The sequence below is a fragment of the Pocillopora damicornis genome, chromosome 3 (genome assembly GCF_964200805.1).
Source record: "Pocillopora damicornis chromosome 3, jaPocDami1.2, whole genome shotgun sequence".
NCBI lineage: Eukaryota > Metazoa > Cnidaria > Anthozoa > Scleractinia > Pocilloporidae > Pocillopora > Pocillopora damicornis.
The window spans coordinates 19,708,544-19,780,632 of NC_142672.1; the positions used below are offsets into that span (position 1 = coordinate 19,708,544).

General features: G+C 39.1%; 3 protein-coding genes, 1 long non-coding RNA gene and 5 pseudogenes across 5 annotated transcripts in view; 2 read left to right on the forward strand and 7 right to left on the reverse strand.

Annotated features, from left to right (window-relative positions):
- LOC113665331 (voltage-gated purine nucleotide uniporter SLC17A9) overlaps positions 1 to 826 on the reverse strand; it is an 11,268-nt gene extending 10,442 nt beyond the window's left edge. Inside the window, exon 1 of the mRNA XM_027181010.2 lies at positions 206 to 826. Coding sequence (XP_027036811.2) covers positions 206 to 412 — 207 coding nt within the window. The 5' untranslated portion in view covers positions 413 to 826. The remainder of the gene's footprint in view (positions 1 to 205) is intronic.
- Positions 827 to 4,800: 3,974 nt separating this feature from the next.
- Positions 4,801 to 16,720, forward strand: LOC113665315 (uncharacterized). The gene is made up of 9 exons (XM_027180989.2): positions 4,801 to 5,020; positions 5,299 to 5,402; positions 5,544 to 5,586; positions 7,341 to 9,494; positions 10,156 to 10,256; positions 11,633 to 11,781; positions 12,552 to 12,646; positions 14,137 to 14,230; positions 14,501 to 16,720. Exons 2-9 carry the CDS (start codon positions 5,362 to 5,364, stop codon positions 15,055 to 15,057), a joined length of 3,234 nt encoding a protein of 1,077 aa, XP_027036790.2. The 5' UTR covers positions 4,801 to 5,020; positions 5,299 to 5,361; the 3' UTR covers positions 15,058 to 16,720.
- A 966-nt stretch (positions 16,721 to 17,686) lies between these two features.
- Positions 17,687 to 29,878, forward strand: LOC149048716 (uncharacterized). The gene is made up of 2 exons (XR_016185339.1): positions 17,687 to 17,802; positions 29,428 to 29,878. It is a non-coding gene; the product is annotated as an uncharacterized LOC149048716 (long non-coding RNA).
- A 2,284-nt stretch (positions 29,879 to 32,162) lies between these two features.
- LOC149048717 (uncharacterized) lies at positions 32,163 to 33,789 on the reverse strand (annotated as a pseudogene).
- An 883-nt stretch (positions 33,790 to 34,672) lies between these two features.
- Positions 34,673 to 37,117, reverse strand: LOC113665313 (uncharacterized; annotated as a pseudogene).
- Positions 37,118 to 37,444: 327 nt separating this feature from the next.
- Positions 37,445 to 42,057, reverse strand: LOC149048718 (uncharacterized; annotated as a pseudogene). The gene is made up of 5 exons (XR_016184740.1): positions 41,935 to 42,057; positions 41,005 to 41,075; positions 40,776 to 40,844; positions 40,522 to 40,652; positions 37,445 to 40,086 (listed from the first exon to the last, which is right to left on the reverse strand). The product of XR_016184740.1 is annotated as an uncharacterized LOC149048718 (transcript).
- A 1,255-nt stretch (positions 42,058 to 43,312) lies between these two features.
- LOC149048719 (uncharacterized) lies at positions 43,313 to 47,289 on the reverse strand (annotated as a pseudogene).
- A 3,237-nt stretch (positions 47,290 to 50,526) lies between these two features.
- On the reverse strand, positions 50,527 to 52,713 carry LOC149048720 (uncharacterized). Its single transcript, XM_089199535.1, has one exon. The coding sequence runs from the start codon at positions 52,711 to 52,713 to the stop codon at positions 50,527 to 50,529; it is 2,187 nt and encodes a 728-aa protein (XP_089055661.1).
- Positions 52,714 to 68,330: 15,617 nt separating this feature from the next.
- LOC149048721 (uncharacterized) lies at positions 68,331 to 69,451 on the reverse strand (annotated as a pseudogene).
- Between the last annotated feature and the right edge of the window lie 2,638 nt (positions 69,452 to 72,089).

A 72,089-nucleotide genomic window follows, 5' to 3' on the forward strand; every position in this document is an offset into this window, starting at 1 on the left:
GAGGTTGACTTTCAGTCGGATGCGACTTTTTCCATCTTCTTTTCTGTAAGATTCAAGCCGTTTCGGGCCATCGACTGTTGAGATTTCTCCCTACTGTTTTTAGGTAAACAAATTAAACGAGAAACTAATAATTTGTTTAAATTAAATAACCTAATACAGCCACTTAAATACACACAGTTCTACTCATGGACACGGCAGGACTTACATCGATCTCTTTGTCCCAGTTTAATTCAGAGCTCATGGCTGCCATACACAAAGGTACAGCTGATCTGGCAGCGTACAGTAATAGTGTACCACAAAACATGGCCACAATCCAGTACTTTCGCTGTTCCTCCGGCCACTGGAAACCCGCATCTCCTTTAGATTTTTCGTTCATGTCGATTTTCAACCGTATTGGCTCCGAGGTAGTCATTCGTTAAATTAAATTTCCTTGGGATAACTAGTAAATATCACCTCCTTTCGATATCTGTGGATGAACTACAAGTCTGGGTGTGTTAATGTGACAGTCTTAGGCGATCAATGAAATTTTGCTGAAGGAGCGAGGCTGTATATCCACCTTCGAGCCACACACGAATTTTTTCCAACCGTTACGACATTGCTTGTTTCATGGTTGCTCTCGCTGAGTAGACTCGTCTTGTTGTAGTTAATGAGCCCAACTACCAAGTAAGTGAAAAGCTTGATAATCGACCCGAGTATCTTAAGGCTACCAAAAATACCAAATTGTCACAAATTCATTCGGTAAACTATGCTAGACGCCACGTTTTATGCCGATACGGGAGTCTAAAAGACGCATGTAACCAGGCCTGGTATATGGTTACAGCAGTTCGTGACTTAGTTCGTTCTCAACTTAAGAAATATACTGCAACACCTGCTGATGATTAGAATTTCTGTCGTTTTTCATCTCTGAGGGCCCTCTAAATAATATATGACACATTAACTTCATTTCACAACGTTTACTACTTTTCATCAGAAAGAGAGAGAGGTGGTGAGGGGGGCATTCCGTCTCAACTCCTACAACGAAAAAGTCAAGAAAGACAGAGGTAATATAACCTGGTCATAAAGTCACACCAGAGGAGGCTTCGAACTACCTAGATACATCAATATATCATACAAAAAAATATTTTGTTCTTTAAGGCCGTTCTATTGGATCTCACAAGACGACTTGCCACTTCCAAAACCTGGAGTTGCGCGACATCGTATAGAGCGGGAGCTAACAGGTTGCGAATTTTCGTATTCTTTTTTTTAAGTTTTCCATATATATTATTGGCTTCTTGCGAGGCTTTCGATTTTTTTTTACTAAGTTTTGCTTATCCCTAGTTTCATTTTTCTGTGAAAAACCGCCGTATCAATATAGGCTCAGTCGCAGTCTTTGACGGGTCTCCGGCCCTCGTTGTTTCGTTGCGCCCGCAGACTTGTCCAAAAACGTGCTGCGGCTAGTTCTCGGCTGGAGACTGAACCAAATGGCGACTTTTTCTGTTTCTTCAAGACTCACAGCAGTCCCCTTTTGTTCCGCAATTAGCTTCAAGCCGCTTAAGGCGGACAGGTGTCACATAATTATCGTTAACCTCTCATACATGCCATTGTAACCCCTTCGATTAAAAGGCTTTTACGCCATCACATCCCCAACTTACAGCATAGTTATTGTGGAAAATGTCATTTCTTTCTGCAGCTTTGCTCGTTTTGATTGTTGTGACCACCGCTATCAATCACCTCTTAGATCGAGGGTAAGTTACAAGACCACTCTTCTTCACATGCTTAATTCAAACATTTTTTGCTAGAAAAAGTTATTTGAGATGAGTAACTAACGCAAGTATACTGAATTTAAAAAAATGTAGACTGAGAAGTTTCCAAAGTTATAATCAGATGACGCTGCTGAAAACAAGAATGTCAATTTCCGACTGGGTCGTCAATTTCATTTCGTCACTTCCCATTATCGGTCTCTTAAAAAATTTTACACTTGCGACGGGAAGAAGATAGTCCATAGAGACTGTGTCGTCGAAATATTCGGTTGGTCGCGGGAAAAAAACAATTTTGAAGATACATCGCATCGCACCAGTAGCTTTCCTTCCTAGAAGAAAAAAAACGTACATAAATGGTAGAAAAAAGACCTACAAAAATGTTCCTTCTGCGCTTTAATATTCGTCATTAACACGGCCGGGTTATAGCTGTAAACCGATGTAGTCAAATATGACGGAATTAAAGATATTCGGTATAAAAAGAAAACTTTGTTAAAGGTACTGTAAGGGTAATGAAAGGTCCACTCAAACAGTATTGGGCAAAGTGCTGAGAAGTGGATCGGCGGATATCACTGCGTAGATCGGTAAAAGTCCGACTACAACTGGAGCAGTGATTAAAACTTAACGTAAAGCTCCAGTGGTATCGCCTGGTATTTGTCGAAAAGGCTTCCCGAAAAGGGTCGGCCATAAACGCAAAGTGCTAATAGAAAGAAAACTATTCCATTATTTTTGTGATGATTTTTGAGGAAACGTTTGCCTCTGAACCATTTTCAACCAATCTTGTTTCATCTTTTACAGCCAATTATTGGTTAATTTCATTTTTGGTTCCCTTTATATGACGGCATATAATTACGATTAATCGTTTTTACCGAAATGTTTGGCATTTGAAATAATTAATTAGGACCGTCTTAACGATTAGATGTCTGTCTCTACTACTTGTTGCTATTTTTTTACATGTCTCGTCTAACTATAGGCTCTGTTATGATAACTCAAAAATAGACTTTAGTGTACGTACAAGACCTTGCAGTGACAGTGTTCTTTCTTTTTTTTCTGACTTTTTTCCTTTTTCAGGCTGGGAAATTACGCCGATTCAGACTACAAGGATGAAGAAAATTTAAATAACAAGATAAACAAGAAAGATTCAAATCTCAGTTCTACGCCAGACATACAGAAAACTGCGTTTGCTGCGATACCAACCGCGCAAACAAACATATCGATGCCCGAACTTCCTGCTAACAGCAATAACAGTACTGTTTCACCATCTAGGCACTATGGAACCACAAAGACAATCAAAGCGACGTAAAGATGATCCTCGACCTCGTTTCCGGGATGATTTGTGACAGACACCATGGAAACAAGGTTGGAAGACAACGACGTTTGCTTGTAAATGGCAGTGATTTAACCAGCTTACAAATTTCATAGCTGAAATATTTAAAGCTCGCTGAAGCATTAGAAATTTTGTTTAACACGCTTGTTCGGCACTGGACAGCACCATGACCAAATTTAGTTCAGACCTTAGAAAAACTGTATGGTTTACAACTTAAACTCTGGTGGCTAGCATGGTCGTGATGGTTTAAAATAATTTGTACACTCTGTTCTCATCTCGCAACGTCATCTTTCGTTGACCGGGAATAGAGGAAGGAGAGCTTTAGCACTATCAGGAGGTAAAGTTGAGTACTCCCACAATCCCACTTACAGCGTGTTAATCTCGTACCCAGATCCTACTGAAATGTTACGATCGCTTGGCCGTGGGCGGTCTTGGTACGAAACTAGTTGCGTGCATCAAACACGAACAGGATATGGGACTGGGATACGAGGCTAGGAAGAATACTAAATAGTTGTCACTGAATCTGTCCACGCCTTTTTGTGCTGATTTGAGACGATTAAATATCATCGCATGTGTAAATGTATGACTCATGCATGGCCTTTGATGTTAAAGACAGAAAAAAAACAATTTTCACTATTTCGATAGGTTTCTAAGCTTAGTTATTTTTGGCTAAGCAATAAAGGAAAGCTAGAAAAACATATATACACTGATTCATCACATGAAGTTCGGGACTCAAAAGCGACGCGTGACAACAAACTAAATCCACCTCTTAGTTAAGACTCCAATCCCATGAGCCTTCACGAATCGCCCTTGTGCGTTTGCGAGATTGTTATTCACTCTTTTCTCCAGCGCCCTGTTGATCCTTGCCAAACGGTATTAAAAAGGGTAGAGGCTTTTCCTGGTTTCTTCTGCCACCAAAGAATGGAACATAGCCTGTTACCAACGAGGGGACTTCAGAGATGCCTGCCGAACCGTTGTAAAGGGTCCAAATTGATTGAATCATCCAAGTTGTCCAATTTCAGTGACCTTTATCATACAGAGACAAGATAATTTTTGAGACAGTTCAGACTGGAAACTTTTCTGTCCCTATTCAGGCTTACTTTTGTGCATTGCGGAGGTGAAGAGCCCCAGAGATGACTCCGAGGAAGGAGACAAATTTTCTTTGACACGATTTTCAAAGGGTGTTTTCTTTTTCTTCTTGGGCACTTGATGAAAACGTCTTAGCCAGCTCAGACGCCTCTTGTTTTATTCCAGATTATTTTGTTTTCCCATAATTTTTTATCTGATTATTTACATTCTATAAAGCTTAATCAAGAGTATCGAGGAACGTATCAGGTCCATCAGGCCTTCCAACGGAAGGAGGAATGGGCTGAGCGAGCGCGGGAGGAAGGCATTTCCCCCATCCTCCTTGGAAAGACTGGTAATCAGCCTAAGTCAGGCTATCTAAGGATATTAATACAGCTATCTTACAAAGTTCATTTTAAGTGAGAAACTTAGAGCTTTTGCGCTGAATACTGCAGACTTTAATACTCTACGTGTACACCGATTAGCAGGAAATATACTTGATTAGAAGTAATTTTCAAGTTTATGTTTGTTTTATTTGAAAAGTTTTGATTTATTTTGGCAAAGCTATAAAATTATCCTTTCATTTCACAGTTCGACAGGCACTTCCCGCCAAAATTACCGGAAGTAGAACCCAGGCCTTTGATAATATTGATCACGTGCGTGCCCCTGGAACCCCCCACACATTGTTGCTTGGAACAAATGCGAGTCGCGGTCGCATGTCCGTCGTGAAATTTTAGCTAAAATCACTCCAAAACAGGAAATTTGCCCGGCCCGAGGCCGAAACGACCATTTCCAGACATAGTACATTATCCTACCAATCGACATCAGGCAGCAATTCAGCTCCATGTACCGATAAAAGCCCGTGGAATTAGTCATATGCAAACAACCACAGGTAGGCCGTTCGATCGAACACAGAGATAGAGTTCGCACTTTTACGCCGAATTCGCCGGCTGTACCTCATATACAGGGGGTAAGTTACCCCCCTTTCGCCGAAGAAATATTTTGCGACCTCTTGGAGTTGCAGGAATTGGAGAGAAACCTTACGAATATCATCCCGGAAGCTCCAATTATATGCCTGTAATTCTATATTTGCCTGTTTTCAAGGAAAATTGTCTAATTTCGATAATATTTCCCCTGTTCTATGACTAATTTGTCCAATTTTAACCACAGGCTCATTGGAGTTCATGCCAAAACGGCAGCAAAAGTTCGTTAGGCTGCCATCCGTTTGAAATAATGGAGGCTGGCACTGCTAAATGTCTTCTGGATGTGATAAAGTGAGTGAAGTATTTTTCATGTCACCAAAATTAGATTTGACATCTTATACTGTACGTTAGTGGGCCGGTGAAAGAGATCTGAAAGAGGAAGTGTTAGTTCATGCAGGAATCAACTTTGATGTTGAATTTCTCTCTCTATAGCGACCCTAACGCTTTGCAAGAATTCTTGAGAACCAATAGCCAGGTGAGCGGAATACTTTTCTCAAATTTACTGTGACAGTATTCATAAAACACTATGTGCTGAAGTCAGCTTTGTAACTTTTTGTGATGCATGTGGATCCAATTTGTCTTGACTCTTCAATTCATCTGATAGGGGGTAGACCAAACCTCAATTTCTGTGCATGGCAATTTTCTTATAGATCCAAAAATTTCACAGGTGTTTGTATTTACCAACAGTTCATAATTGACACAAGGTGATTTCTTATCCAAACTACTTGAAGGTAGTATTAATATGTCCTGTCCTTACTGAAAGGGGTTGCAATGGTAAAATCTTAGACTTGCAAGATTTTTAGACCGTATTTTGACAATCCCAAGACTGAGATTTCATAATTATATCTTTACAAGCCCTGATCTTTACTCTCACTTAACTATGATAGTTCCAAGGTTGTATCTCTGACTTACAATACAGTTGCAAGATACTGTTCTGTGCCTGTTTTTGTAACAAAGCAGCTTTCCGGTTGCATTATAATCAAACCAGCTGGAATAATATGTGTAGCTCTAATGTACTTTTGGTACCATTTGGTCAAGATACTTGGCTGTGAGAACAAATCCTAGAACTTGGAGTGCAATGCAAGTTTTGGAGACCAAAATGAAATGCCCTACTGAAGAATGTGATTTTGAAACTCAGTATGAAAGTTGATGAAATTTTTACATACACTAGAACCCCTTTTCTCTCTTCCCCCCCCCCCTTCCCCCCCCTCTCCCAACTTGAACTCATAAGGGTAATAAATAATGGTTTGAATAGAAGGGGGTTGGAGTTAACAGGATTGGTTTTTAAATTATCAATTAGGAAGGAATGATTGTTTTACCATTCTTGCACAATCAACTGTTATTTTCATTTATTTAGTCAGTTTAAGGGAGCTTTTTGATAAGACCGTTTAGTCTGTGAAGTTCAGGTTGGCAGGTGTTAATAGCTCTCTTTAATGTTTATAACCCAATGTCTTTAATTGATGTTCAAGTCTGGAGTGAAGATTTGAGCAAAGGGAAATTAAAATTAATTTTGAGTTAAAAGGAAGTTCAAGTGAACCAAGTTTGAGCCAGCTAATAATAAATAACTGAGGAGATGGGGTCAAAGCAAAGGGAAACCGGATCTTATTTAAGTTAGCGGAGGGTTTGAGTGAATCATGTTGTAGTAAGCGGGGTTCTACTGTAATTCAATTGTTTAGAGAGCTGTGATTTTTCAAGGTTCCATTACACCCTTGATAATTTAGGTAAACCTTGTAAATTTTCCTTCGAGTTTACTGTCCACACTGATCTTATCTGAATAGGAGCAAAACAATCATAAGCAGCTATGTCCCTTGACAACAACAGTGTATATGGTAGGAAAATCTTGGAGACTAGGCAAATAACCATAAATTACATGGTGCAAGCTGTGGTAGCTCCCAAAACTTTGTCAAACCTCAAAAGAGCTTGTGAAAAATTAAAATTTAGATGCTCTTTCATAGATCTTACCTTTAACCCTTTTGCTTCCAAGTTCTCATTAGTAATTCTCCTTACTTTCTGCCACAGGATTCCTTTGATGTTAGTTTGGAGAATTTGGTATTGGATCAACTAGTAACCCCCTACTTGATGTTTTCCTTTATTCTCATCACTTATATGCTTGACTTTTAATTGATGTTGTAAGGAGGAATTTTGTCTTGCTCACTCATGGGAGTGTAAGGATTTAGACCAGTTTCAAAAGGTTTTTCCAAATTTAAACATGTTTTCCTTTATTTACAGGATCATGGCCTTTCTTCTAAAAATTCAGGAGACTCTATTTCAGTGTCAACTCCACTGAATGTGAATCATTTACTGACTTCAAAATTAAATGCCAGTTCAACAAGAGAAGGTGGGATTAACAACAGGTTACCTGTAAATGCAAGAATTGCTTCACAAGTGTCTGGAACATCTTTGCCTAGTTCTTCTTCATTGCCACAGAGTACATTAGTAAATTCAGTGGTCAACAATAGTAGCATGTCAAGAAATAGTTCAAGTCCTAATACTCCTTTTACTGTTGGGGTGGTTCCGTCTTCTGTTCCGGTGTCAAGTGGTGTCAATTTTCTAAAGGCTGGTATGGAAAGTCCTTGTAGTTTAGGGAACAAAACTGGCAGTGCACTTGGAATTTCGTCTTCACCAAAACCTGTGGCTACTACTGCTTCAGTATTTCAAGGGAAAAAACCCATCCCAATCCAACCTAAAACCCCTAATATTTCCTCTGCTGTAACAAGCTCAACTGTAGGAACTACAGGAACACGTGGAATACAGATTATGAACTCTGGATTACCTATTGTAATGCAAAAACAACCTGTTGTTGCACAGCAGAGTATATCTTCCTCTGGGCATCGTGTTGTGTTAAATGGAACAGATTCGAAAACAAACATGAAGACAAGTGTTGCTCCTGTAAATGCACATTCTAATAAATCTCCTCAAGGTGTGTTACAGCCAATTCTTTCTACAACTCCTGTCAAGCGAATTGCACCTAAACAGCCAAGTATATTACCTCAAACTGGTATGTCATCGCCACCTCAAATTGTGGGTACACAACATAAGATACTTCTACAACAAGTTTCAAATCAAATTACTCCTCAAGTGCAAACTGTTATAAATCAAGTGTCACCAGGAAATGCTCAACAACAAAATCATACACAGCTTATCCAAGCACAGCAGTTACTTAATTTGATAAGAGGCCAAAATCCAAGCACCCAGACAACACAACAGACATCAACTCAGCTCACACAATCACAAGCATTACCTGCAAATCAGATTAAACAAATTCAACAGTTAGTTCAACAGAAACTTTCTAACCAGCAGCAACAACCGCCAGTTGTACAAACGTTGCAACAGAATGTACTTAGTCCTGCACAGCTCCAAGCTGCTTTGAAACCAAACCAACAGTTTACCACACAAACTGTCCAAGCAGCTCAACCACAAAACATTGTTGTCCAAGAAGAGGTCATCAAACAACTTCTTCAACAAGTATCGCAACAAAAACCTACCCAGAAACTTGTGCAACCTCAGCAAATATATCAGCAAATACCACAGCAGTCTCAATCTGTTCAAAAGCAGATCTTAGTACAGAATATTCAACCACAGGGACAGCAAACCCTGCAAACATTGCAAGTTAATGTCAATGCTTCTGCTAAGCCTTCTAACCTGAATCAAAGAACTGACGTCTCTTTGTCTCCTGCAAATATTCAGCTACAGCAAGTATTGAATAACCAGCAGAAGCAGCAAGTGCTTTCTCTTGGACAACAGCAAGTTAACTTAACACAACAGCTGCAAGTGTCAAAGGAACAAGGCACTAGAGTTCTTCAAGGTGTAACATTTGTACCGAGTCAACTCAACAAAACCCCTGTAGCACAAGTGTCAAATCAAGGAGGTATTGTCCGGCAGGTTAATTCTGTTGTTCAGCAAGGAAAAACTGGAATGGCACCTGTTGTCCATGTTGTAACAACGGCTCAACAGAATACAGTTTCTCAAGTGCAGCAACAACAAGCACAAGCTGGAGTTCAGAAAGTGTTTATCATAAAACAACCTGAGTTGTTACAAAAGCTGGGATTACAAGGAGGAAAAACTCAACAGACTATTCAAATTACACCACAACAGCTACAGGCACTGAAACAGTTGCAATTACAGCAGCAAGTGGTGAAGCAGAAACTTACTTCAAGTGGTCTTCAAACAGGAAGTAATGTGCAAACTAAAAACTTAACAGCAGATCAGCTTAAGCAGATACAACTGCAACAGCAACAGCTGCAAGGTTCGGGAGTGAAGCAGGTTGTTCCTCAGGGTCGGGCTCAGTCTGTAGTTCAACAACAAGTTAATGTTAAAACACAGGGGAAAATGCAGCACATTCCTAGAATTCTTCAAACATCAGGCAGACAACCTGTGTCTCAGGTGAGAGATTAAAATGATACATTCTGTGGCTGAAATGTTTTCTTTGTTTACAATTTTCTACTATCAGTCAAATTCACTTTTTACTCTGCTTTTTTAATAGCCATCATAATGAGATGCAAAGTAAAATAAAAATCAAACTGGTTTGTGAAATGTTGAGTTGAAATTGAGAAAATATTTTACACCACTACTTATGAAAATCAAAAATTGACTTACCAAGGCTCACTTTCATCGAATGTTAATTAATTTGACAACTTATTTTAAATCCTGGCATATCAGTTGTTTTCACATACTGTATTTCCTTGAATAAGCACCTTTTGGTTTAAGGTAGGGGGGGGATGGCATGTTTTCAAGGTGGGTGCTTATTATTCTTCCTCACTAATTCTGCTTTAGTTGAAGTGTAAAAAGTGGTGATAGATACAGGTTTTCCTTATACCCCTACTCCATAAGAAATTGAGGGAGGGGGCGGGAACTTCACTAAAATTACAGTCCAGGGGTGGGCATTTATTAGAATATGGGTGCTTATTTGAGGAAGTGCGGTATTTATCTATTTGATTGCTTTGTGCTTAAATTTTTTCTCATAAATTTTTTCTCATACACTTTTATTTAATATGGCTTGTTCAATTCCTAAATTGTAACTTTCCTAATTCCACTTAACTGTTAGAGTGTCAAGGTGTCTGTACCAATAAAACAGGAAACAAACAAAGGAGTGAAGCGCCCACATTCATCATCAGAGACAACAGATGTACCAAAAGTTGCTACAAGGTTGGTCATTCAAAAAATAGTTTTACTGTAATTTCTGGCCAATTACCCACTGATATTCTGTCAATTTTTCCACTAACAGTAGTTGGTGCGGGTTATAGGAAGGTGCGGATAATACGATAATTTTTAACGCTTCTGGTATAGTTTTAAAACAATAAGCAGGAAAAACAGGGATGATAAGATCCACTTACGATACTCTTCAAAAAACCTGTGCAATAACTCATTTATTTTGTGCAGATTGCTCATTATAATGAGAGACTTTAATGCTCTCGATGAAAGCTGATGCAAATTGAAAACACATCTACAAAGCTCAATAATGAAGCTTTCATCTTGTTTGTTCTCTTACTTTCTTACCTTGTCAATTTCATAGCTTGTTTCTTTGTTTAGTTCAAAAACAATCTCACTTACATGGGTAGTGAACTTGAAAATAAAAGAATTTAATTGTGAAAAAGCTGTCTTCATAGCAAATCACATGGAAAATGATGCTGACATGTTCATTTCATGGTGCTGCATAATTAATGGTGTGACAGAATTTTTGATGCATCAGTGAAATTTTCTCAGCTGGCACTGCCTTGAGTTAAAGAGTATTTTCTCATTTCAAGCGATTTCTTCGACTTGTAGATCTCAAGATATTGGTTTTTTTTTTAGAACAGATTTTTACAAGTGGTATCATTTTCAATTAAACAGGGAAGACAAAAAGTGTAAATAATTGTTAACTGCATGCTAAAGAATATCATGTCAAAAATAATAATGAAGGAACTTTGTGTGAGGCCACGATTTTCTTTATTTTTGGGTGCAGGTTATCTGCTAGTGCAGGTAATCTGTTGAAACTTTCTTCTCATTATTGCAAAAACTGACCCACGCAGGTAATCTGCTGCATGGGTAAATGGACAGAAATTACAGTAACCTTTTACACCCAAAGCTTCTTTAGATGGTGATCTTTTCTATTATTCTTGTGACCCTAATTTATATAATATAGCGGTGATATTATAAGGAGGAATTAGACACTAGTCACTCTTGAGGGTCAGATGGTTAAATGTGAATACAGAGTGATCTATTTGTTATCTAAAGTATCTTTAGTTTTTTTCTTGTTGAAAAGATGGAAAGGAAATTTGGGTTGCAAAGGTTGATAAGCATTTCATTTCAGAGAAACTTGTGGAAAGATAAGCCATGATACACAAGTTCTATGTTTAACTTTTGTATTTTATATAGAGAGGATCAAAAAGCATAAAAAATGTGTTCAGTGACTAGTTGAATGAGAAAGTTATTTTCCCGAACTGGCAATTGTGCTATGGAGATCTTCAAGTACTTTCCATTATTGTTGCAATAAATATTAATAAAATTCCTAGTGATTTTCATTCTTAAACTTGTTCATTTAGATTAAAACAAGGCCTAACTCAAGATCAACAGGCAGTTATTCGACCTGATGTCAAAACACCTTTTAGTACCCATGAAGACCTTATTAAAAGAGTAACACCTTACCATGTGTGTTATGATCCAAGTCCTACTCCTGCTGATGTTCAGAAAGGTCAGTCTTGACAACACACAATTGTCTCCTGTTAACTCAAACCCTTGGTTTGAACCAAAATCCTTTCTCCTTGTCAAGTCTGTTGTACATTTTTTACAATTTTACCCTTGAACTTCCATGAACTTAAGCAAGTCTTCATATCCTGTCTGGGCATTCCTATTATAAGTATCATTTCCAAGCATGTTTGTCAATGTGACAGGTGACAAGAAGCAGTGAGGTAGTCCAAAACAATGCACTTCTTTGAAATAGCTAAGAATTTTTTGTCTTTTTTTGTCAATGGTACATTGTCTATGCAACCTGAGTCTTGTGTGATGTGTAACTTTGCTTGGACAAAGGGTTAATGCTTGAAACATCAGCTTTGGAAACTCCTTATGGTGGCCAATTTGCATGATTAACTCAGTTGATAAGACTAAAAATGATATAAACTATAGGACCATGTGGCAAAGTGGCTTAAGCACTTGAGTCAGGCAGGGCCTACATCTTTTATTCTATGGCCAGACTCAATTTACTTTCACAAAGCCTTTCTCCATCTAGGAATAGTGATGGGTAGCAAGGGATTGTGATTTAATGCTGGCTGGTAACCCTGCAACAGATTGGGATTCCATAAACATGTAGGGGGAAGTTGTGATACTTCCAGTCACTCTATGCTACTAAGAATGGGATATGATCTGGTGGGATAGGCCTTCTGGTTTGTAAGCCAGGTTTTCATGTACATAGCATTATGTTGATTGCTTCCTTGTGTTCATTCTTATCCTACTTTTTGTACCCAGCTGATGCTCTTTTTGGGGCTGTCTCAACCCAACTGGTGAAACGAAGTCAAAAAATGATGGAGAAGTATCGTCAACTCTTATATGATGAGAGTATGGTAAGGTGTCTTTTTATTCACTCTCTATCTTTATTCATACATTCCTTGTTACTTCAGCACTAAACATCAATTTTACTCAGTATGTTCAAAACATTTCCTATAATTTTAGCAAGAGGAACTTGATGTAGGAGTAAACATCCCCTAGCTGATATATTTTTCTTCAAATTACTTTTCTTCTTGAAAATTTGATGATATTATTTGACAAATTGCTCTTTGGTCACCTTGGAAAGTGAGAAAAAATGTTTGGGTGCAGAAACAACCTTTCAACCAATCTTAAAAATTTAATCATTACACTGAAATCTCAAGTACTACCTCAAGTTGGTTCTTAGGAACTGACCAGCACAGTTAACCCTTCTACACCCTAGCATCAGTCTACTTTTCTCCATACTCTTTTCTATACATTTCCCATGATATTGACAAAGAGAATTTGTAGAGCAATCAAGAGCATCTTTAGTTGGTGATCATTTCCTTTATTCACATGACCTCGCTGTTTGTTTTAGGGGTGATACTGATGGGGAAAATAGTTACTAATCACTCTAGGGGCTTAAAGAGTTAAAAAAAACTTGTACACGGTATCAATGAATGAGTACCTGGATTTAGTAATTTAATTGCTATGGTTAACAAGAGTTAAAGCCAAAATCTTGTGATGTTGTCACACTGTGTTAAAGACATTTTTTAATTTAAGAACACAAAACTTATTGTCATGTACACAGCATCACAACCTGTTGAAAATGGATATCATTAACACTTCAAATTTGCAAGACCTGTTATTATGCTGTGCAGCTAGTAGGTGGCTCATGCACCAGCGTGCATGTATTGAGATACGAAAGATACAGGAAATTTAGAGAGCATGATGTCCGTACAGTAGTTGCTTGAGGCACCGTGTAGAGGAACTCTACAATAAGAAACAAAATTGTTTACACAATGGTATTTTCAACCCCTATTACTTCAATTTGATATCTTTTGCTCTTGTTAAGTTAACCTTTTTGCCCCTTCTCCCCCAACCCCCAAACCCCCCCCCTCCCCTTATCAATAAAAAAGTGTTGTATCGTGATTCCACAAGCCTTTAGCTACATACAGGCAACTCTAAATGGGAGAGGGGAGGGGGGTCTTGTCAATGATTTAAAGTGTGGTAGAAACAGAAATGTTATTCTACACATAAACAGAACATCTTCAAACAGATGCTGATTGTAGCTTCTTGAGTTCTCTCTAAACTTCCCAAGGGTTTCATACATTGATGAATGTACCACAGATGGGAACTGGTGGCAATATAACTGATGCTTAATTGTTTGCTAACATATTAATGTTCCATAAAGAGGAATTTTGTCTGTGAGGTTTCAATACACTTCACTGGCACACACATTTGGAATTCTGAGCATTCTGGCACCATTGAACTAGATTACATGTTGCTTGAATGTTCTTTGATATAATTTAAATTGGTTAAGAAAAGTAAATTATGTGAATATTTGTGTTAAAATTTTCTCATGCAGCGGGAGCATCCCTCAGCTGAAATGGTCATGCTCTACAGAGTTTTCTTGACTAATGAACGTTCATTGCTGGCTGATGAAAGAAAAATAGCCAAAGGTATTTATCATGTTTTTTTTGCAGGCTGTTGATGGAAGCAAGCAAAGTAGTTTACTGTCCTATAATGTTTGTAACTTTCTTTCTCACGAATGATGTTCAGATTTTTAGTACAGTCCCATATAAATATTATTTCATAGCTTACTTACTTGGCTTCAAGTTGAACAAAGACTCAAATAAAACAGATACTACAGACAATCTCCATTTAATTTTGATTGTACTTGTGTAACTCCTAAGTTTCATGTTATTTATCATATTGATATTTCATTTCAGAAAACCCTGAAGAAATCCTTAATATTATCAAAAAGGAGAAGCAGACTATTGAGTCATCAAATGACACAGCAACAGATGACACTGTAACAAAAGATATCACTTCTGATGAAACTATGGATTTTGTGGAATCAACTACTGAAAGTGTTGTGGTCAATAGTATGAAAAATGCTGTGTCTGAGGCTTCTTCTAAAATTTCTTCTCTTTTAAGTGTAAATTATTCTCCATCTTCGTTAAACTACTCTTCAAATTCTTTGTCACCAAAGACCGAAACTTCATCCTCATCATCATCACTTCTTTCTACAAGAACGCCCACATTAGTTTCTACCAGCTCTGTCAACAACCATGTGTCTAGTTTATCTTCGCAAGATCATTTAGATAAACAGGATTCACTAAGCAAAGAAAGCTCTGGTGGAAATCACAAGTTGTCAGCAGACTTAAGCATTGATTCCCAGATGGACACAGAATGTGAAAAAGAAGATGTGACTGCTACTTTGGCTTTGCTCAATTCCATGGCATCTGAACTGGATGAAGTTTTAGATGTTGAAGGAACACTTTAGGAATAGTTGGTTTGACTCCACACTTATCTCTTGTCAATAATCTTGGTGTTTACTTGCAGTGCAAGAAAAATTACAGATATTTAACACTAAAAATTCCAAAGTCTAATTAATTGTTTCTTCTAGTTGTGGCACACTTTTCCTTAAGATAATCAAGTTGTTTTTCCTTTATCAAGAAATTCTGTGGCTGTTGTCTTTCTCTGTCTTTTGAATTGCCATATTTTCAGGATAAATGGCTTCAAATGACATTCCTCTTTGGGTGTTTAAGGGTTCAGATGAATTTCAATGTCAAGGATAGCAGCAACAATAAGAATTACAGTAAGGCACTGTGAAATGAATATGAATTCTTATTTTGGTTAGACACATTACTGACACAACAAATTCCTTCCTCACCAGTTTTTGTATTACATACAGTAGGTTTTTCGAACCCAGGGTAGTCTCATTGTCTGGATGATCAGACTGCATGAGCAAATGTTTCTATTACATTAGCAAGTTGGTTCTAACATACCTATCTTGCATCTGAAAGCCTTTAAGTGTTCAACATGACTCTTGAATTTTCAGAAATTTCCACAATTTTTTGGGTGCTATTTACTCACATTCTCCCCCATATTTATACTCTTGGATTTCTTGTGCACCCTCACTGATGCTTATGTCAGTTGTTTCCTTAACATAAGCTCATGCCTGCCACAAAAGCCAGGAATGAAAGCTCACAGCTTTTAAATAAATCTATAGCTTATATATATATATATATATATATGTGAAAAAACAAACTTGAAAAAAATTTTTTTGTGATTTTCTCCTCTTTTTATGCTGATGTGTTACAGTTTGATATAACTACTTGCACCTTTGTACATAAATTTTATAACTCTTGTCCAGTTTGAAATCATCTAAAGACCTCACAAATGTCCCAATATTTTAAATTTAAAGGTCAGCATAACGCAAGAAATGTCATCATGAGGCCCAGGGGAACAAATCCCACAAACAGGATAGTTTGTTTTACAAAGTCTTCAGTGCAACTAGGATGCTGTAACATCATCATAATATCAAATTGCTTTGTATACAAATAAATTGTGGTCACTTATTTTATTCCTGCAAGAATTGCATAAGTTGAAACCAATTTGAATTTTTGTGAACTTGTTGTTGCAATGAAATTGTGACATAGAGATGAAGATTTCTCATTAGTTTTCTGTCACTCAAAGGAATTGTTGCTGTGACTTTTCTCTGGGTCGTTTCTTAACTACTTGTTCCCTAGTCTTTATTGTCTCTCAGTTAAATGCTGGATTTAGGGATATACTGGTCAAATATAGACCATCTGTAGAATAATTTTAGTGGAAGCTGGATATCAAATCTTTCTGGAAGGGTCAGTTGAAAAGCTTACTGTAAAACTGCTGATGAAAATGCAATTTAAGTTGAAATTAATAAATTCTTAGTCTATTGTTTCATAATAAGTAATTGGAAAAAAGGCAAAGTTTTCTGATGCCATCAAGTTGCAGATCCTTTCTTAATGTTAGTATTTAACTCTACTCGCCACTAGAATTTTCTGTGAAGGTGTCCTGTTCCTTGGAGCAGCTATGCTAATGAATAATAAAGTTTTGTGCTTTTGTACAACTATTTATAACGGAAATGATATTTCATATGAAAATATATTAATATATTATTCTCTGAATGCAGATCTCTTGTCTTTGTGTTAAGTTGGGAAAAGCAGATACATTTTCTTCATAAAACCGGAAAACACAAGACTTGTAGGTTGTCAAAAAAAGACTCTATCAAGTTTGTCCTACCTTTTCTATTTCTCTTCAGAAAACAACTCTCTAGGGCCAGTTTGGTTAAACTTGGGTTATGATAATCTGGGGTTGGAGTCATCTGATTTCAGCTCTGTAAGCTATAAAAGAACATTAAGTATAGACTGATTATTTCATGGAACGTGTGCGCGAATAATTTTATTCTCAAGTTGCGATGCATCAAAAAGACGAACGAATGAGTTCAGCCAACGCGTGGGTTTTTAGATGCAACGCAACGAGGGAATAAAAGTCGTTCGACTACTTTCCATAGTATGATGTTTTTATTTGATACATACTGAGATTTTTTCACATTTGTATTAACAGATTGGAAGCGAATTACTGCGAAAATATGTAGTTCATCCAATCAGAGAAACGAACGGTAGCACTTCACAGTGTCTATCCAAGTACACATAAAATAAAGTACTCTTCGTTTACAATATGATGATTGGATGCTCTAACAAGATTAGAGAAAATTATCCAAATAAAGGCTTTTGAACAAAGAACTTTACGAACCCGGATTAACTATTTTAACCTGATTGTGCTAATCGGCCTTCGACTGAATTGGTTGAGCTGGTGTCCAATTATACCAGATCAGACACTCAATAAAGATTGGAAAATATCAATTTTTTAAAATTAAATTCTAGTCCATTTGGAATTTTTGTGCTGTTGTGGGCGGCTACGATCTTGGATTTTGTTGATAATCATCCGACCCTCTCTCGGATGACCTGAGTAGCCATAACTGCCCCCCCCCCCCCCCCATTTTCTCCAGTCTTCTCTCGCCTGTCATTGAAGTTGTCACCATCGCACGTCACAACTTTACCGTGATCCCTAGCGAGTGCAGGTCAAATGTACGAGAATATTCGGCCGGACCACATACCAAGACGCATTTAAAGCTCCGCTTTGACCCTCTCGGTTGTCAACAAGTTCGCAGAGATAGAGCGGATTCGACTAAAGGAGCTTGAATGAGGTGAGTAGATTAACGGCCGTTTCGTTTTTGATTGGTTTCGTTAACGACACGTTTGAGAGTCTTAAGAGGTTTGTTAGTTTGCCGCCGTCGGTCAGTTGGTTAACATCTTATAGCTCGGTTCGCTATCAGTTTTAGGTTTAGTATGCTAACATTCCTTTCAATTCTTAAACATTTGATAGAAGTCTAAACCATGTTATATATTCGGAGTGCAGGCAATCGATTTCACCTCCTTTATTAAGCCAAGTTTTTAAATCGAAAGACGTGGTCACATGGCATTTGTTCATTTCAAACGTTGAGAGGAACATGCTGAGCTGAATGAAACGCTAGCTCGAATTCGGAATATCGCCTCAGAAACCTGAAGTTCGGACCAGATGGCCATAGTTTCGAGGTTCTGCCTCAATTTTTTTTCGGATAAGGCCGCATTGTCTTGTACCGTTAGGTGGACTAACGCATGGAGTGTGGTGCGGTCACAGTGCATTTAGGTGCATTTTCGGAGGCTGTTCCAGTTTTTTTCGTTTATTTGTTCGAGATTCTGACACTGAATTTTCGCCAATTCAGGGTGATAATGAAGTGCTTTTTATTACAAAGTTAAAGTATTTGTAAGTGCTGTAGCTGATACTAAACATTGTTTTTCCTGATTACCCATGATGCACTTTGCGTCGTGAGGTTTGTTTATCCACGATTCCTGCGCGATCCCTCACGTTCTATCACTTCGAATCTACCGCAATTTATTCGTTTATTTTATGGTAGAGAGGGAGTTGTCTTGTTCCTTAAAGATCTGCTACCTTTTGATCCTCCAGCTCCACCAATCCTTTGAAATTGAGAGTTCTTATCTTCAACTCAATTGAAAATTGAAGATTGTTGAAAACAGTAATAATAATGATATTATTAAGACCTAATAGTAGCAATGAAACTCTTTACCCTAGGGAAACTCAACTAGCTATAAAACAGATACTTTCAAAATGAATAGTTAACTGAATAAAATGATCAAATATGACATACCTTTTCTTTAGAAGTATGGTCTTCAAGAATTACTCACTGAATGTCTTTGCACATTTTTTTGCTATGATAGACTATATGTACAAATGCACACTAACAAGGAAGTTTTGTGAAAACAAAACCGTATAAAGTAATTGTATTAAAACTGTAATCAGAACATTCATTTGATTCTGAGCTCATCAATGTGAACAAGAAAACTTAAGGTTAATCAAGTGGCTATCACACAAATGACATTTTTCTACATTCTATGGCATAATACTACATATGTTTAACTACATTTATGGATGTACATGTGGGTAAGTTTAAACAAATAGGTGATGTCTCAACTGAAACTGTCCAATAATCGAAATGTTCTCTAATAAATGTAAAACAGTTATTATGATGATGATACTGAAAAAGCTTTAAGGATATTTTCTTAAGCCCAATGTCTTGCGTCAGGGTGGGTCTCAACCTTTTATTTTCCTTGAGGTCAAATGCATGAGGTTCGGAACCAGTGGACAGTCTTCTGAAGGAGGCCTGAGTTGAGAAATTCTTGAGGTCTTTGTGCTTTTGGGATGGATGATGTTTGATTGCAATCCTCAGGACGCTGTCCAAGTCACTTTGACTCATGTTTGACTGCGATTATGTCTCAACTTTATTCATGCTGTTAAATCCTCTTTCAACTTCAGTTGTTGACAATAGCCAAGTTATCCTTACAATAGTCTGTCAGCACTAGTACTTCTACATTCCCATACGTAGAAAGCTCAACTTGATCTGTTGGCCAGACATCTGGATCCAACACGGCAGCAGCTTCCAATACAGGGCCGTTCTCTAAGAAACTGTACCTGTCTCCAAATTTTTCATTACATTGTTTAACACTTTCTGCTTTGTTGCCTTAAACTCTTTGAGATCACTATCTGCTCTAATAATGGGATCTCTTTGAAAGACTCAGTTCCTTCTATTTCCTTCAAGAAATGTTTGAGTCTTAGCCCATTCATGTCCTCCATGCTTAGCAATCACATTTTGAAATTGGTTACTGATGCTTTGCCAGGGTAATTAAGTAGTGAAGTCAGCTTGGAACACTTTATCAAGGTGTGCTGCGGCCTCCATGATGTCCCAAGTCAGGTGCATAAGCAACAGGTCCTTCAAAGATGTAAGAAACTTCACAGAAAAAGTCGCTCTGCCCTGTCTTCTAGCTGATCCTACCCTGCCCTCTTTTGCATTTTGAAAATGTATCAAAAAACTTTAAGTCCTATGAACAGGGTTGTCAAAGTAGTTTGCAGGTGTGGAAGCCACCAAGCACCCTAAAAATTAAGTGGCCTTGAGACTTTCTTTGCAAGAGCTTGTGACAGGTCCCTCAATTCTCTGAGAGCTTTCGTGCTATAATGGTATTCTTTGTGCAAACTTTAAAGTGTTTTTTGGAGCTTATGAAATTTGTCATTGTGTTCTAATGACTTCACAAAGCAAGCTCTACCATGTGAGTACCTCACCAATATTTCTGAAAGTTCTGTGTTGATGGGTCTTGTTGAAGAAGTCCCCAAATGCCATTTTGAGTAACAGTCATGACTGTACAACCATCACTTCTGAATGCAGCCAGCTTTTCCTTCCATTCACATTTCTCCAGTCCTGTTACTTTTGTCATACAAGTGCTTCTAGTATCAGGGATATCAGAACCAGACCCTGACTTAGGTTCTTGAATCACTAGTTACAAATTCACTGGTCTGCCAAGTTCCCAGTTAAGATACATGTACCTCACAAACACAAGGATGACTTCTAAAATGCCAAAATCACTTCCACCATCAGCCAAAACTGTAATTAAATTCCTTTTCTCAGCTTGGCTGCAACCTCCCTCTTTCATCACATCACTGATGTGGCTCAAAAATTCACTGCAGGCACTTCTTGTTGTGTATGTTTTCCTAAGGTCAGCTCCATTAATGTTTTAAAGTGTGCAGATAGTTTCAAAATCATAAAAAGGGCCTTTCAAGTGCTACAACAGTGAAGGCTGTCGAAGTCCTTTTAATATAGCATCATTAGCACTCATTGACTTGTGAAGAGGCTTGACAAGTGAAGTTTCTTCAGGCTTTTTGCATGCTTTCTTGGCTTTGAGGATACTAACATGAACTTGGATTTTTTCGTGTTTCAAATTTTCCATCTTGAAAACTTTGGTTCCACTGTACTGTACTTGGGGGTATGGGTAAACTACATCATTGTTCATCTGTGGATATACAACGGGTGTTGATTCTTAACCAAGGAAACCAGTTATGCCAATTCCACTGAAACTTGCTTACTCTGGTGTCTTCATAGTAAGTGATCTTTGCGAAGCCTTGTGCTGGAGGAACTTTAGACTGAGCATAACTCTATGCAAACAAATTATCAAATTATGCCAACCAGAAAATGAAATAAATTTGCATAAACAAAGACTTTTTAAAAATAGCAATTCACACTGCGCAGATTGGAAAATGTTTAAAATAATAATGTAAATGATCCAAATGGAAAACTGAGATGATATTTCAGGAAATGGTACTAATATTTAGGACATTCATGTCTCTTGTCAGATATTATAGTGTTAGATATTTGTTTTAAAAATCACATGGGATGGAACTTCAGATTGGAGCGTGTGAGAGTAAACAAGCGCATGTATCTGGTGTCAAAGGAAATTTTAGCAATGCATCGTTAACACAATAAATAGACAACAGCATGTTGCACTTTTTTGCCCTCTTTTTTTTGCTGGGCGATCAGCAATTTTTTTTCAGTTGCCTGAATTGAAAAGTTAGTCACCTCTGGCAACCAGGTGCCTTTAGACCACAGGCCTGCTGTAGAAAAATCTATGTTCTTTACATTAAGGATCACTGTAACCCCAATTTCTCTGACAAACAGAGAAAATAGATACTTTCTCACTCCACATGGCAACAAAGTAATTTCAGATGTGTGTGCCTTTACAAAATCAGCCTCCTGATGCTGATTCAAGCAATCAAGTTTAATTAATTTTCCCTTAAAGTAATTTTTTACCGGCAAAGTTTCTGGATTTTGGATTTAAGCAACATTTTCAGCACTCTCTCATTGCTGCAACAGCTAGTACTTGTTGGGAATGCTTCCCTTTGAAACAGGTGGCGAACAGCTTGGAAAATTTAACAATTAGCCACTTTGCTGGCCAAGGGGGATAGCTAGCGACTAGTTTAAGTTTTGAAAATCATTAGCTGAGCCTGCTTCAGCTTCTGAACCAAAAATCCTGATCTTGCTGTGGAGAGAATTGTGTGTAATGGTGTCCTTAAGGTGAGGGTGGCTGGACAGTATGGTCCACTTAGATGACTAATTGTAATGCCCTTCAAACTGCTGCTGTTGTGCTGTTGTTGGTTGATACCTACATTTTGGTAAAATCAAGAGGATGGTATTTTAGGGTTGAAAATGTTTGGTTGGTGAGGTGAAAGCGGAATATATTGCTACCTTTAGTCTTGGACAAAATATTATTAATATTGAATATTATCTTAACCCTCTCACCACCAGGCATTTGGTATGAAGAGCCTGGGACAGCAGGACATTTTGGGAATTGAACCCAAAATTGACTGGGTTGTTCTCAAATCAATTTTAGACCCAGAAGGAGACATTTGTTAAAAAATGAAATCCCACATATTCTTAATCTCTGATTGATTCTCTATCATTTTAAAATTTCATGGGTCATAGGATAGTTTGAAGTTGCAAAATTGCAAAACATCTGATTATCACAGCATTTATTTGTGTAGGTTGGTGTGATGCTCTTGTATGTATCATACCAATGCAAGATGTCAATAAAGAAAAACTTATCTGCCTTCAGTTATAATAAAATTTCAATAACATGACTTGTTGACTTCATTGTTCTCACTAAATACATAGTGAAAAGCATTTAACAATGTTAAAAGTTTAGTGCAGATAAAACAAAATGGCAGTTTGTACACAATCACCATGCATCTTCAAATATGTTATAAAAAGTTGCAAATAACTGCAAAATCCTTTAGAAAATATAACACTTTAGCTCAAAAACACTGTTTCTTGCTGAGTTTATTTAAACAAACTAGCCACAATCCTTGTTCTAGGAAAGGAAAAAAAATTGAATGAGTAACCTCCAAGTTCATTTCCAGTAATCAGTTTTGGTGTGATGGTTCACAAAGCAACTTTCATTAGGAAGGCCAATGCACAGGTAAACATTATACTGCCTATATTTATTTAGTTGGTCTTCTGCCTCTTGAAAGTTTCCCCATTTTTCTTGGCCTTTGTGTATTTCTTTTCTCACAACACATCAATGGCTATCCTCTTCACCCTTGATGGGTAAGTGTGGGCCCACATTTGCCAGACAATCTTCCGGGGGCATATTTTGTCTTTGCCTTTTGGCTGCCTTGTTTCTGGTAGGAGTGGTTCTCTTGCTTAAACAGTAGCATGTCTCTCTTTCTTTTGCCTTTACCATTGTGGGGAATTTTGTATCCCTCCAAGATGTAAACACTATGGATTGAGAGTAGCAGGAATTTGGTCCACATCACCCATGTACCTGTTGTAATCTGCTACAATTGGAGGTCTGTAGATTTTCTGGCTTTTCCATTGCCCTATGACTCTCACTCTTCTTCTTACTATACCAGGGTCGTCTGCTGCATTTCATTTCATTTTATTTTTATTTGAACACGGTCAATTCATCAGCCTAAAAAATACATATCACATACGCTAGAATATTTAAAACTCAAACTATATACTATAACACTAAAAGCTGTTTTCCGTGAGTGCCGTGCGTTAGACTTAAAGAATGTCATTGATCTTAAGTTTAAATACCCCAGAGACTCTGTGTTCCTTATATCGCATGGTAGACTGTTCCATAATATGGCGCCATTGTAGCTGAAGCTATAAGGGTTTTGCCTCCAAAGCATCAGGGTCAGAGTCTGAAGCTGTTCCTGTGTCAACCCAGTTAGGTACTTCAGGAGGAGCATGGATAGTGCTAAGGAAGAAAACATATTTTCTATCCTTTCATCTCAAAGCTAACATCTCATTACAACTCAGCCAGGCAGCTTGGCCCCTTGATCTCAACTGAACAGCTTTGAGTTCGTTGGTAGGGTACCATATTGTCTTGATCTAGTTGTGCCTGCAGTTAGGATTCCTCAGGCCTTCAGAAGTCTGAAAAGTGTTGGACTTGTGTTAAAGTTGTCCATGTACAGGAGATGATTAGTTAGATACAAATCCTGCATCAGTTCCATGACAATCTTTCCAGTTTTGCCAAGAGTTCCAGCTTTCGGAGATATCAATCAGACTGAACTGTGTGAGATCTTGTGTTTATTCCAGGTAGTCAAGACTTCTTTATCTCATTAGTGACGTACATAATGAACACTAATTATACGTACATAATTAGCCGTTAATGTACTGATTTCATTACACCCTCCTGGGCCAGCCATAAAATGCCGATCATAGATATTTACACTGTCAAAAAGTAATAGTATTTAAAGTTCATTAAGTTTAGAGAGTTCATTTATTTTTATTGCAGCTCGTTGAGCAGCAGCTCGTTGTGTTCGTTTTTGGCCTGTCGATCTAATTTCTTTATGGTTCTTGAATTTCTCTTCAGAGCCTTGTAGGTTATCTTCCTCGGCTAACACTTCAAGAGGGTAAAGTTTTTCGATAGGTCTTGAGATCAGGTTTCCTCTTGCTGTTCTTAGGGTGACAGAGCGCACCAACCCATCCTTCCCCTGATGTAGTTGAATGATGACTCCGAGTTTCCATTGATTTCGCGGTGTTTCGTCATGTATCAGGACAACCTTTCCTCGAGTCACTGGTTCCCCCGATATGTTTATGTTTTTCTGCGATGAATGTTGTTCCCTGAGACCGGTTAAGTATTCCCTTTGCCATTGTTTCCAGAAAGCTTGCATTATTTTCTGGTGGTACTTCGCTCGTCTAGTTAGATCTTTAGCCGAATCTTGAGGGATGTAGTCGGAGTCTTCTTCTGTATCTGGCAGTGTCAGAAGCCTGTGTCCACAGAGGAAATGGGATGGGGTAAGGGGTTGACCGTCGTTGATGTCTGTATATGCATAAGTAATTGGCCGACTGTTAAGTGTAGCTTCGATCTCTGTAAGTATGGTCTGTAATTCGATAGAATTCAGCGACGTGTTTCCAATCATTTTCTTCAGCCTTCTTTTGACTAGTCCGATTAGTCGCTCATGAAAGCCACCCCACCAGGGGGCTCTTTCCGTGATAAATTTCCATTTGGTGCCATGGTTAGCGAGAAACCTTTTAGACTCGGCTGCTTCTATCACTTGTGTTTTGAGGGCTTTTAGATCTTGTGAACCTGCTTTAAACGTTTTCGCGTTATCCGAAATTATGCATTCTGGAATTCCTCTTCTACTTGCAAATCTCTTGAAGGCTCTCAAAAATGCGCTGGCTGTTTGATCCTCTACTAATTCAAGATGTACTGCTCGTATTGCTGTACAGGTGAATAGGCAGATGTAGACTTTTCCGACTTCTTTGTGGGCATTACGCACGTATAATGGTGCGGCATAGTCAATTCCCGTCACCTGAAAGGGTTGGGACCCTGTGACTCTTATATATGGTAATGGAGGAGCGTTAACTGAGCGAAATGGTGGTCCTTCTACTTTTCTACAAGTTACGCACTTCCTTATTTCCTTTTTTACTAGCTGTCTGCCTTTAGGTATCCAATAGGACTGCCTGAGTTCCGTTAAGGTTTCACGTACGCCGCCGTGCAAAACCATGCAGTGAGTTGCTCTAACAATAAGAGTTGACAAGTGACTCTCCTTCGGCATCAATATTGGAAACTTGGTGTTGTGTGGAAGTTGTGCGTATTGAAGCCTTCCGCGACATCGTATCAAGTCATCATCATCTAAATAGAGGCTAAGTTGTTGTATTATTGCTGGCCGTTTGCTTTTACCTTTGTCTTTGATTTTAGATAGGATGTCTCTATAGTAGAATTGTTGTACAGATTTGAGTAGAACGATGCGAGCGTGTTTCATGTCTATGGTAGTAATTGTGTCAGATTTTGTTTTCCCTCTCAGTTTCCCGGTGAAAAGTATAACGAGCGCGGTAACTCGTAGTGTCTTGTTCAAGGTACTGTATTTGGTGATGTCGATGACGTTCAGTAAATTTGCGCTCTTTTGTGCGCTTGCGAGATTAACGCTTATTGATTGGGTCTCCGTGTAATTTCCTCTGTTGTTTTTTAACTGGTTGTCGTTGACAGATGGCCATTCCTGTGTTTGCTTTATAAGCCATAAGGGGCCTTGATTCCAACTCTGCTGTTTAGATATAAAGTCTTTAACTTCTATTCCCCTGGTAATGAGGTCTGCAGGATTGGACGTGGTCGGGCAGTATCTCCACGTACTCTGCGAGGTAATGTCTCTAGTCATTTGCACTCGATGTCGGATAAACTGTTGTCGTAGAGGCTTGGATGAAGATGTCCATGATAAAACAATTTGTGAGTCACTCCACAGTATAATTTGCGATGTATAGAACTTTGAAAGTATGGTATTTGATAGGTATTTAGGTAATTCTGCCCCGAGTACTGCTGCAAGTAGTTCTAATCGCGTCATTGTTTGTGGTTTTACGGGTGCTACTTTACTTTTGGACATTATGAATGTACATTTTGTCCCACTTTTTAGGGTGGTTGCCCTTAGGTAGGCTACCGCTCTGTATGGTAGCTGGCTGCTGTCACAAAACACGTGTAGTTAAAATTCACTGCCAACATCATTGAAGTATTGTCTGGGTATTTCCAGTGGGGTCAGATTTTGTAGTTCGTGCAGCCATTTGACCCAGTCCTCCTTAAAGCTGTCAGGAAGTTCTTTGTCCCACGGTAGGCTGTGTTTCCATAGTTCTTGCATCATTATTTTTGCTTTTACTGTCACTGGTTCTACAAATCCCAAGGGGTCGTAGAATTTTGAGGATAAGCTTAGTACTGATCTTTTGGAGACTTTTTCTGTATGGTTGATTTCTTTGATAAGTTTTGCTAATGAAAGTGACAGAGTATCTGTCTTTGTGTTCCAATTGACACCTAGGACTTTGACCATTGGCTCTGCGTATACTCCGTCGTCTTGAACTTGGCGGTTTAAAACAGGGGAGTTGCTGGTCCACTGTTGTAAATTCATACCCGCCTTTTGGAAGCAGTTTCTTGATGATGTGTAATACTGTAGGGCTTCAGGTTCAGTGTCCGTCCCCGTAATAACGTTGTCCATGTAAATCGAACGTTGTAAATCCTCTGATATCCAGTCGTCTTGTTTGATGAGGTGATGCTGTATCGTAGCATTCAGTGGGTGTGGAGACGGCGTGGCTCCGAAAAGTACGCGACAGAATCTGTAGACTACTAGATTGTCTGGATTATTCGCTGGTTTGTCTACATCTTTGAGCCAAAGAAATCTCGTAGCATCCCTGTCTTGAATGTTGAGTTCTATTTGCAGGAAAGCCTTTTCGATATCTGCAGTGAAGGCTATCTTGTGAGATCTGAAGGTGAGTAACATATTTTGTAGTCTTTGTATGAGGTTTGGACCTGTATGAAGGCAATCGTTGAGGCTTAATGCCTTTGCGGATATCTTTGCTGAAGCGTCGTAAACGATTCTCATAGCTGTTATGCTGCTATCCTTGAAAACTGGAAAATGGGGCATGTAGTGCACGACTCCTTGATGTATGTTCGGGTCGAGGACTTGTTCTATAAACCCTCTCTTGAGTTGATCGAGCAGCTGTTCGTTGTATTTGCAAATAAGCTCTGGGTGTTTTCCTTTTAGGGTATGTTTCAGGTTGCTTAGTCGTTTTCTCGCCAATGTGAAGTTTGTTGGTAGGTTTTGCTTGTTGTCCTTCCATGGGAGTCTTACATTATATCTACCGGTAAATTTGTTAAATTCAATGGTGTCTTGAAAATGTTTCTGGACTTCTGTTATCTCGGTGTCATTGCATACATCTGGGATTTGGCTTATCTCCCAGAACTTAGTGAGAGTTTTGTTAACGTCATCGTTTCTTATGGAATATGTGTCAATCATTTGACATGATATGTTGAGTGTGGTTTCTGTAGTGGGTTCGTTGTTGGGTACCGGTCCTGAGAGAACCCATCCAAACTTGCTTTGTGTGGCCATCCATCTCTCATCTTGAGATTTCTTTGTGTTTCCCAGAATGATCTGAGTGTAGTGGTCGTTTCCTATAAGTATATCTATTGGGCGATCACCTTCCACGTTTAGTGTATCGGCGAACGTGAGAGTTTTGAATTCAACAGGAATTTCCGCCTGTTGGGTGCTTGAGAGCGGTGGGCAGATGATGGGCGTGACTAAGGCTGTTATTGTGACGCCTTTATTTACCGCGTTTAAGGTAAGTGTTACGACTTTGTAGGATTTTGGAGTGCCTTTGGTTGAACCAAATGTGGTTACGTCTAGTATCTCGTTCTGAACGGCTTTCAAATGTAGCTTATTCTTGAGGTATTGCGTAATGAATGTCTTTTGCGATCCGGTATCGATAAGGATGCGTGCTTGGCAACTCGTTGCTGGTCCGCTTGCTGTGACCAGTGCAGTTTGCATTAGTGTATTTGTCTGTGTCGTTGTACTTGTTAAGGTTGTCATTGCGGACGTGACGTTTTTGCTGTTTTGTGGGTCTTCTTGTTTTTCGTTTCTCTTGCTTGAATCTCGATTAGGCTCGCTTGGTTCACAGATCGACGTATGGTGTTTTAGCCCGCAATTTAGACATCTTCCTTTTGAGCGACATTGATACCTTGTGTGGCCTGATCGGAGGCAGTTAAGGCATATATTTTTCTGCGCCAATATGGTCTTTCTCTCTTTTGTTGATTTTACTTTTGAGCAATTGGTGTGACGGTGTTTACCGTCGCAATATATGCATGGTTTTAGCTAAAATCTCCCATTCGTATCGGAGCCTTTTGGTGGCTTGTGTATTTGGCGCGGTTGAGTGTTTGCGAGTAAGGCGCCAACTGTGGGTACGAACACGTCGTCGACGACTGAGTTTGTGTCGTTTTCTTGCGTAAGTTGACTCTTTTCCCTGGTTTCTATTTCATGACAAAGCGCTGCTCGTAAATCATTTAGGGAGCAATCTGCCTGAGAATTTGTTCTGAATATTGTACAACGTAATTGTTCCGGTAACTTCTTTAGCAGAATTGGAATTAACAGACTTCCATATGAATCTGTCTGGACTCCCAGCGTTTCTAACGCGCGAATGTTGCTCTCGCAGCTATCGTAAAATTTTCATAGTTGCTGCACATCAGTTGAGGGCGCGCTGATTTTTGAAAGCGATTCCATATGCGCGTTGATTAGAACTTGTTTCCTTCCAAAACGTTCTTTTAGCATTTCAGTGGCTTTTTCATAGTTTTGTGACGTCATTGGCAAGCCTGAAATCGCGCGCGCTGCGTTGCAAGTTATCACTCCTTTCAAATAGTTTATTTTGTCAATGTTGTTCAGTTCGTGATTGTTGTGTACTGCGTTACTATAACTATCCCAAAACGTTAGCCATTCGAGTGGGTTGCCGTCAAATGGTTGGATATGCAGTTTTGGAAGGTTTATGTGGACTCGAGTTGCTGGTTTAGTTTGGAACGTACGGCTGGTACTCGTCGGTCACAAATTCTTTAATTTTCAGGATCCAGTAATGGATGCCGTCTTGGAATGTTAATGCGTGATCTGCCTCTTCACTAATCTCTTCGTCCTTTGCTAGGGCGCTCAAGATCGCGGAATCCATGGCTTTATTTCGTCCAATCGTCTTGAAAGTCGCTCTGCAAGTGCTTTCAGTTCTGTGATGTTTGTAGCAGCGGTATCAGTCAGAGGTCGCTCCGCGCATTTGATGTCTTGGTCACAGTGTCCTTTGTATGCCCCTCTGACTGCCTTGTGGTGGTTCAGTTCTTCCTTGGACATTTTTACAAGGGTCTCGGCACCAATTTCGGAGATATCAATCAGACTGAACTGTGTGTGATCTTGTTTATTCCAGTTAGTCAAGACTTCTTTATCTCATTAGTGACGTACATAATGAACACTAATTATACGTACATAATTAGCCGTTAATGTACTGATTTCATTACACCAGCAGCTGCATCATCTTTGTCAGCATAAATGATAACATTCTTGTAATATCTGCTTTTCACATCACAAAGAATAAAGAACTTAACCTCGAATTTAATGGGTTTGTCAGGCATTCTCACCTTGATTGCGAATCTTTCCTCATAAAGTATCATAGCTTTATCAATAGAAACTTCCTGGCCATAGTTAAAGGGGTTCTACACTTGCTAACAATGAATGAGCTGACTTTCCCTATTTTGAACAGGTGGTTGTTTCGTTCATCCTCGGTGATCACATGCGGAAGGTCCATAAAGTAAAAAATATTATTAAGTCAGAACAATCATTTTTGAGAAGAAAGCAGGTTTCTGATATTCGGGGTGTGAAAAATCTTTGTACTCCAGTTGGATAGAAAATACTGCTCATCCTGCAAAGTACCACCAAGCCATTAGAAATTATCAGGAAGGCTAGAAACACTTTCATTTCCTTGCTCGTGACTGCTTGCCAATGTCTTGCTTCTTTTACCTTAGCATTAGTGTTCATAATTTGAACAATTTTTTTAGGTCAGTCCATTGTCAAAAACTAGCATTAAAAAGTTAATTGCTCTCCCAGAAGTGGTTGTCGAGAAGATTTACACAAAAACCTGCAAAATCATCTCAAACAGGTTTTCTAATTCATCATCACTGGCATTGGACAGGCTGTCAGAGTCTTTAAATTCATCAGAACTGCTGCTCGAATTAACGTCGTTGCTTCCAGAATACATTTTATCCTGATTTAAGAATGGTGACTGTGCGCACGAGGTTCCAAAAAGCAAAATATCTTGCAAAACTCAAGTGAAACCATGTGCTTTTTATCAGGGAAACTTCAAGCTCTAACCCTCCACGCATTATTGAAAGCTGATAGTGGTTTATTAGAGTTAAGCGCTTCATTTGGCCGGTTAAACAGCCATAAGGGAATGGAACATTTGCTGCCTGGCCAGAAAATCAACCATTGATGGTGAAATGGTTAATAGTAGCAAGTTGTAGATTTCTTAATAATCTTAATAATTTTAATGTTATGACATTCCATTCATTGGTTAAATAACTGACAGTAACCTGGAAGTGTTAAGCAATCAAAATTTTACTTCCTGAGTGCCACCATTTGTTTCGTCTGGATTTTGGGCAAAGTAAATGATGAAAACTCTGCAAGTGTTCCTCATCATTACACTTCTGAACTCAACTACTCTGGATTGTGGGCTTCTTGATGGTTTACTTGTAAATTTCTTTCTATTACATTTCTTACTGCATTTTGAGATTAATTGGTCATCTTTTTGGCTCTCTTGTTCGTCTGTTTACAAGTATGAATGATGAACAACATATTGTTATTTGGTTATCTCAGTTTTATCTTGGCCATTGAACACAAGGTGAGCACCTCAATCAATTCTGTCTAAACTAGTTCTTATGACTGCACCGTTAGATTTATTGGTTAGTCAGTGTGCTCAGTAGAAATTTGACTGACCTGGGAAAACTTTATCAACCGGTTATATCCTTCCGTTTTCACGAGTTGCCCTGCAAACTTAACATAGATTACCATGAATCCTTAAATTCTTGACAGCTAAGTCAATGACTAACAATTTGTTTATGATATTGTAGCCAAACGGCTGGTGTTCCTTTGGAAACAACTGCCTCTTAATAAGGGTAAGTTGTTTGCACACCATAATTACCGTACCAATTGAGACACCACTGCAGTGATTTTTCTTTTACTTTCTTTTATACACTCTGCAAATTTGTAAAACTTGTGTGCAGAGCAAGTGGGGCACAACGCTATTGATGGTGTATTTCTTCAATTTGGTTTTGCCTTGGGAAGTGGTTTTTGTAGTAAAGTAAAGATGAGGTTAACCCCTGAAACCTCTGGTTTTAATAGCCTAACCTCTTATTAAGTAAAAACAGTGAGAACACGAATAAGCAAGTATAAATGAATAAACGCAAAACAGCATCAATGTAGTAATAAACATGAAACTACTTACATTTTATTATGCAGTTCTCAAGCTTACATTGTGCAACATGTTAACTAAAGCAGTATGGAGCACATAGAGTTTGTGTTCTGTAATTAATGAATTACAACAATCTTTTCAGTCTTCCCTGTAGAGCCGCTATCTAGTTATTTCTATTTTGAGAAAATCCCCAATCACAGTGTATCATTTAGACATTGATTAGTACTAACCTCGATAGGATAGAGACAATCATTCGATGATACAGCATTTGGATTGTCTTGAGCAGATGCATCATGTGCTACATGTAATTTAGTTGATGTGGCACCTTGCATGATGGGCCTATGTGGAATGTTGAACTCAATACCCTTTAGTGGCTGGTCAAGTGGTTGAACAATCCCTTTCTGCTCATCCATGATCACACTGTAAGCTTGCTCCAACCCTGTTTGTTTCAAATTCTGCTTTGAACTTTCCAGTCAACAAATACTTCCCTGCTCATTTGAAGGTAGTGGTGGGTGTTTGCCTTTCCTGGGTAGGGCTGCGTTGTGCTAACCCGATTCGCTGTGCTTTCATTGCTCACGTAATTCTTTTTACAATTCACTTTGGTGGTGTTGTGGTGTGTTGGTTAGTCCTAACTTAGAGAGTTCTCAATTAACTAACTGACTTGTTTATATAAGAAGCATGTGTGAAGCATAAATCTCCTCTTCTGGAGAAAGAAAAACCCATCCAAAACATTATTGGGGAGGAAATGTTTATTCTGTCATTGTGAGGGCTTTTGAGAAGATTGTGGTAGGGAAGGATGTAGCAGTACGAAGGCACTCCTCTCTGCCCCAATGAGGGTAGTTTCCTCATCCTAAACTGTATGGTTGACTGATCAGTCCTGGTATCCTTATGAGGGGTCAATGACCACAATCTTTGTAATTGGTCTCTGATACTCCGAGGTTGGCATTTCAACTTTGACGTTCCAAACATTGTCATTCCTTTCAGGGAATATGTTAATGATTCTTTTGATAGTCCAGTTTCCACGAACAGAATTGGAATCCTCCATTATGACTATCTCATCCACTCACATAGGATACTTCTCAGCATTCCACTTCTTTCTTGGGACCAATGACGGAAACACACCTCAGGTCTAACGTCTCCAGGTGTCCACTATTTACTGCACCAACTCGATTCTATGTTGGGGGTTCCTTGTTTCTCTGAACGGTCCATGTGGCCCTGTTGATGAGGCTCGTCTGAGAAGCATGTCGTTGGAACACATATGAGCCGCCATCTGGGTTGTTGGGAATTCTTCCAGAGGGGCGTTGATTCATTATGCTGGCCACTTCCAGTAATAAGGTATATGATTTGAACGGTATCAGTATTTGTTCACCAATTGCTTTCTTGTGGCCTGTCTTGGCACCCTTCATGACCGCTTCTGTGCAACCAATTTGATGAGGTGCTCTAGGTGTGGTGAACTGCCATTTCATTCCTTTCTAAGGGCTAAACTCTTAAAGCTCTATGATTCCACTCTTGGACCATCTCTCTGAGCTTGTGCTCTGTGCCCACAAGCTGAGAACCATTATTGCTCATAATCAGTGCAGGTGTTCATCTGACGGTGAAGAATCGTCTCAGTGTCTGCATGAATTCCAAGGGTGAATAATCTACAGCTTACTCCAGGTGTACAGCTTTCGTGTTCATACAGGTTAAGACGACTCCTTAGTACTTAGCAGTTGGTTTTCGGCTTATCTTCACTTTGTTGGCTCCAGAGTAGTCACATGCTGTGTAATAAAATGACGGTGTGAACGGTTCCAGGTGGGTTTTGGGCAGGTCCATCATGAGTTGTGATTCAGTTTTTGCTTCACTTTCTTGGTAGAGCATGCAGTGGAACTTTACAGACTTGGAAAATCATGAGCCCTTAGGATCCAAGACTTCATTGTGATCTTTGCCACTGCAGTTGCCACTCCAGCGTGTCCGATCTGATGGTAGTGTTGAGTTATCAAAAGAGATATCCAGTGGTCTGAAGGGAGGATAGCAAGATGTTTGACCACCAACTCTAATTACTCCATCTTCATCCATAGATGGGCTTAGCTGTAACATCAGAGGATTGGGTGAGCTGACTGGCTTGAGCTTTAGGGCATTCCTTTACTATTTCATTTAGGTCAACAGTTGAATCCTCTTGAGGCCACTCCTCCTGGGGTAGAAAGAACTCCGGTCCCTGCTTTCATCAGCCATTTGGATGCTTTTTTGTTATGCCACGAGAGGCATTATCAGTCTGGCTTTCAAGAGACGATTTCAGTACCTGTATGCCAGAAGGTTTCAAGGAGCCATACTCAAGCACTTGGGTGATCTTGTATTGTACTGAAATATTTGTCCAGACACCTACCTCTTTACTCCTGCAATCGCAGCTCTACTCGACTTATAAGAGTAATACAATCCTTAAAGAATTGATTGGAGTCACTCCCAATGGAGCCATTAGTTTCGTTTCTAGTTTGTATACAGGGAGTATTAGTGATAAAGAAATCTCAAGGTGTTGTAGGATTCTAGACCTTTGAGATTCTGGAGACTCGGTAATGGCTGATAAAGGATTTGACATCAATGTTTTACCAAGAGAGCCCAAGGTACAATTAATTATTCCTCCCTTTCTTGAAAGTTAAGGGAAATTTTCCCACAGGATGTTCAAAAAACAAAACCTAATGCCAGCCTAGAATACATGTTGAACGGGCTAATGGATCTTGGGGTGAGAGAGTATCAATTTTTGATTCAGGTGTTCCATTATCTACTTTAGGTTCAGTAGATCAATTGTTTTCTGTGGCCTGTCTTCTTAAAAATTTGTTAGGACCGCTGATTTTAGCTGATAGTTAAAAGCAAAATGAATAAGCATAGTAGCATAATATAGTAGTTTTAAAGAAGCAGTGAAAATTGTTTAAAAGAAAAATTACATGACACTTCATAGAGGTCTATGACTTCCCATTTCATACAGTATATATGAAATGGGAATATATATACCCGTACTATATACCCGTACTAAACGACAGGTAGCAACTTTAAACTTATTTGCTTTTATACTTTTCTTTATGAGAAGATGCTACGTGTCACTTAAGCTCTCTGTAACTGTTTATTCCTGTACTTTGAGGAAAACTTACGTGGTTACAGTTAGGGAATCAAAGATGGCTTGTTGCTGATTTTTCAAGAAAACTGACAAATTATTGGTAAACCTTTGCTTGGCACCTTCCAGTGGCAATTCTGAGAATGCTGTATTCCTTAAATCATTGAAGACAGTGTGAGAACACATTTTCGTTGATCCAAAAGCAAACATCCTTTAGGGACATTTCAAAACTGGCTTGTAATAAATGGTATGCTGGGCAGTTGTTGCTGGCTAATCAAAGTGTTCTTTGCTAGTGTTCCGTACATTTAAGAGGGAGAATACAGATTACTTTCGATGAATTTGTTGTATGAGGCGCCCAACTGAGGTTTTTTACCAAACAAATTTGGTATTTCTTTCTGCTCAGTTCTATTTCCTCTTGGAATACTCCAGCACTGTTTCATGCTGGTGCATGTCAGTTCGTCTGGCAGAGTATGATGCCGTAGAAGCTTTACAAGTGCAAGGTAATAGAGAAGTCTTATCACATGATGACAGTATCCACCTGCTCCAGCTACGCAAGAACATCTTCCAAACAAGGACCCATCAGTTCTCTTGGAAGACACCCCTTCCAAGACACCCCAAGATGTGGGGTTGCTCGCTCTTTCTCATTTATCGAAAGCAATTTTAACTCACTTTTACGGCGTCTGTAGTTTGTAAAAAATAAGTAAAAGAGTGAAAAATAATACTATTACCTCTAGTAACGATAGACAAAAGAAAATTATTTAATCAATTAACATTTCCCTTAATGTCGTGCAAATAACCTGGATCTACCGTAAATTTGTAGGCTTTCGACATACTACTGCAACCAGACTTCTCTTTCGCTTCCTTTTTTTTTTAAATTTTTTTCCATTTTTTTCCTATATATTATAATTACATATGTGCTTACACTATACTTCTTACACGATGCTTACATTACATATATTACAATACAATTACATTAGTCAAATTGAATTACAATTGATCTATTTACGTTGTTTGCATGTTAATTGTTCGAGTCACTAATTAGAATTTTGTTTGTTAATTACACAACATAGGTATTAATTTTCTAGAATCTAATAGATTATTAAATAGATAGGTAGCGAAAAGAAACAAATCAAAATACAAAAGTTGAGAAGAAAAAGGACACAATACAGTTTTATAAAGACAGAAAAAATTTTCATTTGTTCCTGAATTCCTTCTCCTTATTACGAGTGACTGTAATATATTTTTCTTGATTAATTTTTTCGCGCACAAGTGAGACAAAATCATCGACTTGGTACTTTATGGTATTTAAAGCGTTAACATATAAGAAATATTTACCCAAAATAATGAGATGGTTGAGGGCTAAACAGTAGGTCTAACAGCGAATAATTCCGAACATAACCTCTAGTTCTGTCAGCAGCAGTTTCGTATTACTATAGATTGATTACCACTCCTGGAATCTATTCCAGAACTTGCCTTCATGCAGTTTATAAACAAATGCCACCGGGTCTGACACTGAGAAGGACAAAAGGGACAGGAGGGCGAGGCAACTTTTTTCATTTTGTGTAACAAGCCATTCGTTGGTAAAATTCGGTGAATGATTTTGTATTGGAACATCGTCAGTTTAATTTCTCTCGTGGCTTTGAATGGTAGGAGGTAGATTTTAGTCAAGTCACTTTTCTCGACGCCAGGCGCTAAAAGTTTTTTCTTAGAAGTTGGTGGAGGTAGATCTTCAAGGTTAAGCAGTGTACTGTATATTGTCTTGAATGATAGTTAACAGATTGAGGTGGGAGGCGTAACTGGGTCTTTGGAACCTTCTTGCAATAGTTTCCTCCAATTTTGGGGAATAGAAGGAAGGATGCTATAATATTGTAAAAAGTGACATTTTACATTGAATTTATTGCAAAAAGAATTAAATGGAAGGAAATGGTCCTCACAGGAGTCAAAAAGGTCCGAGATCTGTTTTATTCCTGCTTGATACCAATGAGGAAAGAATACCATTTTCTTATTCACAGTTAAAAATCGGTTGTTCCAGATTGGCTGTGAGAGAACCTCACTTTTATTTCTAGGTGTGGCCGTTGCGATGTCCTGTCAGTAAAAAATTATTTCTTTGTAGAAAGCAGGAAGATGGTTGTCTAGGTCAAGGAGATTATAATCATAATTACATTTAAACAGTTCTGTACCGCCAACATCAGCTAGGAGCGATTTTGGTATGTACTGCCATGAAGCATCTGAGTTAAAGCATAACCGTTTCACCCAGTTTAACTTAAGCGCTTTGTCGAAGAGAGAAAAGTCCTTCATGTCCAAGCCACCAGCTGTTTTTTTGCTTAACAAGGGTAGTCTTTTTTATTTTGGCGGGTTTGTGATTCCAAATAAAGTCGAACGTGATCTTGTTTACTTCTTTACTGAAGTCTCCTCCTATTTTGATAATGGAAAGCTCAACTTTCTTCCCTTTCAGTCGCTCGGCCTTTGCTTTGTCATTTGTAATGAAATAGAGTGAAGCTCCGCTATCCCATAGGACATTGACCCAATCGCGGTTCGTGGGTATTCGCTGTAATTGCAGTAGGCAAGAGTCTGCGATGTTATTGTCACACACTTGCGGATCCGGAGATTCCTTGTAAAGAGGTTTCAATTTTTTTTATCTTTGTGAAGTGTTTCGTGATACCATTTGGTGCATCTGTTCACGCCGCAAGGTCTCTTCTTTTTACATTCAAGCAGTCTGTGTTCCCTTCGTAAACACGACCAGCAGGCTCCCTTTTCCTTTAGTATTTTCATTTTGTCTTCATTTGGTTTTAATAGGTAGAATTTACATTCGCTTGTCCAATGATCTGATTCTCTGTGGAACAAACATTTGTTATTTTGGGGGCGGGTGTTGTCTCCTCGTCTTTCTACGGAATCCTTGTTTGTTTTTGCGTAATGTGCTGAGCCCTTTATCGTTGAGGTAGTAGTAAGTCGTAGCTCTGTGGTATCATATTCAGTTGCTTTTTCTGGCTGAGAAGAAAGCTTAGAAGACTTGGAAATTTGTTGGTTTTGTCTACTGTGCTATTTTCTGCGCTAACCAGTTAAGCCCACTCCCTTTTTATAGTAGCAGGTAGTTTTCTTTCAATTATGCTAATTGAACTTGTGGTTGTGATTTCTCTTTCCAATCCAGGTCTTTTCAGATCTTTATATCCATCTTCTACAGTATCAACCAATTTTATGAATCTTTTATTTTTCCCCTCTTTAATGGGTCTTATGTCTTGATTTGTATTAATGATTGCGTCGGCTAATTAGGCTGGATCTCCGTATTTTTCGTCGAGTCGTTTCCACATTTCTTTGATGTCATCATCTACACCTTTCACTGTTTCCGCTTATTCCCTTTCTAAGCAGGAGCGTAGAATGTAGCACGCACTCTCTCTATCCAATGTTGGCATCACTTGTTTTTGAAAATGCTGTTTGAATTGTGGATACTCTCTGCAAAATTTTGTCTGGCGTTGGTTCTGTTTTCTGTCGTGGCGGTGAAAGTTTGAATTTTTTCAATTGTCTCATTGTAACGTGTTTGAATTCTTCGAATCCATTCGATTTCATTCTCTGCGGTGGCCTCATTTGATATCTCAAGCAAATTGGTGTGCGCGCTTTTACAGTCCGCTAGCGCGAGCTCGATATCCCTTTCATTTTTGCGCAAAGCCATTCCTGCGTTTTCGTCATCCGTTCTTGTTTCAATCACATTTTTAACATGTTCGATAAATGCCTCAAAGATTACTTCCGCGGATTTCTTCTTTATAATGGTCTGTTGTACTATTCTTTGAAATTCTTCTTCTCGAAGCTTAATCATTGTGGTATTCTCTAGGGGACTACCATAATCGGGGAAACCACAGAGTTGCCTAGCAATTTCTTCCCGGAAATCACCCAAAGAATAATAGGAGGGCCTTTTCAGAGCTTCATCGTCAGGAAACTGAGTCTGATGCTCTTTGAAAAGGATAAAGCCATTGACTACAGCCATGTCAATTAGGTGGAAAACCATAGTTTTCCACCACTTCATGGTCGTACGTAGTACGTTATTTGTGGCTAGAATTTGATCAGAACGGTCTACCCCATTCATATATTTATTGTAATTAGCAATAACTTTAGGTTGTTGTACTTCCCTTACGGCCCACACATTGACTTCCTTTCTTTTCCTGTCGACAAAACCATGATCATTAGCTCTCTCTATCGTTGATAACAAGGATACTACTTTGCTATCCACCCACTGAAGAACCAAACAAGGAGGGTCCCTTACCCAACGCATAGCACCCCTATTTTGTTTTAGGAGGAACCCATGGTACATCCTTTTTTAACGCATCTGGAAAGCCTCTTCTCTTCTCAGAGATGGTACCAGTGGCAGGGACCCCCTGAGCAAACAAATCTTTGAACAATGGGAATGATGTATAAAAGTTATCCACATATAAATGGTAACCCTGATGTAGAAAAGGCCTCATAAGTCTCATCACTACATCATAACCCAACCCAAATTTACTAATTCTCTGCCCTGCGGCTTTGCCAATGTAGACATTGAAGTCTACAGTGTAACCATTTGAACTGTCAGCCAAAACCCACAATTTGATACCCCATCTGGTGGGCTTGTCTTTGATATACTGACGTATACCAGACCTGTGGCGAGACTTAACCATGCGTTCATCAATGGCCAAATTTTGTCGGGGCTGGTACAAGGCAAGACACCTAGATTTAAAATCATTTATAAATGACTCAACTTTACGTAACTTATGGCTTTTATCTTCATTAGCAGGATTTACCACATGCAACATGGCCATTAGGGCTTTGAATCTGGTTCTGGACATGATTGCTCTTGCCCAGAGACCATGATATAGGGTCTTTACGCTCCAATACTTATCAAGATCACCAATCTTGACAAGCCCCATATAAATGAGAAGAGCGATCAGCCGCTTGATTTCATCGGCTGTGGTATCTTGCCAACTACCATCAGGGCTTGTATAACTCTGATGGGACCCAGAATATATATGTTCCCAAGCATAGGTATTAGTATGGGTAACTATATTAGTAATCATTTCATTAGTAAAAAAGAGGTTAAAAAACTCTACCACCTTTATCATGGTGCCCCTGAGTAGAGGCCGCTCAAAATGAATTCCAGCTGGCCTTGAAGGGGTAAAAGGAGGAATGGGATTTGCGACATCAGGATCATTATAGGATTTGCAGGGGATAGGAGCAGGAGGGGTAGGAGAACGAGAACGATTGCGACCACGACCACGACCACGTCCCCGTCCCCGTCCCCGTCCCCGTCCCCGTCCCCGTCCCCGTCCCCGTCCCCGTCCCCGTCCCCGTCCCCGTCCCCGTCCCCGTCCCCGTCCCCGTCCCCGTCCCCGTCCCCGTCCCCGTCCCCGTCCCCGTCCCCGTCCCCGACCCCGACCCCGACCCCGACCCCGACCCCGACCCCGACCCCGACCCCGACCCCGACCCCGACCCCGACCCCGACCCCGACCCCGACCCCGACCCCGACCCCGACCCCGACCCCGACCCCGACCCCGACCCCGACCCCGACCCCGACCCCGACCCCGACCCCGACCCCGACCCCGACCCCGACCCCGACCCCGACCCCGACCCCGACCCCGACCCCGACCCCGACCCCGACCCCGACCCCGACCCCGACCCCGACCCCGACCCCGACCCCGACCCCGACCCCGACCCCGACCCCGACCCCGACCCCGACCCCGACCCCGACCCCGACCCCGACCCCGACGGCTAGCTGGACCACTTGAAAGACCTCGAGTAGCAGGAACACCATGAACTTGAGGAGCAGGAACACCAACAGCAGCACCAGCACCATAGAATCTTCCAGGACCTAAAAAAACATAGCAAATATTATAGTTTTGCTGATAAAATCCATAGATCCTGAAGATAAGTCATAATAAACCTAGAAAAAAAACCAAACATATATTTTATTCCTTTCAAAACATTTACTCACCAATAGGAGCGGCAGAACTCACAGGGGGAATTAGACTGACAGCAGCAGAAGGAGCAGAGGGGCCAGCAACTACACATTCAAACAAAAATATAATTTTCAATGAATAAATCAATTATCCTCAACATTTATAGAATAATATCCAACACAAATTCAAGTTGTTCTATGGTATACGCATTCGGAAATTATACTTGTTGTTCTAAATTTCGTAGGTTGGAAATATTTCACTCACCAGGAGCCATGGGTTCCTTAGTGGAAGCCCTAGCCTCCTCCGGCCGCTCGTCATCTTCAACTTCTCCCTCGCTAAAAATATAAAATGTACACTGCTTATATTCCGTAAAATACTCAAAATTAACCGAATGAACAAGCGATACTGAACTAAATCGCCAAATCGCCAACGAATGCCAAGCATCCGACGCGTTCGAAAAATGCATTTCTCCATGGCAACAAACAGCAGCTGATCGAATTACGCGTCTAATATTTCGCTTGTGCAAATAGTTTGAATCGCATCGCATCTCATCGCTAAAAACAATAATAATAATAATAATAGTTAATCTTTATTGAGGATGCCAACATCACAGAAAGAGTGGTTTACAGAAGGGTCCTCTAAAGGTAACTACAAATCAATATAATTACGTAAAAATGTAAATATAAATACAATCGAAAAATAAAACAGAAAAACATACATTATATTGAAAAATTAACACTAATTTAATTAAGCTAGTGCTGCATTAAAAAAAATTAAAATAAAGCTTTCTTAATACCACGCTTAAATTGACTTAAGGTGGGCACATCTCTTAGGGAAAGGGGTAAGGCATTCCAAGCGTCCGCTGCAAAATTTGATGTTATCCAGTGCCCCCATCTTCTATGTGCGGAAGATTTACGAATATTTCGCTTGGATCGTGTATTATAGTTATGATAATTGCTGTTAAAAGAGCAGTGAAAGGTGTGCATGAAAAGGTTATTACACACACACATTATTATTACACACTCTTAGCGTAAATTATTGATTTTCAGAGTCGCAAAAACCAATTTGTAATCAAATGTCAAGAAATACACGAGAAATCAATCACAAAAGGGCAATCTGGGGCGAACAAATTCGCATTTCAAGACAACATGTGCGATGGCGACCATTTCGCAAAGGCCGATATTGACTTCTCACCTCGATCCCCCACTCTCATTTTCCAGCTGCCGGTCTAAATCGCTTTCTTCTCCACTGTCCATACCATCAGCGGAGTCTTCATCTTCAAATATTTTTTCTAAAGCCATTTCTGCGGAGATAAATCTCAAGACCTGTGACGCGACCTGACCATACGCTCATCAACGGCCACCTGTTTTCTGGAATGATACAAAGCGACACATCTAGATTTAAAATAGTTAACAAAGGACTCTACTTTACGTAACTTGTCTCCGGGGGTGTCAGTTCCAGGATCTACAACATGCAAGAAGGCCATGAGCCTTTGAAATCGTATTCTGGGCATGATGGGTCTTGCCCAAAGACCATGGTAGAGGGTCTTGGTACTCCAATACCTGTTTACAGTGATACCTATTTTCACTAAACCAAAATAGATCAGAATGGCTATCAACCGTTATATCTCCTCCGGTGTTGTGTCTTTCTATAATCCATCGGCTTGAGCTTAAAAGATGAGTATGAAGAACATGTGGCAGATGCACATTCCTAAGGTATGATTCGCTCTAAAAATACTGAAAAAAAATTAACTCAAACTTCAAATCTTGCGCACAATAATTATCAATTTACGTTTGATTTTTTCTTTTAGAAATGTTAGCCAATTTCAAGTAAGTAGATTAAACAAAGCAAACTGTGATAAATTATGTTTATACCAATTGTATTTCAACCTTGAAGTGCATTCAAAACAACAAACTTGATGTCCTGTGTCGCCATGAATGAAGCTGGCATTGTGTGGTCTGGTAACACAGACCACGCACAGGTCAGTGGGAACACTGGCACTTTCTCCTTCTCCTTTCCTTCTTATTCCTCCTCCTCCTCTTCATCTTCCTCGTAATCTTGGTCCTCCTCCACATCATCTTCTCCAACAAATTCCCATTACTCCCATTCTTCTCCCCACTCCTCTTTGCCCCAGTATTCAATCCCTCCCTCTTCCTCCTCGTTCACTTCCTCTCCTCTCTCATTATCCTAGCCACTGGGCAACACTTCGGTAAATGTAATTGCCTTGATCCTGAACTTTAGTATTAAATATAGTTTATTTACAATGATAAGTGGTTGCTAACTCACCATCTAAAAAGAATAGATGATCTTCTGAATCTGAAATGATCTCGGTTTCAGCGGAGTGATAACTGCTGTTATAATCGCTCTGACCCTCAGGGTCTTCTTCTCTGGTGATAGGGCCGCCAATAAACCCCATCCCCATGTTAATTTTCGTTCTTTTTCTAATTGAAATAATTAAAAACAAAAAGTAGAATGTTAAATGGAATACTAAAATTTCTTCTACTTTTTAAACTGTTCAAACTCCACTTTGCAAAGTAATATATTTTTAGTTACCTGTTGATTCCCTTTCTCTCTTAACTCCTGTGAATTCAGAAATAATATGATAAATTAATAAATCTTATCAATTACCTTGTCAAATTTTCAACATTTTTATCAAATTATGCCATTTACTTAGGGTTTAGAGTAGTAGTTTACCTTGATTCAGTCCACTAAGTCCAGAACTTCCTGGAACAGGAAATATCTCACTAGTAAAATAAAATAAAATTCAATGATGACTTTAGTTCACAGACTCGATTTATCCTTTCAAACTCCTTGCTTTTCTGCTACTTTTCTCCAAAACCGAATACTGCTTATCATGAGTCAAGAATATGAGATGCTCTGATAAAAAGCAGTCAAACAGAGACATCAAAATCTAGACTAAATACTTTTTGCTATTGTGTATGATCCGTCAAGTTGGAAATGTCAGCTATTTTATCGAGAGTGAATGTAGCTCATTTCAACCAACCACCGGCGGATTTACTAGCTTCTACTGTGAGCTATGATGTGCTGTTTGACTAAGAAATACTTTTGTGTTTACAAACGCAAATAGGTCGCAGGCAGAAGTACTTAATGCGGGTGCATTTACTTCTCACTTACCAAGCCTCGTGCTTCCTCCATGATTGATGAACTGTTACCGGTATCAGTGTCAAATTACCAGCTTCCAGTGTTATATAATTTTGAGGCAAAAATGAAAAGATTGTTGTCCAGAACATGCTAACAGGTTCAAGGCTTATTAGCAATCTTGGCAAGACGCGAGGCTAGTTCAAAAGGGCGACTGGGTGAAAGATCACTGAGTAAAGCCCTTTTAAGTATGATTATTTCAGTAATACCAACCCTAGGGATGCACACAATCAGCGCGATCTAAAAGTGAGGCGTATGGAACTTTCGGTTCAAATCAAAGTGGCTTGAATGCTGATCTTTTTTTGAGGAAAATAATGCATAAAAAAGGGGTCAGAAAAGAGAAATAAAAGAATATCACTCATTCGAGTTGGTCATTGCTTTCTTATATTTGGTGGCTCCTAAAGGAGCCTTTTGTTTAAGTGACTACCCAGCGGTAGGTCACTGTTGTCGTGCGCTCCTTGGGCTTTCGCTCGGCTTGCTTGTTCCGCTCACGGTGGAATGAGACCTTAAAAAGAGTAAAAACTGCATTTTTGTTCCATTGAAAGATGGAAATACGGGCTGGTTTTCATCTACTCCGATGCCTGGCACCTGGCTTGTTACCTCTTGAATGAAGACATTCATCCTATTGTGTAAATTACTTGTGAGAACTGCTTGAGCATTACCATGAATGTGAAATGTTTTATGTTCCCTAACGTTGACAACAAACCTGTCATCTTCTTTTGAGGCTCTTCTGAACTCTTTCAATGTCAGGTTTGCTAAGACACCTGCACGGTTAGCATTATCAATTGATATTTGAACGAGAAGGAAATCACGCAAAGGGTATACTGGCTTTGTGTAATTACTACACGGTGAGTACCACTTAGCTTTCCAAGCAAGATGACAGCATTCCTTGACACCTTGCTGTTTTCGAATTCTACAAATTTATCTAGGGTTATCAGCTCATGCCTTTCCTCATCTTGACTTTCCCATTTCCATTGTAGGCTTGATCGTTTGTAAGAAGATTACCATTGTCTCACTCTTTCCTTCACCTGGGTCACCAACTCACTACTGACTAGAATTTCGTCTGGCTTCTCAGACAAAAGGAAGCCGTATAAATGACCTAGGCTCGTAAAGTAAGACTTGATGGTTTCGGACAAATACTTCTATTAAGCATGACTTATAAATTTCTCCTTGATGAGAACAAAACCTAGCAGATTTTCTAAATTTTTCTCAGTGTCAATAATAGGTAGGATTATATTGATTTGTGCTGCATGCTGTTTCACAGTTTTACTATCTTTCTTTTCACCATCAGGTGATTGCAGCCATTTTTCAAAGTTAACTAATAAAGCAGGCGCACTACTCTCGTCATCTTCCCACATGGATTCTCCATTTTCCACCATTCCTATACTTTCGCCAACACCCTCCTGTACATCGACTGCACTCACATCATCAGAACCGAGCCTTGCCCTCTTTAGCAACACAGCTTCTTCAGCAACTTCTCCCCTCGGTCTATTTTTGACTACCTGAACTGAATAGGATCTCTTTTCTTTAAGAAAGCTTTCTTCAGCAGGCTTTTATACTCGTTAGATGAAGGATTAACTCCATGCACTTTTTTTATATGTGCCGCCAACCTTTCTACACAAGCTGAGCACCCGGCCAAAGGAAAGATGAATTTTTTGTGATAATTCTTGTAGACTTTTATCGGTTTATCTCCATGGTGTTTTCTCTTCCTATTTCCAGCCTTTGCACTATCTTGACTCTTGAATGTGTACTGTTTCCGCAACTTAAAGTTTGTGACAGCTGCTCGAGACTGGGATAAAGACCAGTGATGAACCTGTTTTAGATGCCTTGAGATATATACAACTTGCTTTCTACAGTAAGGGACTGGATACTTCTGAGTCATTTTCACCTTCATCACTGAAAACACCTTCATCACTGAAAACACCTTCATCACTGAAAACACCTTCATCACTGAAAACACCTTCATCACTGAAAACACCTTCAACACATTCATTGCATGACTGAAAACACACCTTATCCATCTTCGCGTCTTCATCTTCCCTTTTAGGCACATATTCATAGCCTGACCCACAATCTTCATCCACCTCATCCCTCCCTTTACCTCCCTGCACGAGATCTCCTAAATTTTCTTCACCTTGGCTCACTGCAGGCTCTTGCCATGGCTGGTACATCCTTGACAAGCTCTCAGTCCACATTTTCCGAAGTTCAAAGGCCTTCTCAGATAACTGGAAGCAAGACAAAAAACATTAAATGAGCATTGTCAGTGAACAGTCAACGAATCAAAAAGATAGCCAGCAGAAAACATTACAATTCTATCTTTTACTTATTAATTAAATCTCAGACTTTCAAACAAACTCATACCATCGTTATTCTATTATCAACAAACATGCCAAATTATCCATATGGCAAAAACTTTTAAAAAGAAAATCCCTATGAAATACAAGCAATGAAAATACAACATTCAAAACAGTATACTTTCATGAATGAAAATGATCCTCGCAGTGATATGCACTACTTAGGCAGTAGTGAAAATAAGGCCTGAAAAAAAATTCAGGCCTGTACGGGATTTGAAACTTGAAAAAATTCAGCGCTGCACCGGTATCGCAGAGGTCATGGGTTCAAATCCCGTACAGGCCTGAATTTTTTTCAGGCCTTATTTTCACTACTGCCTAAGTAGTGCATATCACTGCGAGGATCACTTTCATTCATGTCTTTATCCGCAGTTCAAATATATGACTTTCATATATTCTTAACCGTATATTCATCACTTCATGGGTTTATTTAGAACCACTATCATGACCAGCTCCCAGTTGGCTTGTTAGCTCAGTTGGTAGAGCGCTGCACCGGTATCGCAGAGGTCATGGGTTCAAATCCCGTACAGGCCTGAATTTTTTTCAGGCCTTATTTTCACTACTGCCTAAGTAGTGCATATCACTGCGAGGATCACTTTCATTCATGTCTTTATCCGCGGTTCAAATATATGACTTTCATATATTCTTAACAGTATACTTTCACTTTAAAGAATAACTATTTCCAAAATGGCGTCCAAACAATATTGTACTGTAATGCAAATAATCTGAAATAATTAATAAGAGCTGGATAAGACAAGCATTACTGCGTGCTTAATGGGTCTATATATGTATCAGAGTATTCTAACACAAAATGATGGCGAGGAAAACAGTTTGCAACCTGTTTGTTATAAATTAGATCTAGATCTGATTAGATTTAGATTTTTGTTTTGTTGACATACACAGATGTGTAGAGCCATACTTGCGAACAGATCACCCGAATTATCCTGAGAATACTTACCACTTCTGCTTTCTCTTTGTTTCCACGTCTGATTTCCTGCATTTGCAAAGCCTTTAAGTCCTTTAGTCTTGCTATGAACATGTGATAATCCACGATGAGAAATTGTTTGCTTTGCTGAAATGTGAGTTTCGCCCACCACGTGCTCGAACGCTATTTCATATAACAGTTTCAATCTGTCGCCAAGTCACGCAAACTTGCAGTTACCGATGCTTTTCATTACTGCAAACACGTCTCCATAGATTGTTTGATTGTTTTGTTGGGTCAAAGCGTGCTCTGTAGTTTACGTTTGATTGTTTTATTAATTCTAAGCGCGCTTTGTAGTTTATGTTTGATTGATTTGTTAGTTCTAAAGACACTCTAGTTTACGTTTGATTGTTTCGTTAAGTCTAAGCGTGCTCCGTAGTTTACGTTTGATTGTTTTGTCAGTTTTAAGCGCGCTTTGTAGTTTATGTTTGATTGTTTTGTTAGTTCCAAAGACACTCTAGTTTACGTTTGATTGTTTCGTTAAGTCTAAGCGTGCTCCGTAGTTTACGTTTGATTGTTTTGTCAGTTGTAAGCGCGCTCTATAGTTTACGTTTGATTGTTTTGTCAGTTTTAAGCGCGCTCTATAGTTTACGTTTGATTGTTTTGTTAATTCTTAGCGCGCTCTGTAGTTTACGTTTGATTTTCTTGTTAGGTCTTAGCGTGAATAGAGACAACGAATTTTTTATTCTTTCATGAGCAGTATTACTTTATGGAAGCTAGAAAACGCAACTGAGTAACCCAAATCTTTCGGCCAATGGCAGGTCAAGTCAGAGCGTCGGATCTACAAATAGCATAAAAAAGTAATGAGCTTAGTCAAATGCAAAAACATACGTTGAGCTTTCTTGGGAAAGGGAATGTTGCTTTTGTATTTAAATACCAATTCCTATAGCGTATCTCCAAAGATTGTTTCATTTTCGACCAGTTGCAGGACGTTTGATTGCCGAATTGCATTTCCAATCTACCGTTTTTTTTCTTTTCTAAGTGAAGCAAAACTTTCCTTGCCTTAAAAGTCAATTGGTTAAATCAAATACTTCACAAAACCTTTTATAGCATCAGGGTTATAAAGAACTGTTTAAATGAAAAGATGTCAACGCAATTTCAAAATTTGCCTTGTGAAAGGAAAAACATGCATCCATCTCAATCAAATATGGCAATTCTGAGCATTTCATTCAATAAGTGACTTCAACACGAGGTGAAGGTGTGTTTTGGCCAACTGATCTTTTTTCTTTTTAACTCGTGAATTGCGCGCATGCGCAAGAGCGAGTTGTAGATACGATGTGGGGAATAGCACTCGTTCGCTCGCTCGATTGGTCGATTCCTGTAAACTTTTTTTCAAATGAGTGCATTTGATAGTTTTTGGTGGGCAATAAACAAACGAAATGGCGACCTTTGTTGCTAAGAATAGTGGTGGGGTGAAAAAGAAGCCAATGATAATCTTAAAAGAGTTTTTTTTTCGTTTTAGTCTCAACAAGCGGCGCAAGCGACTGGCCGGCATGCAAGGATTCACACTGAAATAACAGAACAACCTTCGTTTTCCATAAAATTGTAATTTACAATCCTTGAACTTGAAAAAAATCCGAAGATTCATTGAAAATATCACTTACTACGAAGCGCTCGGAGTTTACAGTTGTTCAAAAGCTTCTTCTGTTATGGCGTGATTGAGGACAAAATCAATCATTACGTTTCGTATCGTGTGTTTTTCCTGTGTGAAGCAACAAAAGATGCCGGCGATTGACGAAATCACAAGTTAACACAAAAATCAAATAATGCCTAAACAAAAAATTTCAGCTACCGATTTTCAGTGAATTTTTAAAGAACAATTTTCTTTTAAGTTTCAAGACAATTTGAAGATTCAAAATACATATTACGTACTAAGATTCGAAAGTTGTACACTACAAAATTGATAAATAGGCCTGAAATGAAATTCTATCTTGTTATTGATTATACGTTGCCTAGCACGTGACTAATATCTACCCAGGCGGAGATCCAAAATGACGGTGGCAGTCTTGGCTTAGTTATATCGCTCAAAACTCGTTCCCGTTTGTCTCATTTGATAAAGAGGGGATCGTTAATGTTTTCAATAAGACAGTATTGCCTTGATTTTCTAGTATGTACAATGACAGACAGTAAATTTGACTTTTCGCCCACATTCACTTCCAACCTTTTCTTTTGAACCAGAAACAAAAATGATATAAGTTTAAAACACGACATCATCCGCCCTTGTCAAATGTAATAGCATGACCATTTCAATTGTAATGCCTTCTTATCCCAAAGTTACTTTGTTTCTTTGCTACATTAGCGAGCACTGAACTACTGCTCGTACTCTAGATATGACAATCAACCACAAAATTCCCTAAACCAGATAACATTAAACATAATCCAAAAAATCATGTGTCAATTCACGAGTTTGCTCACAGAGCACTTTGATGTTTCCTTTATTACCAGAGGAAATATTCCGGTCTTAAAGAACATACGCAGTTCATGCGAATACCGATTTTGCGCTTTTTTTAGGAAAATAATAGTATTGCATGCAAATTTTTTGTTGTCATGCCTTGAGATTTTCGAAGATGAAAACTGTCATTTAGGTCTTGTTCTTCGCCAAAGCATTTGATGTTTTATGTAAAAAAAAAAAAAGTGTGCTTCTCTCACTGATGGAACGTCTTGCTAAACAGGCACTTCCGTAACTTTGCATTCTTCATGCACCAACCCCTACATGAAAGCTATTTTTTTAATATAAAAATTTAACTGAAAGCTGCAAAATTTCAGAATCATAAACTACAATAGTATACCTACCTGTGGCATAAATGTAATGAATTAGACTAAATAACAAGGACGAAATTAAGTTTCGAATTACACTGCCTGCAAAAAGGCGTTTTCATCAAACTGGAAACTTCAACCCGATATGAAAAGTGTATGCGGAAAGCAACAAATTTTTTTCCACACGCAATAGCCAACTCACAATTTAAGGTGGAAAAAGAGTGAATTGTATGGCGTGTACTACGCTTCTAAATACCCATATGCTGCAGAAATTTGGTGACTTAGGACCAAAAAGTAGACCTTTCCACCGCATAAGGAACTTTTGTGACCTGAATGCAGTTTAAATGTTTATGTTACAACTGTTAATGTTGTAACGACAAAATAAGACGAGGAAACGTAACGTCTTCTTTCTTTATTGTTGTTGTTTCAATTACATGTCGCGCGCATTGTGACGTAGTTAAATTACATAATTTATGACACTCTCCCGGGCCGACAACATAAGCTGAAAATATAGTATACATTCATGTGTCTTTTTTTTTATTCTATTTTTTCCTTGATTCTCTGTGCTGCCTTCTGAGCGGCAAGTCGTAAAGGAGGACGTTGTATATCATTTTCAGGAGCTTTTTCTATGTTTTTGTTAGTCGGTGTGTCTGACATCTCTAACGGATAAAGTTTCTCTATAGGTCGTGATAGTATCTTTCCAGAAGGTACTCTTAGAGATACAGATCTTGCGAGTCCATCTTTCTCCGTGTGTAGGCTAGTTACCACACCTATTTTCCATTGGTTTCGTGGTGTGTTATCATGTATGAGAACAACATCTCCAATAGCAACTGCCTTTTTGTTTAATATTCTCTTTCGACAAGTGTAATGTTCTCGCAGACTTGTCAGATATTCAGTTTTCCATCGTGTCCAGAAGGCGTTTATTAGTGTTTTCTGATACTGAGCTCTTTTTATCAGTGCTTTTGTTGACATCTCAGATGGAATATAGTCTGGATCTGCTTCGTTTTCTTTAGCATTCGTGTCTGGTAATGTTAGGAGACGGTATCCACATAAGAAATTTGATGGCGTCAGAGGAGAGGCATCGTTGATGTCTGTGTAAGGGTATGTTAAGGGTCGGCTGTTTAGCACTGCTTCTACTTCAGTAAGTATTGTGTTTTCTTCAATCATGTTTAGGCAGGCTTTCCCCAGAGTTTTCTTTAAACATCTTTTCATTAGACCAATAAGCCGCTCGTAAAATCCTCCCCACCACGGAGCTCTTTCAGTGATGAATTTCCAAGTTATGTTGTGATGAGCGAGGAACTGTTGGGATGAACCTGTTCCAAGAATTTGAGTTTTGATTGTTTGAAGTTCTTGAGCTCTGGCTTTGAAGGTTTTTGCATTGTCTGAAATGATACACTCCGGAAATCCTCGACGGCTCATGAATCGTCTGAATGCTCTAAGGAAAGCATCGGTGGTCTGATCTTCTACTAATTTAAGGTGTATGTACATTTTAGATGAGGTTTGATTTGTCTGGTCGCGGACATATAGAGGTCCTGCGTAATCGATCCCTGTAAATTGAAATACTAGGGATTGTTGGACTCTTGAATGTGGTAACGGTGGTGTGGGTACAGAGCGAAAGGGTGGTCCTTCGACTTTTCTGCATGCGGTTACGCACTTTGATATGATTCTTTTTACGAGTTGTCGACCTTGAGGTATCCAATATGTTCGTTTGATGTGAGTAAATGTTTCTCGTACTCCACCATGCATGACCTGCTTATGCATAGAATGGACGATGAGTGTAGTTAAGTAGTTGTCCTTTGGTATGAGGATAGGAAATTTTGTGTCGTGAGGCAGATCTGTATACTGTAGTCTACCACGACAGCGTATGATATCTTCATCGTCAAGATAAAGATCGAGTTGTCGTATGATGGCAGGTTGTCTGGATTTGTCTTTGTTCTTCAGGTATGAAATTTCTTGTCTGTAGATTTTATGTTGAGTAGCTTTCAGCAAGACATTCCTGGCTTCCACGATATCTTTCGCTGTAAAAGTTTCACTGTATACTTTTCTTTTTCTCCATTTTCTTGCGAAGTTGATAACGCGGGCAGTGACTCTGAGTAGATGGACTAGGGTGCTGTATCTTGTTATGTCAATAATGTTTAGTGTATTTGGATCATGTGCGGCGTTTGTGACAATTTCCATTTGTAAGCTTTGAAGTGCTTCATGAAATAAATTTTGTCCTTGTGATTCAGGCGGTATCTGTAAATTTTTCACCTTAGCCGATAGTGGTGGACAAATAACTGGAGTTACTAGGGCTGTTATTTTGATATTTTCTACTTCTGTTGACAATGTCAGTGCCACAAGGTCGTATGTTTTTCTCCGGCCTTGAAGTGTAGCGAATATCGTCACATCTAAAAGTTCGCTTCCCATTGTTCCTAGATTAAGTTTGTGTTTCATCTCCTGAGTGATAAAGGTTCTTTGTGATCCTGTGTCAAATAGGTTGCGCGCTTGATAGTACTGTTTATTGTTTCCACTTATTTTCGTAACGGCGGATTGCATCAGGATATGAGCTTTAGAAGGGAGTACATGCGTTGCTCCCATGTGCGTTCTGTTCTTCGACACGGAATCCGCTGATAGGTGATCATTCTTCGGCCCTTTGTCTTCCTTTAGTTGACTAGAAACGCTTTGGGTTGTATTTTCTTGGCTTTCATCACAAATTGAAGTGTGGTGTTTTTTCTTACATTTCATACATCGCCCCTTTGAGAAACATTGGATTTTTGTGTGGTTGAGACCAAGACAGTTAAGGCAGCGCTGTTGGCGCTGAAGTAGGGATCGTCGTTCCTCTACTGTTTTAATCTTGGCGCACTTTTCAGGTCGATGTGTTCCTGCACAGTACGTAAGGCCTAGGTGTCTTTTGTTCGGCGTTTTAAGTTCCGTGTCGTTGTTGTGTGATATGATACGATACAGTATGATACGTCGTCTTGGAACGACAACGCCGTTTCTGTGTCTAGTGTATGTCCTCTTCTGTCTCCAAGGACATCACGATTTTGGCATCCATGGGTGCTATTTCTTCGGCTCTTCGCGTGAGCCTGTCTACCAGCGCCTCCAATTCTGCTTGATCTGGAGTCTCCGAAGTTATTAGTTTTTCCGCTCTTTTGAAATCTTGGGTGCAGTGTCCCTTGTATGCTCCTCGGCTGGATCTCCATTTCTTTATCTCTTCTTCGCTCATTATATCTTGTCCGCGCTGGTCACGGCACCAGTGTTACAACTGTTAATGTTGTAACGACAAAATAAGACGAGTAAACGTAACGTCTTCTTTCTTTATTGTTGTTGTTTCAATTACATGTCGCGCGCATTGTGACGTAGTTAAATTACATAATTTATGACAGTTTATATTGCGTTTTACTTTGAAAGTCTGGCATAGATTTTCATAGGGCAGAATGAGAGCACCGTCTAGTTTCAGCAAATGCGAAAACCGGGTCTCAATAGAGATAAAAGGCGATTTTTTTAGATGAAGAGAGAACAAAGTTACAAAAGTGCCAATCATACCTCAAGGAAGAGAGAGGGAGAGCTAGACGTAAAGGCACTTTTGTAACCTCATTTTGGCACTTATGTAGCCTAAAGTGGCACCTCTGTAACTCTTGTGGCACTTACGTAACTTATGGCACTACTGTAACCTGGCACTCCTGTAACTTTGTGCCACTAATGTAAATTTTGTGGCACTTCGGTGGTGCCTTATTTCTAAAAGGTGTGTTGTCACTTCAAATAACAAGTGAAACACTTTCCTAAACATATACTTCAGGGGAAAGGAACTGCATTGTTCCCATCTTATCAGAAATGGGTGAATGTATTAACGTTGTCAGATATTCCACGGCACTACATTGCATGACATATTTCATCGTTTAAAGCAAAGGCTTCCTTAACCCATGTAGCAAGGCCAAACTATTGTCTGCAAATTTAATCGCCATAAAAGGACTCCTCAGTATTGCATTGTGCAACCTTACGATGCAAAATGTTACGCATCGTTTACCACACGCACATAAAACAAACTGGCGGCCTTTTCTACACGGTTTTGCTTGCACGAGCAGCAAATCATCGTTATTCTCGACAAATAAATTGTGTTAGTGAGGCTTGGTGGTGAATTTTTAGTACATGACGTCATCAAGCATAAGGCTTATCGATTACTTCATGAGACTCGTATCATTATTCCTAGACAGAGACGGTTGCCTGTTATGAAATGAAATCCCTTTCGCTATTTCAAGTCGTTAAGGTAATATTAAAGTTCATTTCTATTGATATCGTTTTCTCTTCTGTACACCCACTTTATTGACGCTACTGGCTACACCATCTTTTTACCCCAAATGCAGACAGGGGAGAAAGGAAATTTTCCCATTACAATGTAGATGTCCAGATGGCGCAGGCCCTTAAAAAGCGGTTTATAACGTAGCGCTTCATAGTGATGTCGGAAGGGAGTCACTGACAAACTCAACGAATTATTCTCTACCATCTCGGTTTCCAAAAGTATGAACAACGGTAAAACCGCTTTCACCTCTGGACTACCTTGTTTACATTTTATCTTAATTTCAACCAATGAGGGAGCTAGGGAAGCGTTTTTTTTTTTCTTTTTTTTTCTATTTGTTACCGAGACGCTTGTTGGACTGCTTTCGCTTTCGCTCTTATTTGAGCCTGCTTACGATTTGAGCTATCGTATAATCTTTAAACATCGTCTTACCCAGTTCTTCGTTTGCCAATCGCTCCAAAATTGCGGGCTTAGAAATTGTTGCCCCTTCAATCATGTCTTGAAACAAATCAATCAGTTTTTTAACATGGGTGTCGCTAAATATGCCTTGGGATCTTTCAGTCGTATCCGTGGGTGCCCAAATTTCAGACTTATGGCTGCTTGTGTCTTAAAACATTCTACCGACAAGAATGGCAACAGTTTCTTCCTCAATAGGTGATGAAGTTATCTCATCAGCTTGCTAGGCTGTTTGGGAACTGTAACGTCATTCCATATGGATCCTGTTGTATACTCTTTTTGGACTTTCTTAGCACAATATCGGGTCAGACTAGATTTTTTTCTCGAACCAAAGACATAGTGACACTTTACAACGATATTTCTTTGGCAAATGAATTTTGCAGTGTTTGTAACGACTCTTCTTTCCAGGGAGCTCGTTCCATACCCAGGGAGTTGGCTGTTACGAGTTCATATTCACTGAACTCATTGACTTCCTTTCTTGTTCCCAGCTCTTTATCGTTTTTCTCACAGTTTCTCATTACGCCATGAAGCTTTTCAGATGCTTTCACAGATGACTTGTTCTTCTCGAAAACTCTATAGTACTTCTCGGCGGTACCTTCTTGATGTGCCATTAGGTCAGCCAGGTTGCTGGTAATTTGGCATGACATTGAGATACGGCGCTTTTTCGGTAGAGAGTGTGGTGGACTGGTCCCTCGATCCTGGCTTTCTCGAAAATGGAGCTAAGAGCCTTGGTCATTTGATTTGACTCCGTTCGACTTCCTACGCATGACAAAAACGCCTGTTTCCCATCGGACTGTGCAGCAGGAAGTCGAGGTCTCATTTCCTTTATGAAAACATCGATGTAGCTTTACAAGAGCTTTGTCATTGAATCTGAGAGCAAAGTGCGAAAAAGAAACTGGGCCTCCTGTGTTTGACCAATATTCAAACAAAAGGGGATTGCAGTATACAAAGGGTAAATCATAGCTAAAAACAACAAATTTTGGACTACTTTTGAATTCCAATTTTTCAGTATCTCAGAGGGTGTTTTCTTTGTAAGTAGCTATTCAATTTCGCAAGGAAATTGAAGTAAAGTATAAAAACTCGTGAATAAGCAGCATTTTCATTTTTCGACCTTGAACGTTTGCGCTATGTCGCGTCACATCAGCGCGCCTGCTCATACAGAAGGCAATCATCAGCGGTCACCCATGAGCAAATAGTAGACGCTGAAATGACCAATGGAGGGGCGCTTTACTTAAGTTGTGTTGGTAAGTAGTAAATCACTATGATAATATTAAAACATGAAAATTTAGGTAGTGAAGCATAAGCAGCATAATCATAACCTTAATCAGCATAAGAAAATTAAATCCACCAACTTAAAATGAATGTAACAGTAAGTATAGATCACGGCGATTGTTTGTACCAAAATTTATTTCATTTCGACGTTTTTAAATGGGAATTTCCCTTTGCGAAAAATCTAGCGAAAGTGGCACTCTTGTAACCCGCATTACAGTCAAGGGTTTTTGTTGGTTAAATGGTTGCCAAGGGTAACAAAAAAAAAATTTGTAAACATAAATAATTGACATGGAACTAGAAATGTTGAATAACTTAGTCATAGTGGACTTGTCAAGTTTAAAACTCCATTTCAAGGGCTTAAATTGGGCTTAAAGATGAAATGGCATATACATTTACCCAATTTTTTCAAACTTCTATAAAACTAGTTTGAAAATTGTGAGGGTAGTTGAGAGAACCTAGTGGTGTGTATTAGCTATCGATGTATAGCTTAATTGCTGTGGAATACGCCAATTACCCTTCAAAGTGCACCCTTACCCCAACGAGTGCCACAAAGGTTACATTTCACGTTTGAAAAGTTAATAAAAAAAAAACAGTAAAATGCGTTAATTCTTTTGAAATTTTAACATAACGCAAACAAAACATTGATACACCCATCCATTGTTTAGTTACGACTTTTTCAGCATTCCTCAACGAAATATTACTTAAGAGACAAAAGGTTACAAAAGTGGTGCACTTTACATCTAGGGAGAGAGAGTGGAAAAGAAGAATGATTGATTTGGATATCTTAGAAGGCAGTTTGGAAGACTTTGAGAAGGATGATGATTGAATTGATTTGAGGTTAATGATTGATCAAAGCTATTCGTATCTGCCTTGAATTTGATAGGCAATAACAATAGATACAAAAGTATATGCAAATGATTTAACGCTGTAAAAAACTGATCAAGTTGTTGTAACAATGCTGTAAACACTGAAATATAAACCAAAGAGAAGTTCTGTCTTTCTAATACAATCTTAATAAAGACAATAGTTTACCTGATAAAAATTAAATTGACAATTATACGATCTGAAAGGATAGGTATTAAATGTTCAATATAAACTTGTCCATTCAAAAAGAGCCATTTTCCTCGGTATAAATAAAAATAAAACCAAATGTGTGAAGGTCAATATTGTTTATGATAAAATCCGTCTTGCTTTTTTTTTTCCTTCTTGCAGTTCATTGTTGTGAAGTGGGGATCCATTTAGTTATAAGATGTGGAGAACAGCCATTGCCAAGGCAAAATAACATTAATTGGAAGATATCTTGATCGCTTATTGGTTTTTCTAGAATTTAAGTGGTATGTCATTCGGCCAGAAGGAAAGTACATAAAAGGCATCACCGTTGATCAAGTGAGCTTCCTCCTTTTTCAGGTCTCCTATTAAAATTATTTTTTCCCTTCTGCCAAAGCAGCGTCCAGTTTTTCCTCAAATTCTGAATTGAACCCCGCTTTTAAATATTGAGATCCGACCAGAGGGCGATACACAGTTAACAAATAGAGAAGCTTTGACTGTGCTCTGTTCTGTTGCAAAGCGCGCAGGAAGCAGCTAGAGCATAAAAGAAGTGTAGGGAGAAACACGAGACGTAGTTAATCCTTATTAAATTTATAATTTAAGCCAAAAAAAAATTGTTACGTGTACGATGCGTCACAAAGTAAAATTGCAAGGGTGGAAACGGTTGCTGTGGGGATCAGTGTCAATTAAAACAGTCTAATATATATTATACAAGCTAATAATAGTAATTACATTGAAAAGAAGAAAAGTGCGTAATAGCCTTCTGGCCGGGTATTACCTATCCAAGGTAAGGAAAAAATTGTTAAATCCTCCCCCCAAAAAATAAAACTTTTTTTCCAATTTTGCTGACGCCACGATGTTGTGATCTCATGACGTAATAGTTTACGCCCGAAAAGGACCTTGGTAATCTTATAAATTTCATTTGGCTTTGAGTGAAAATGTGTGTCAAACTATGTGGCCTCTTGGAAATTTTGTCCTTGAAAGAGTTGGACGCAACCTTGGAGATGGTTGGTACAATCTCTGGAATGTGAAGAAAGTATGAAATAGGGTTTATTTGGAGTAGGTGTTGGAGGGGAGGTGATAACTGATACATAAAGAAGAACAAGTTACGGATGCGATGGTCGGAACATTTCGGACGGTAAGTCATGTAACCAAAAATCAGTATGTGAGGTTTGTATTCATAGGTGGTGGAGAGCAAATCACAAAAAGAGTACAAGGAGACGAAAATGTAAATTATTCTTCTGAGAGAAACTCTTATTGATTCTTTGTTGTAGTTTCTCATACTCTATGTGTATGTAATTTTATAGGGATAAATCGCTCGGACAGAATTGCCAAACAACATGACATTTATTATTCCAACACTAAGAGTCTAGAAGATAAATGGAAAGTCAACGAGTAAATGGTTTCATCCATTAAAAAGCCTCCAGGCAAGAAATCCATCATGGAAAACATTGTCCATTACATTACTCAAATCAAAAGAAATTTGAAATTGTAATACAACAAGAAAGTTTTATTAAAAATAAATCTTGTTGAAATCTAATTCACTAGTCATATAGCCCAAATAATTTCGTAAATCGACACTGGCTTGTCCTGGTTTCGACTTTTACACCACCGAATCCGTGTCAGAGAGTACTTGCTCATCTAAATACTCAAGGTAACTGTATAACTTAAATCTTGCTTGCGTTGTGTTAAAGGCAGCAATGAGAATGTTCATTTTCTTTCGTCTGGGTATGTCTTCGTTGATACTGTTGTACATGACTTCTAACACATCTTCTGAATGGATTCTAATGTAAAGAACTGTTGACATATTCAAAGAGTTTGTGAGGTGCGCTTATGGTTTTTATAACTTGCTAAATGTTTTAATAATTTAACTGAGCTAGAAAAGTTGTCAAAGAAGACGTGGTGGTTCTTATTCGTGAGAGGCCTAACCACACAAGTCATCACATCGTACCCTTGGCGACAGATTCTTGGCCACTGATTTGGTTCTTTACCTAAGTAAACATCGAAATTCAGAACAAAGCCATTACTAGAATCTGCGGTCATCCAAATTTTAATACCATACTTGATGGGCTTAGCTGGCTTGTACTGTCTAAAAGATAAACTCCCATGAAAACCAATCATACCCTCATCAACAGAAATATTCATAGTGGACAGAAAATTCCCCCCCCCCCCCCGCATTTAGCATGGACATAATCTAATTGGGTTGAACATTAAAAAGTCGATCATAATCTATATCGCCCTAATGTAAATAAGAATTTAACTATTCAAACCTATTCCTAGGCATCACCTTGTTTATCCCTGGATTCCCAAAAAAATTAATCGGCTGACCAGAAAAGAGCATAATTTGGTAACATAACAATACCCATAATTATGATGATTCCGAGAATTGCCTTCATTTCTGCCTGCATTATGGAACTTTTAAAAAGATCACCTAACTTTTGGTGTGCATAACGATTGCTTTCTTCGACCATTCTGTCCTACAAATCATCCCAGATGTGAGCTGAAAATATACCTATTTCATTAGGGTTATTTAAGACTAAATAATGCCTGTAGAGGCCACGAATTGAGGAACTTGGAAATCGTCAAGCTGGTCAGTCCAGCAAGCTTCTTCTTCAGCGTCTGTGTCTTCCTCTTTAGCCTCTAAATCATCTAGATCTAAATCCGACTCATTATACTGATTTAATCCTTCCCTATCTAATTCATCGAACCCATCAGAGCTTCCTTTGTCCCCTGAGTCTAAGAAAAGTGCCACAACCTCTGGATTCAATTAAATCTCGTCAGCCGTATTCGACCGCAGGCACGTCAATGTGAAAATTTTAAAATTACTGGCACCACTAATCAACTGTCAAAAATCTGGGGAAAGGAGGCCAAATGACTGGTTAATTGTTCACCTGAGTCACAATGGAAACGAAACACAAAGATCTACTAGGGTAGAGTGGGGCAAGATTATAATACGATCGTATTTTTTTATGGGGGGGGGGGGGTTCAAGGGAAGTTGAAGTTGAAGTTGTTACACACAGGCGGTTACTGGTGGTTTAGATGCTGATGGGTTAAATTTGAATTGCTAAGCCATGAACGAACAATCTTTTAAAGTTTACCCTGTTACGCACATGTGAGCCATGATTGTGCTACTTGTTTTTACCAATCTGCTTCAAGACGAAATCGACGACTTTTCCCATGTTCTTTCTCTATGTGGTATCTAAACACAGCAGGGCAGGAAAAGGTTTTTGCACAATATTCTGTTCCTGGCCATATCGTCTCACCACTTATGTATTTCCTCTACCCCAATTCTGTTTTCTTCTCTCTGCCGATCTACTGTTAAGAGCTGGTCTTTTTGAACTTCGATGTCTGTCTCTGTCTGCCTTCTGACTTTTTCTACCGTATCATTTGCCATCGCTCCAGCATCTCTCTTACTACCCTTCGTGAGGATTGCCTCATTTACATTTTCCTGGCATGTTATGGTGGATTAAGCACGTTTTGTGTCACTCCCCAGCTTTGTGTTGGCAAATGGCATGTTGTAGGCCTGACTGAGCCAGGTTTTATATATATATATATATATATATATATATATATATATAAATATTATGAGAGGAAAAAAGGACGTAACTACATTTCCCGACAAGCCTGTTTCGTGAATCGCTTCACTCTTCAGGGGTTTAATTGCACTGCACTGATGAGGCCCAGAAGGCCGAAACAGTACTGTCTGCAGTTAGTTATATATATATATATATATATATATATATATATATATATATATATATATATATATATATATATATATATATATATATATATATATATATATATATATATATATATATATATATATATATATATATATATATATATATATATAACTAACTGCAGACAGTACTGTTTCGGCCTTCTGGGCCTCATCAGTGCAGTGCTGATGCTAGGATGGAGGTAAGGCAATATAGCCACCCCAAGTGATCTCACACATGTGGGATCACCTAAGCCATGCCAGAGTGCTCAAACTAGAAAAACTAGTGGGCGTGCATAATGCTAGCAGCAATGACTCATCCTAGTAGAGTGCTCAATTTGGACATGAAAGCAAAGCTTTGTATGCCAAAGAGCTATATATATATATATATATATATTTATATACACACATATATATTTATATACACACACACACATATATATATATCGTTTCTTTAATTTCTTCATATAACAACAACTTTATAAGGGTAATACTGTCACTGGTGGGATTCAAAGGTTTGAGAATAGGGACATTCATGATTACCATTCCTTGGGAAGCTAGTTAGTTTGTTTTTTCCCGAGAGTCCTGATGTTTCCCGAGACTTCGTCTCGGGAAACATCAGGACTCTCGGGAAAACGAAACTAACTATGGGACCATACATGAAATGTATTGTTTGCTAGTAGTCTCGTTTCAGTGTAAATTTAAGCGAGGCTACAAAGTGGCAGATACTAAACAAGACTTGGTTCCTTAGGCTGTGTGATTTCTTTGTAATTAAACAAGTTCTGATTGTAGCATCGCAGCTGCTTTCGAGTTGTCGAGCCACGTCGACAATAGACTTGGCAACCTCTTCTATCTCTTAAGACTAGGAGTTCTCATTGAGAAGTGAGTGCTGCCGTTAGAGATGTTTGACTGCAAATATGACAATGAGAATTTCAAAAAAAATAAAACGTATTTTATTTGCAAATGGTTACATATTCTTTGCAAATATAATATAGTTGTAGTAGTTGCTAAAATTGACAACAAAAATATCGGTTAACGAAAACAGAAGGTATAACGAAAAGCATTTACTAACGCAACGATAATAACTGATTGTTAGAACGATTATTGACAAGACCTTTTGTCTATCAAGTGCAAATGTTAAATATACTAAGTACTTGGCTTAAGAACTTACTTACTTAGAACAGTTACTCTGTGTTATAACGGCAATAAGGGCTTAATGAACTTATCCTTATAATGATAAGTGACACTGTAACACAACGGATTAGACTGTATTTCATCTAACAATGTTTAGCTATATTTGAAGCCTTTTTATCATTATGAAAAACACTAAATATGGGGTCTGAGAATGTTAGTGACTACTTTGGAACGTTTTTTGTACGTTACTACTATGGCTTTTAAGCCTAGTAAGACCTTTGCAAAGTCGTTCTTAGAAGGATTAATGACACCTTCTGTTGAAAACAACTGTGAGATAACTTTGTTAAAAAGTGTAAGAGTTAATCTGTCCTTCTTTGGTGTGGTTAGAAAAAAGAATTGTGTATAATACTGTGTTGGGCACAGGCCTGCTAACTGTTGCATGTTACAATAATTGCATGTGATAATTTCGGACGAATTATCATTTTGTATCTTTTTGTTGCATTTATTACATGCTATATACATTGATGTAGAAATCACCCCTGCTACAGACCCTTCTACACTGGTTGTCATAGAATCATCAGAAACTGTAAACGTTGGTGCTAAGGCTAATATATTAGCATGTGGCTCCGTGGCTGTAAACCTTGACTCCGATCGACAATATACAAGAGAACTTGCTAGCACATGCGATCTTCCGCTGATCGAGCGTCAGCACACTGCAAGTGACATAAATGCACACTGTCGGCCTCTAGAATGCTCACTGAAAGCTTTGTGACCTTGCAAAATGCTTCCTCGAATAGCAGTAATCATAACAGATGCCACAACTTACCTGGAAATAGGCGTAAATCTTGACTCCGATCGACTAAAAACGATAACTCAAGCTGTGAGCGAGCACATGCGATTTTCCGCTGAGCGAGCACGATTTTCTGCTGAGCAAGCACATGTCAATTTCTTATAACACGGCTGCTGATTGGCCAGAGAGCATCATATAACAGGTTTTTTCATTGGCTGTTTCCTGATGCGAACGATGGATCGAACGATCGAACCAAAGACCATCGATCGTTTCCCAATATGAAGCTGCCTGCGGCAGCAATAAGATAAGATAAGATAAGATAACTTTATTTATACACGGTATTTCCATCAGTTGTTAATTATCTATAAAGGTATATCTATCTTCCTAACTATAATAAAATCTAATGATAACAATTTAAATAAAAGAACAAATAAAAAAAATCTGCTTTTCATGGAGGCCGTGTCTAAAATTTACTTAAAATTAAGATATTACTTTAAACTGTGGCGACTTAATTTAGATTTAAAATCGGTCAGTGAAGACGCTTGTCTTTGGTCTAAGGGTAAGTCGTTCCACAAGTGAGCTCCGCTGTACAAAAAACTTCTCTTAAGATAATCAGTTCGAGGTTGTGGAAGAACTAATTTGTTTTCCGTATTCCTTAAACGATAAGCACTTATATTGTCACGATATACAAATCTTGATCTCAGATAATCTGGTGTCATACCATGTAAAGTTTTATACATTAAGATAGATTTTTGTTCCAATCTTTGATAGTAGAGTCTTCGCCACCCTAGTGCCCGGAACAAATCATCTAAATTACTATCATAGCTCGCAGACATTAGGATGCGAGCTGCCCGATTTTGAAGCCTTTGCAGTTTTTCAGAAAGGCCCTTGTTAAAGTTTCCCCACACTACATTACAATAATCAAAATGTGGTTGAACAAGGCTATTATAAACTTTGATTAGAACATTAAATGGAGTGAGGTGCCGAATTCGTTTAATTGCACCAATGGCACAAGCTATCTTCTTAGAGATGTTTTCAATATGACACTCCCAGTTGATATTTTGATCGACATAATCTCCAAGGGACTTAGCGGAGGTTACTTGTTCTATTGCGATTTCGTTTATAGTAAGAGAAGGACTTTCCGTAAATTGTGATAACTTCTGCCTTGATGCAATAAACATAAACTCAGTTTTTGTCATATTTAGGGTAAGCTTGTTAGCACTCAGCCATTCGTACACATTACTCAGGTCGTAATTAAGGCAATAATTTATATGATCAAAGTCAGTACTGGCAAGCGTCAGGCTGGTATCATCTGCGTACATTCTGGGTTCCGAATATGTCAGACAATGTGGTAAGTCATTAATATATATTAAAAACAGAAGGGGTCCCAAAATTGTGCCCTGGGGAACACCACCTCTTAGATATTTCGGAGTCGTCGGTGCGTGCTTTTCACATACATATTTCACATACATTTTCACATACATTTTCACATACATTTTCACATACATCTTCTTTGTTTCCTAGACCTGAGATCGTTGGTGCATGAGAATTGTGCAATTGAGTAGGTCACAAAACACAATATTAAGCGCATTCTCCCCTCATAATTTATCATTACGTATGAAACACTTAGTACCTACAGGGAATCATTTCCTCCCCCCCCCCCGACAAATGGATCGCGTGACTTGCAAATAGTTTTGTTAGTCACGCAAACATCGCTTCTCCCCAGATTCCTCGAAAAAGTTCCCAAGTGAATATTGGGAATAGTGGGTGTTTCGGCAAGATACTCATCAAATAAGATCCAAATTTTTGCTGATGGAAAAAAAAAACTCTTCTTTTTAATCAACACTTCATGTAAATGTACACAGGTAGGATTCTCCAAATACCGTCATGAAAACCATGTACGTAACATTTACTTTTCTATAAACAATAAAACAACTCTAGCAGAACTTGACTGAAAATCTGGCTAACTTAAGTTTACACAACACTTGTTGACGCCGAGACTAACCTTAGCTACTAACCGAACTTAACGCCTTTGCTGACGTTTCATATCAGTCTTTAAATCTGGACGGTAAACAAGTACTCCGGGTTCTTGTCTTCTGAGAGACTGGTAAAGCACTGCTTGTACTGGATAAATGCTCCGCAGGACTCGCGGGTGCTGAGCTTACTGGCATAGGACTGAAAGGTGTGGCAGGCCATGTCGGTGCCGTGAGTACTTCCTTGTGATTGGTTCTAGGTAAGGTTGTACCATCCTTGTTTCTTTGCTTGTCTTGAGTTGTAGGCTCTGCTGCATGTCTCAAGAATTGCCTATTCCTTCTGAGGGTCTGATGGCCTGATTTGACCTGTCTGAGAGTTTCTCTACGCGAGTAGTTTGCTTCCACGTTTGATTCTTCTGCGAGGGTGCGATTCGGACTTCTTGTCCAATCTCTAGTTCAGGCGACTGTCTTGCACTATGGTCACGGTAAAGCTTGACCTTCAGCCTTTTCCACTCTAACTGCTTTGTAGAGTCTGGAATTATTTCGGGACGGAGAAGACTTGCTGCTGTAGGTAGTAGAGCTCGTGTTCTTCTAGACATAAGCCTTTGAGCAGGGCTGGTTCCTAGACCTTCTGTAGGGGTGTTCCTATAGTCTAACAAGGCTAACCATGGGTCTTTACCATCTCGTTCAGCCTTCTGAAATAGCTGTTTGACTGTCTTGACTGAAGATTCAGCTTTACCTTTGCATAATGTGGTAATGACGTCACATGGTTGAATTCCCAGCTGAGTGAAAACTCGTGAAACTCCTGACTGCTAAACTGTATACCTTTGTCTGAAACAACAGTGTCCTGAATCCCTTGTCTACTTAATTGTTGTATAAGAACTTAAGAACTGCATGTGAGGTAGTGTCCTCAAGTTCATCTACTTCAACAAAATCTGAGAAGTAATCAACGAGTGTGATGTAATTCTTGCCCCTTCCTGTAAACAGATTTGCTTCATGGCCTGTCGGGAACTTCACGAGATTGCATAGGCTGACAAGCATTTTTTGCTGGAAACTCTGCGCAAACTGAGCATCTCTCAATTATAGCTTTGATTTCTGAATTCATGCCAGGCCAGGAGACCATGTCTTTAGCCTTTCTCGGGCATGAAGCAATTTCTTGACGGCTGGGGTGTATTCTTAAAAGCATCTCCGGCCTCATAGCTTTCGGAACTATCACTTTCTGACTCTTAAACAGAATTCCGTTGTAGAGCGAAATCTCTTCTCTATAATTCCAGTAGTCGCGAATTTGTACTGGGCATTGCTCTCTTTTCTCTAGCCATCTCGTTAGGAAAGTGTTTTTTAAGGTTTCGAGAGCGAAGTCTTGCGCTGAAGACTTCTGCAGTTGAGCTAGCCTTTCTGGAGCTACTTTGATGGAATCAAAGGGGATGAGTGTTTCAAGTTCTATGACGAAAACTTGAAAGTTGTCTGACATCGACGTACTATCAGTGAGGCTCTAGACAAATGATCGGCGACATACATCTGTGCATCAGGTTTGTACTTGACCTCTACATTAAAGCGTTGTAACCGCAACATCATTCTCTGTAAACGACACGGAGCCGCGTGGATGGTCTTTTGAAAAATGCTCTGCAAAAGCTTGTGATCTGATTTAACTGTTATCTTCTTCCGACCAGCAAGGCACTGAATAAATCTTTCACATGAGAAGACAATCGCTAAACATTCCTTTTCAATCTGAGTATATTGTCTCTCAGTCCGTGACAGGGATGTGAAGCAAACGCGACCGGCTGGCCGTTTTCCAACAACGCTGCTCCTAACCCATATTCGCTTGCATCGCATTGCACGGTGACTTATTCCTCCAGATCATAATACTTGAGCATACAGTGTTTGACTACAAGTTTTCTTCCTTCCTTGAATGCCTCCTCGTGCTTTTCTGACTAGATAAATTTTGCTTCCTTTGCAGTCAAGTCCCTCAGTGGTTGTGCAACTTCTGATAACCTAGGCAGGAACTTTGACTAGTAATTGACGAATCCTAGAAGACTCAACAGTTCCTTCTTTGATTGAGGCTTCGGTATCTCCTCTACTGCTTTAGATTTGTCTGGGTCTGGCTTTAACCCATTCTTGGTGATCAAGTGTCCCATGAATATAACTTCAGACTTCCTGAGGTTTATCTTACTGCTGTTTAGACGTAGATTTGCTTTAGGGTTAGGTCTAGCTGACGAAGTAAGTTTTCATCATGATTTTGGTTAGCTTCCTCGTCATTCTCTCCATAGCCCACTACAAGTAGGTCATCTCTGATCACCTCTACCTCCGGTAACCTATCGAGTTTCTCGTGTAACTTATGCCCTGTTCACACCAATTTAAACAAGTTTCATTAAACATAGTTTTTTTAAACATGGTTTTATAAAACATGTGTTGTTCAAGAACCGTTCACACTGCAGACTCGGTTAGGTATCGTGCAGCCTCGTTTTGATGTGGATTGTTGCCAATAAATTAAACAGGCTATCAAACAAAACAAACATGGCAAACTTTGATTGTCTGTGGTATTCTCTGAAACCCCCCACATTTTTTGGAACATTTCAAAACCTGGACACCGTCTGAGAACAATTAAAGATGCAGTAATTGCAAGTTTGCCATTTCACATATGAAATAAACATTAGCACTGAAATTATGCTAAAAAATTAGGGAGTAGTTTGAAACCCATGGTGTGACATATGCTAATTTAGCCATGCATACTCACGTTCACATAAAATACTAATTTGAGTGCAAGACTTGCATCTTCCTCTATGAGTAGTAGCTTTAGGCCTAAGGAAGGAGGGGGACAATCTCAGCTTTTCTATCAAGTGTTCAGTTTGAATACAAAGAAGATCTACTCACTCAGTGACATGGCCTCAGCTGGGATTTATGTCAGCAAACTACTTTAATTCATTGACTTTTTGCTCTTGCTCCGTTGCAAGTGACTGCATCATTATACACCAGACGTTTTTGGTAGTCCCTTACAAGAAAGAGTAATTAAGCAAACACACAGAGCTCTCTGTTGTAAATGTCTCAATGAGACTTAAAATACATTATTCATACCACCCTCTTTCTATGAACAACTGATGGAACCTCAGAAAAAAATTTCATCATTTTAAAGGTGGATCACAACTTTATTTTCAAATATTAAATCAATTTTCCAAAAAAATCCTAGTCACTGTGCACAAAAATATTCATTTATTTCATTGATTTTCCGGAGCATTTTTTAAATACTCTGGGCCAGGTCGTTCAAAGCTGGCTTAAGTTAACCCAGGGTTAGTGTGAAATTTGATTTCAAATCTGAAAACTTAAAAAGAAATCCATTTCCTTTTTTTTTCTACAATTTGATGATTAGATGGTCTAAGAAAAATAGGGAAAATTATCCCAAAAAAGACTCCTGAATAAGAAATAAAGAAAGCTGAATCAAAATTTTACCCTGGGTTAGTGCTAATCGGCCTCTGAACAACTAGGCCCTGCTGGAAAATTAAAAATAACACTTAAAAGAAAATAAACCGATTTCTATTTTCTCAAAGAAAAAAAGCATAATCAATTGAAGACAACCATAGAAGACAATTAGTTCAAGTAAAGAAAAGTTAACCGGAGAATGTCATCATCAATGACTCAAGCGTTTTCTTGCACCTTCTCCAACGACTAAGAATCGGCCATTAGATTTCGTCAAACATTTTTCAACTTACAGCATAAATAAAGCCGAAAACTAAACCAGCTGAAACTGTCGCAGGTACGAGCGCAAATGAAATTGTTGAAAACGCGTACTTTTCATTTTCGAAGAACCTGCGCCAAATTTCAGCAGAAACTCTTGGTCTTCCTTCCTCCTTTTCTCCTTCCTTTCTTCTTCTCGTCTTTCACGAGCCTCCTCTGCGGCCAGAAAATCCCTATCAGCAGCTTGTTGATAGGAAACATGCCTCCAACGCCTTGTCGATTTTTGTAAAGGCATCCGTCGTTGACAGCTTACGCTTCTTCGTGGCGGGTTTGAAAAATGGCTTGCTAGCATCTGTTTTTCTTTTTGCGAAGGAACACAAGAAATCTTTAAATGCAGAAGTCGAGAATTAATCATGTGGAAGGCTGTTTGAGCCAATACTTATTTCAACATTATTGTACAAATCTATTCATCTTGGAAGTAAAATTATCAAGAAATTTTGTTAGAGATTAAAGACAACGCAGGCGCCGATATTGAAACATTTCCTTGGCCCATTGTCTGACCCTCCAATCAGCGAAAGTTTTCAAAGCTCACCTGTCAAACATTTAGCCTTGTTTGGTTGAGGAAATTTGCTAGCTGTTTTGTTGTTGCTGCCGCCGCTGGTGCCGCCGCTGGTGCCGCCGCTGAAGAAAGGCCACTCTTCGTTTGGTTCATAGTTCTCAATATTTTCATGGTCTTCTTCTTCATTGTCCGCCTCAATGATAATTTTTGAAGAATTTACCACAACCTTCTGTTTGCTATATGGTTTTTTGGAGAAAAATTCATCAACTTCGTCGAAAAACGCCGGCTTCCTCTTCGGAGTTCCGTTTCTGGTCTTCTCGCATTCTTCTTTGTAGGACCGATACGCTCTTACTAAAGTGTGTATTCTTGTTTTGCAGGCATCTTCATCACGGTCTTTGTAAAAAAATCGCTTATTTCTTGTCATATAGGCCTCTTTCTTGTACAAGACATTAACTTCATTTCTATATTTTCGTCCCCCCCACTTCTGGAGTAGCAATAACGTTTCCTGGTTTTCCCAAACTCTTCCGCAGGTTTTTTTGGTAACAGAAAAGTTAAACAACCTCATTTAGGTAGTTTTATTAAACACGGTTTTGAACATGTTTGGCTACACGCGCCCGCGGTGTGAACAGGTAGTTTAATAAAACTAGTTCATTTAAACAACATTTAACCATGTTTAACCTTTGGTGTGAACGGGGTATTAGACTCAAATTCTTCAGGAACTAGGTTGATACTGAAGGGTAGTCTCAAATACTTGTAACGCCCAAAGAGAGTCCAGAATGTCCTCTTGAGGCTACTACTTGCATCCAATCCAACCTGAAGAAACCATCTTTAGCATCCAAGGTGCTAAACACTTTTGCTTCGCTGAGTTTAGGTAACAATTCATCTGAGGTGGGCATTTGATATTTAGGACGGATGACTACCTTGGTAAGATCTTTAGGATCCAGGCAAATCCTGATCCTGTTTCGTGTGGTCACCACAACCATACTACGTCAGTCACCATAACCCACTCGGTGGGTTATGGTGACTTTTTCCACGATTCCTTTCTTCTCAAAGTCATCAAGTTTGGTCTTGACTCTTTTGCGTAAGGCGACTGGTTTATCAACGTGGAGAGTGCTGCACTGGCTTGGTATCTCCAATATGGCCCAACCCTTCAAACACGTCACTGTAATCTCTCAAATCTGATCTCTAGTCAGGAGACTGTTCTTAACACTATGAATAGATTCCTCTGGATCCAATTCAACCTCGAGAAGCTCTAACTGTTCACAAGTCTCAGCTGATAGTAGGGATTTGTTAGTATTGTTAACAACTTGGAATCTCAGGTCCCTGCGGTTGCCTTTTCTCTCTACTTTGAGGGTAACCTCGTCTACTGGCAATATCAAAGTACCATCAAATAGCCTAAGCTGTGAGTTGGACTTACGTAAAGGGGGATCACCATTCTGGAGTAATTGAACCACGCATCTGTGACTGATCACATTGCAAGTTGCTCCTGTGTCCAATTGGCACACAAGCTGCTCTTTGTACTTCTGATCTACTATAAACGTAAAGCTAGATGTCAACTGTCTACCTCTACTACTAATTGCTGTTATAATAAGGTTCGGATATAACGCGCGCCTCATTGGTTGAAAGAGCGTGCTCTATGAGAGTATAGAGCATAGAGCTGAGCTAAAGCTCTCACGCCATCTGCCAAATTGTACTATGTTCGACCTTTTCCGGGACTTCTTTTTAGCTTTTTTCGGATAATTAAAAGTGAAATTTCGAAACAAGCGAGCCGGCAAGTAGCAACAGAAGAACCAAACAAAGGTTTGTCAACTTACCAGGCGCCGTAATTTACGTTATTGAAACGTGAGCAGATACGAAAATCCTCAAAGGAAAAACAAAACAGACATTCCGAGTATCAAAGATTTTCACGCTCAGTTAGATTGCAAGCTTACGTACGGAAATAAAAATCAAACACAGCTAACACTCGTATAGTATATAAAGTTCAGTGTTCAAATACAAAACTGAACAAAACAGAAGTGATGAAAAATATAACCAAACTGGCATAACTGCTAAAATTCATTCTAATCATGACGGTGTCTGCGCGAATATGATCATGCTGAAGTCCATCGCGGCTCGCTTATCATGGCGATCTCCGGTCATCACAGTAAAGCAAGCCTCAGAAACTACATCGGCCGCCCTTCGAGTTAAAAAAATAAGAGCTTGCTCTGATATCCTTTCCGATGCGTTGAATGGAAAGTCACATCAGTCACTGCAGCCGAGTTTTGCCGTGCTGTCATCCCGAGCGATCTTCATGTTCCGGTGAATTCGGCTGTCGTTCATTCCAAATACACTCGCCTTGAACGGTTTGTTTTCTACCTTGTCATGTGAAAAAACTCGCGTGTTTTTATGAGCCATAATTCGGCTGAAGTTCACCGAACATTTCACTTCAAGATTCTGTATTAGAGACTTAAAAACTTCAGGCAAAAGTGTTAAATTCGACTTGCCGAACTATTTTAGTTTGAAAACTATCGCAGAATGTTAACTTTGATGGTTTGACACTTTTGACAGCTTTAGTCTTGTTCAGCCAATCAGATTATTTGAACCATTCTAACAGGGATTCTTATTGGCTTATTGAAGCGTGATTTATGAGAGTATAGAGCATGCTGACGACACTGTTGTTCGCTTTGGGGATAAAATTTTTTTTGAAAATTGAATGTAATGCTCGGGGAATTTAATGGTTTCTTTATTATAAAACAAATAGAGAAGCCTTGACTGTGCTCTGTTCTGTTATAAAGCACTTGGGAAGCGGCTAGAGCACTCGAGTGTTTCTCCCTACACTTCTCTCGTGCTCTAGCCGCTTCCTGCGTGCTTTATAACAGAAGAGAGCACAGTCAAGGCTTCTCTATTTGTTAATTATCTCTTCTAGCTGTAACAATGATTCCTCTGACTCATAACCTTCTGCCTCCTCGGCAACATGAACTTTCTCTTTGCTTGACTGGCACATACGAGCGAAATGATTCATTTTCTTGCAAATTCGACATTTCTGTCCGTGTGCTGGATAATCAGTCGGTATTTTGCCAGTCGAAGATTAACTCGATGGCAATAGCTCGATGTAGGCTTCATGTTTGCCTTCGAGTTTCGCATAGTTTGTTTCAACTATTTCTACGCCTTGGTTGTTGTCTATCGACTTGGTGAGAGTTCTTCTTTCTTGTGAATCTTCCTTT

Coding starts and splice junctions, on each gene's coding strand:
- LOC113665315 (XM_027180989.2), top strand. CDS start 5,362: ATGGAGGCTGGCACTGCTAAATGTCTTCTGGATGTGATAAA. Junction 10,257..11,632: donor GTACCAAAAGTTGCTACAAG/GTTGGTCATTCA, acceptor TTGTTCATTTAG/ATTAAAACAAGGCCTAACTC. Junction 11,782..12,551: donor TCCTGCTGATGTTCAGAAAG/GTCAGTCTTGAC, acceptor TTTTGTACCCAG/CTGATGCTCTTTTTGGGGCT.
- LOC149048720 (XM_089199535.1), bottom strand. CDS start 52,713: ATGAAATGTAAGAAAAAACACCACACTTCAATTTGTGATGAAAGCCAA.